The sequence below is a fragment of the Macrotis lagotis genome, chromosome 8, assembly GCF_037893015.1.
Source record: "Macrotis lagotis isolate mMagLag1 chromosome 8, bilby.v1.9.chrom.fasta, whole genome shotgun sequence".
NCBI lineage: Eukaryota > Metazoa > Chordata > Mammalia > Peramelemorphia > Peramelidae > Macrotis > Macrotis lagotis.
Genome location: NC_133665.1, coordinates 60952913 through 61022153, shown reverse-complemented (window position 1 = coordinate 61022153; position 69241 = coordinate 60952913). Strand labels below are relative to the sequence as shown.

Genomic DNA, 69241 nt, shown 5'->3' with positions numbered 1-69241 from the left:
ATGGGCTATTCCCTATAAATGGGCTAATACATATATCATTACTTCTTGTCCTTCATTAATGAAAAACCAAAATATCACTATGTTTGAAACAAGTAACCCAAAAACCAAAATGACATCACTATGTTTAAGACAAGTAACTGTCTGACTGTGACTGATCAGAGGAGCTTGGAATACTCTACCACAGGTTGGGCACAAGTAGCCCATGTGAACACCTGGCTGCCTACTCTAAACTTATGTATGTCACATTTCCTTTCAGCTGCTTCCATTCTGCCTTCCTCATAGACCCTCAATGATGAGGGCACACCATGCTGAGTGTTGAAAAACACTTGCATTATCTTATATAAACATCAATTAATGCAGTTTCTACTTGAAAACATGGAAAGATCACTATATAGTGAGGCAACCTAATTCATGACAATAGTTTTGTTGGAAATTCTTTATCTGCTGCTTTGTAACTTCTGTCCATTCCAATTAATTCATCTTCAGCATTATAGACCTCCTTTTATTTGGAGACAATAATCATTCCCCACACTTCCCTTCCCCCTAATCTTCTGCAGCCAAATCTCTATCAGCTTTTTATATGTCCTGTTCAAACTTTCCATAGTTGCTGCATATGAGAAAGATTTTCAGCTCCCTTCTGGAGATTAAGGCCTCCTTCATCTAGACCTAATCAACATTATCAGCTTTGTCTTAGACCACTGCCCTTTACAAAATAAACCAGAACAAACTATGGGCTTGAACTGCTTTGATGATTAGGCTTAGATTGTTTCCTAGGGTGGTATAATAGTGACATTTGACTTCAGGACAAATGAGTTAGATATTCTAAGTTTCAATCACCAACCACAGACAAGGTATCTTAGTCCGTTTTCCTAATCAGTAAAATAGGAGAAGATAATTGTGCTACTTATTTTCATAAGTAAGAAATCTATGCACCAATAAAACTGGACCTACATTTTTGACCTGCAGAGAAAAATAAATTTAATATGGAAATTCTTCGAGGTTCGACTAAACCACTCCTCCAGGAAGTCTTCCCATATCATATCAATCCATCCCTCAAAGGTCCTTTTAAGATCAGATGATTCTGAGGACACCATCTTTGATGGATAATCTGCCCCAACGGACACTTCTGACATTTGAATTTGATGTAACTATAAAAGGATTTTTTTTTATCTTTAAGGTCCAGTTCAAATGCCACCTCTCCCTTAGCTAGAAGTGAACTCTCCCTCTTATGAATTCCTACTAAGTCAATTCTACTCAGATGATAGATTCTTTATTTAGACCCATACCTTCAGCTTAATTGCCCAAACTATCTTACTTGTTTTTGTTTCTTCAGTATCTATGTGCAGGGGCTCATAATAGCTAGGTGCCTGACCAGTATTTACACTTGAAGGGATTTCAGAGGCCTAGTCAGAGGTATGCTACAGATGAGTAAAGTCAAACCAAAAGAGATTAAGCTACTCAGACATAGGAGTCACACATAGCTAAGAGAAAGGGCCAAGACCTGATTCTATTGTCCTGACTCCAATTTCAATATTATCTTGGGAAGTAACTCAAGGGTCCTACTGAAGGCTGCAGCACCATTGTCAGTGGACCCTGGAAAGTAGATCAAGCCAAACTTAACTTCAACAAGATCTGAGAATAGATCATCCTCCTTTTTAGGAGTGGGAGGGAACTATGGGAGTGCAATTCTGCAACAGAGTTAGACTTTCTTTATAATTTTGCTCAGTGTTGGGATTGGTTTTTTTTAAATCCTGTTATGAGAGGGTTTTCTGAGGAGGAGAGGCATCTACTGAGAAATGAGAAGTCAGGGATCTTCACAGGATCATCGCCTGATCAATATAGATCAGGGTATCCCTCACTCACATAGCCCCTACTCTGTAGAGCTAGATTATTTGATCTTGTATGCATGAGAGAAGGGAATGCTCATTATTGACTAGTAACCCTGCATGGTCCAGTCCCCAAATCCTGAGCCCTTAAGTTAAGCAAAAGTCTAGCATTACACCATTTAGGAATGGAGTCACTAAATGGCCAAAAATTAAAGAGAAGCAGGTGTAAGTATCCCTCTCCTCCCCTAGACCTTGACAACGATTGTGGACACCTGCAATACAAGTGCATATTTTTTTTTAGATTTTGCAAGGCAATGGGGTTAAGTGACTTGCCCAAGGCCACACGACTAGGTAATTATTAAGTGTCTGAGGCCGGATTTGAACTCAGGTACTCCTGACTCCAAGGCCAGTGCTCTATCCACTACACCACCTAGCTGCCCCACAAGTGCATATTTTAAAACCAGTTAGCTTGCACCTAATCTCAGGGTCACACTGACCAATTCTTCAAATTTCCATGAAACAGAAAAGTTCCAGTCACATCCCACCTTCTCCTTACCCCTCCAGTCTATGGACTTTCATTTCAACTTCCTGATCACACAAGTATTTCATTTACTTGTTATCTCCCAGGCAAAATCATAGGCAGAGAATGTGCCACTTGTGTATCATCACATCACAACAGTTGGGGCACACAGCCACAGTGGCTGGCTCTTAATAAGTGATGAGTATTCTTTCAATGAACATTAATGTTGATGGCTCCACATAGCTCAATTGACCAACACTAAGCAGGAATCTTGAAGACTAAATTACTTTCTCCCCATTAGGAAGTTTGCTTTACACAAATTCCAAGAAGTTCAAGGTATATGTGCTCTCCCTTCCCACACACTAATGTGATCCCGACAGTGTCTCCTGGAGACAATACTGCAATAGCTTGCAAATCTGTGGTTCATCCTTCAGGTCTGGGGACCTTCCTCCCCACACCTGAGCCACAAGTGACTTGAGCCAAGCTCAAAGGAACTCCACCCCAGTGAACACAATCCACACTGGCAGTGCCTGCACTGCTCACTTCCAGAATCACATCAACACAATGTAGACTTTTAATTACTCTGCATGGAAGTTACATTTCAGTTTAATTACTCTGCAGTTCCTGAGGTGGTCAGTAGGAAGTCTGTGACTGCTGTTGGCGGTAGCCTCCCCGACGCATGTAGCCTCCCTCATTTTTTCGGTAGCCATCTTTCTGATCTGGAAGGGGAAGAGGAAAAAGGTCAAAATAGAAAGGGAAAAAATTGTGTAGTGATATCAGAAGACAGTGAATGGGAGTGGCATAAAAAATGGAAGATAATGTAGGAGTCTCACCTCTAAAATAGCCTCCATAGGTACCCTGCTTATGGTCGAAGACACGCTCATTGTTTTCTACCAAGCTGCCCAGTTTTTCTGCCAGCTGCAGGGCCAGGTTCTGCTGGGCAGTGGGCTCAGTGCGATGCATCACCACTGTTTGTGTTGGCTGGTCCAGAGAGGCCTTAGTTTTTGAGGAGCACAGAAAGAAATAGATGGGATTAGACAGAGTCAGAATGAAATCCATTTCCCTTTCTTTGGTTACTTTCCTCTGAAAAGAACTGCTATCCCCTCTCTTAAGGATCTACCACCCTCCTTCCCTCTTTACCATAAGCTCCTCACTAATGATCATTTTGCTGATTATGGAATGAACTGTGGGCAGATCCAGCTGGAACATATCAGACAAGGTCTCCATGCTGGAAAGAAGGTAGGAAAAAATTAGAAAAGCAAAGCTATTTATCAACTAAGCCCAGGCCCTTTTCCCTCCCAAGACTCAGAATCCCTATACCCTCAAACCTAATAGAGTCGTAGACACTACTGTAGGTGAAAAGATAGGTACGCAATGACTCTTCCTGGATCTTTCTGTGGGGGGAAAAAGAAGAAAGGTAACTATTATTTTCTATTCTCCCCACCAACCAAATGGACTCTAGTGATCCCTCCTCCCCAGCAGCACAACATCAAGGTCTCCTCATTCCCATTTTTACCTAACTAGCATGGTACGGACTTTGTTGGCCTCAGGGAACAAATCCCAGACTTTCCCATTCATCTTCTCATTAATAATAAAGCTGTGGCAAGTCTTCCAGTCTCCCATCTTCATGGCTTTAGAAGCTGCTACTACATGTTCCCTCATTGACTCAGGTGGACCTAGAGAATTGGACAAGTAGTAAAATGAGGCCTGGTATGACTTTAAAGATGCAGTACTAGAATGAGATAGAACTTCTAGAAGCAGGATAACTCCTTTAAGTATTAATGGGCAACCATTCAGCTAAGAGGATAGAAAATACTAGGTTCTAGTTTGGTTCTAGCCCTAACTACCTGAGGTAAATAAATCACTCCCCCTTTCATTTATAAAATGAGAAGAGATATCTATAAAATATTTTTTCACCTCTAATATTCTGAGAGTGGAACCTGGGAAAACTTTCTGCTGTAATACAATGTGTAAAATCATCATGGACACAAGGAAAAACTCGAAAGCGAGCCAGTGAACATATTCTAGGAAACACTTCTGCATTTGCAGCTACACTATGAAAGAACTTTATCATACTATTATAATCATCACTCAGAGAAAATAAATGTAAGTGTGGTAAAGAATCTTCCTATTAAGACTAGATAAGCAGGAGCAAGACCACAACCAGGATGAGTACCCCAAGATGCTGTAGCTCACCAAGCAGGGGCTGCCGCTCTCCCACTCGTAGTTGGTGATGAAACTGTTTGCTAATCATGCGCCTCCGAGCATCACTTTCGTGAGCTGCCATGTATGGGATCTCCAGAAGCATAGCAGATACCAAATAGACACATTCAAGCAGTTCCAGGTTGATATGCAAGTGGAAGGGCACCTGGCGTCGTCGCTCCACCTTCTCCTGCTCCTGGTTTCGCTCCTGTAGGCTCCTGAGCAGTAGACCCTGCCCCAGCAGTTCCTTAGCCCGACCACTGGACTGAATGTCCAGCAGGGCATTGTGTGCATCCTTGGTTAGGCCCTGGCGGAAAGCACAGATGCCCAACTGCACCATGGTACGATTATAAAGGATCTAGAGGGAGAGAAAAATACAGCCCATAAGAAGGAAAAGGAGACAGGGGAGTTCTCACACCCAACATCCAACTTAAGCTCTGGTGAGAATAAACTCCACAATCTCACACAACATTGCTAACCCAGGACTTCCTATTTGATGAACAGGGATAAAGACCTGTGCTATTATTAATCTAGTGCAGCTCAAGGTTTTCTCAGCATCTTAACAGAATTGCCTTGGGCACTGGGTATATTGAGTGACTAGTTGAGGGTCACCAAGACAACATGGGTCAGAACTGGGTCTTCTGGATGTGAAGTTAGCTCTTTTTCTGCAGAAGCTGTGAATCCATCAAGGATAGAAGTCTATTTGTTCTAGCTTCTTCTATTTCCCTCTACTACAACATAAAGCATATCTGATGACTGACCTTCACTCTGTCCCAATCCTCAAGTAATTTTGGCACCTCACATCCACATAGCCCTTTCCTGACAACCACCATCTGCAATGTTATTATCCCCATTTTAAAAATGAGGGAAGAAGTTCAGAAAGAAGTGACCTTAGCCCCACAACTACTGAGTATCAGAGCTGGAAGACAAATACTTTTCCCAACACACCAGGGAAGTCTTTACCTTTTTTGTTTTCTGGAATCCTCTAGCAGTGCAGTGAAGCTTATGAACCCCAGATATATTAAAATACAGCTAAGAATTCCTCACTTAAACTCTGCTGAATAAGTTATCTTGCAAATGGTTCCTGACTCTACTACTTACTCCTCCTTCTACTGAAAATGCACTACTTAACCCAATTCAGAATGTCAGGGAATGACAGGTTGCTTCCCCTATGCAGTTGGAGAAGTCTGTAGGCTTTGAAGAATATGGTGATCCTAGAAGTAGCAACCCTGACCATAGATGCTGTTGCTAGAGAAGCTACTAGAAAAGGATGAGATATGCAAATAGTGTATGAAACTATTGGTTCCACAAATATTATGGTTAATGTAATAGTATTATTAATTTTGTATATCATGAATTAAATATTTTAATATGTTGATCTAGCAGATCAAAGATCACTTTGTTTTTTATAGCTAGCCATATTTCAAATTTCAAAGACCTCAGATTTGACATAGGTGTCAAATTGTGGTTTTTCTAAGTCACTGAATATTTTGTAGGGATGATCATTTTATTTGTGTTCAACACTACAGATCACTTGTTCTAAAGCTTCAAAGGGATATTTTAAGACAAAATGGGGGACCTTGAAGGATATGGAAACTTAAGATCTAAAGAGAAGCACAAGACAAGCAAAATCTAGGTAGCTATGGCTAGAAATACCATTCAATTTGAAATTTAGTAGTGTTTTAAAATATATCCTCCTAACAACCTTACTACCCTGGAATATCAGCTCTAAATTTATTTGAAATAACCAGTGAAAAGGAAAAGCAAAAGCTCTATGGCTAAAGGCAAGGTCCTCTCCAGGTGTTCCAAGGAAAAACTGAGATTTCTGAGGAAGCTGACTCAGTTCAGAGAGCCCTAAACCAAGGATTCCTTTACATTCTTGACTACCCAACTAGACTTAAGTTTTTCAAGTACAAAGTCTCCTGGGCACCTAGCAGTGTTCTACCTGCTGGTCACTCCATCTTTCTTGATGGATGACAAACCAGAGCAAAGACATGAGGAATTAAGACACTCTTGAGTCTCTAATTTAAATGTTCATGAGCCAGACAGGTGGTTCTTCTGGTTAAACCAGTCTGTAACTGAAGAGGAATAGAGAACATCCCCCCCACCAACTCATGGATCCCCAGGCCCTCTCCATCCACTCTGCCCTCCCACCTGCACAGGAGGGTCTGCATGCTGAATGTTGTCCTGTAGGTGACTCATGAGCATGAGGTCCCGAGCTTGGTACCAGCGAGAGTGAAGAGCATGGTGGTAGATATGGCAGAGGATTGCACATGTCCGAATTCTGTCTGTCCGATCCTTGGCATATATGTACTTGCATAGCCTTTCCATCAATACAGCTGAATCCTCCCCCTCATTTTCAGCCTGATCTTGTTCTGACTGGAAACAACAACAAAGAACATAAGAAATTGCAGGCAGAGCATGGTCTCTCAGTACCATCTTTATAAACACTAGATTTCCCTGTAATTTCGAAGAAATACTTGTCATCAAAGTCTATTCCTCACTCATCCCAGAAAAATGAGTCTCTCTCTATGATAAATGTGAAAGTTAATAGGAAACTTCCTGAATGTCTTTTCTCCCCCATTCTCGTACCTTTGAGGACCCTTCTGGGGGTGCAAGCTGCCGCTGATGGGCCTTATAGTCAAACTTGTAGTAAGTATGGAGTACACGGCGAAGGTAGATGCGACAGATCTCCTCAGTTGTTCCTTTTTCCTGCAGGTAGCGCTGAACACGCTCAATGATGGCACAGACACGGGCCTCATCCTTGAGATGTTCCACATATTCTGGTATATTGAAAAAAAGGTTTTTGTTTCTTACCAAAAGATCTCAAAGAAACAGAAGCAACTTAAACTCTTTTTAGATTTAAAAAGTGCTTTCCAGCCACTTATTGTCATTTGATCTTCCAACAATCCTCTGAAATAGTTTCATTAACTCTACATTACAATGAGAAAATTTAAATCTCTGAGAGGTTAAAAGTGATTTTAAAATAAAATAATACAACAGGAAATTCCAGATGCACAATATGAACCCAGGCATTCTTGCTCCCCAGTCCATCCTTGGTCCCACTGCCTAGATCTGTCTTTCCCAAATATTCCTCTATTGCCCAGTTGTCCTGATCATATCTTGCCACTTGACCCAGATAGCTTTGGAGGAGAGGGTGAGGCTGGTCACTGCACAACCCTAACTCACTTTGATCCAATTCACTTGTCAAAACATCACCTTCCAGATATGGGAAATCTGGGACACTAATGCATTGTTGGTGGAGCTGTGAACTCATCCAACTCCTTCTGGAGAGAAATCAGGAATTATGCCCAAAGGGCAACAAAAATGTGAATATCCTTTGATTCAGCAATACCACTACTGAGTCTATATCCTGAAGAGATTATGGAAAAGGGTAAAAGCATCACTTGTACAAAAATATTCACAGCAGCCCTGTTTGTGGTGGCAAAGAATTGGAAATTAAGTGAATATCCATCAACTGAGAAATAACCAAATTGTGGTATATGAATGTAATGGAACACTAATGTTCTATTAGAAACCAGGAGGGATGGGAATTCAGGAAAGCCTAGAAGGATTTTCATGAATTGATGCTGAGCGAGATGAGCAGAACCAAAAAAAACATTGTACACCCTAACAGCAACACAGGGGTGATGATCAACCTTGATGGCCTTGCTCATTCCCATCAGTGCAGCAACCAGGGACCATTTTGGGCTAACTGCAATGGAGAAAACCATCTGTATCCAGAGAAAGAACTGTGGAGTTTGAACAAAGACCAAAGACTATTACCTTTAATTAAGAAAAAAAAAACCCATTATCTTAATATGTAATTTTGCTATCTCTTGTATTTTATTTTTCTTCCTTAAGGATCTGATTTCTTTCTCATCACATTCAGCTTAGATCAATGTGTACCATGGAAACAATGTAAAGACTAACAGACTACTTCTTTGGGGGGAAGCAAGAATAGGGGTAAAAACTGTAAAAATCAAAATAAAATCTTTCTTTAAAAAAAAAAATCACCTTCTGGATGTCACAGCTCTCCAAGAATGAAAGACAAACAACAATCTGTGAGGAGTAACAGCAACAACCCCATTAGGGACCCAAGTAGCCAGTTCTAGTTGGGCAATGCTGCTCCTTTCTTCTTTCCTCCTCTTTCTGTCCACATAGGGAATCATAACCTTACCTGTGGGTACTTTGCCCAAAGGAATGTAAATTTTGATTGCTGAAACCTCACAAGAAATCCTGAAGTTTACAGATTAGATTTCTTTTTTGCTCTTCGTTACTTATTTATGCTATCATTAAAAAAAAACTGGGACAATTCACTCTTTTGCCTCATGTTATTTCATTTATTGTTTTTTGAAATACATATTGGAAAACCAAGCTTTAATAAAGTCCATTGGGATTCAAATGGAACTATTTAACCATGCCTCAAATCCAAAACCCACTGGCTCTCACTGATTGACCAACAATAGGTCCCAGCCCAAGCCACAGTTGGTCACTGTTTGGGTTTTGATGGTTCAGATTGAATGTGAATAGTATGTTTCTGTTTTTGCCAGAGCCTTGCCCTCCCAGATTGGTTTGTTTAAACTGAGTAAGGGAGGACATTTCCCCCTTATTTCTTCCCTGGTCTGGAGAAGAAAGTGAAGCAGTGACTTTGCACAGAGCTGCTTCATGTAAATCTAACTACTTTACAAATTCAAGATATCACCTTCTTGAAATCATTGGTACTTTTCTAGAAGGACAAATAACAATCCGTTATGTAAAAGCTTTCCTCCCACAGATCTTTGTCTCAACCAATGCATATAATTTTGCCTAAAACTGGAGTTACCAGTATGACTTGTCTCCTTCTATTTGAAGAATTATCCCTCTTGGGACAGCTAGGTGACATAATGGATAGAGCACCAGCCCACGAGACAGGAGGACCCGAGTTCAAATCCAGTGCTCAGACTCTTAACTACCTATCTGTGTGACCTTGGGCAAATCACTTAACTCCACTGCTTTGCCCAAAAAGAAAAAAAAATTACCCTCTGGTTCAGGATAGTATCGCCTCTGCCCTAAATTTGTTTACAAGTCTCTTTGTAACCTAGGATAGGTGCCCTCAGACATGAGAAGATAAGGAAGACAGGTAAAAAACCAGGAAGATCCAAGGAGAGTTTCTATATTTTAGGTTTAGTAATCAGTGAAAATGCTATAAAAAATAGTATCCTAAGTAGCTCTACCTCCAGTCTGCTAGCTGGCACAGTGCATAGAGTACTGTCTTTGGAGTCAGGAGTCCAATTCAGCCTCGGACAGTTATTAGGCTGTATGACTTTGGAAAAGTCACTTAACAGATTGCCACACATCCAGAGCCATCTCCAATCATCCTGATTCTTATCTGTCCCCTAAATCAAACTCCAATGGGTCCATCTTACCTCTAGGATAAAATAAACTTCTCATCTGACATTGAAAGCCCTTCAATGGGCGGCTAGGTGGAGCAGTGGATAAAGCACCGGCCCTGGAGTCAAGAGTACCTGGGTTCAAATCTGGTCTCAGACACTTAATAATTACCTAGCTGTGTGGCCTTGAGCAAGCCACTTAACCCCCATTTGCCTTGCAAAAATCTTAAAAAAAAAAAAAAAAAAAAAAAAGCCCTGAAGGAAACACAATTAAGTGACATGCCCAGGGTCACCAGCTAGTGTCCTAGGCCAGATCTGAATTCAGGAAGATAAGTTGATGTGACTCCAGGTCCAGCACGCTATTCCACTGTGCCACATTTAGTTACCCTTTCATCATTTTACAACGGGATAACTCAGCATCAAAGTAGTATAGGAGTTTTGGGGGTTTTTTGGCTTCCCACTCATTATTAGTGAACATGATTTACTTTACTCAATAAAGTAAAATGAATACCTATTTTGAGAATTTTTACACAGTACTCTGATCCAAGTCAAGCTGGCTGTGTTTCAGTTTCTCAGTTTTCTCTCTCTCGTCTCCAGGTCTCTGCATAAGCTAGAATGTACTCAGCCTCATCATTCCATCCTTTAAAACTCAGCTCAAGTATAGTATTTATGAAGGCTTTCCTTTCCCTGATCCCCAGCATTTTGCGCACACATGCGCATGCATACACACACACACACACACACACACACACACACACACACACACACACACTTCATACTCAACTTCCCTTCTTAGTCTCAAAGTTCTTCAAATATTAGGAAATGAATGCTTACAAATAACCCGAATACATCTATTAAAATATTAACATTCAAAGGCTAGCTACAAACATTGCCACCTTTACTTCTGAAACCTTTCTTCATTACCCTATTACTCTCTCCTCTGAACCATTACAAAGCTGACTACTGGTATCCTTTCCCCCATGCTGAACTTAAATAGAACTTTATATCCTGGTTATTCATGCAAGTTTTTTTTTTATTTTTCCTGTTCCTAAAATACAGGGTTTGTTGTATTTCTTTGTAGAGTCCCTCACAGTCTGGTGAATAAGTAAGTGATCACTATTTGATGAATGAGTCACTGGTTAACTTCTAAAACAGACTAATTAGGGAAAGGTCACCCACCAGACAAATGACTTTTGTTGGTGATGATACTACTCACTCACTCAACAAGACATCAATGGACAATTCCTCCCACCAGTCAACCAGAAGATTTTGACCCCAAATAGTAATCAGAAATTTCAAGCTCTGATTTACCCATTTGAAAGGAAGGCAGTGACATCTGAATTTTCCATTGGAAGCATTTTACATCATTTTCATGTATTCAGTTACCCTAAGCATATAGATCCCGTCTTACCTTGGGAATGAGGATCTGTGTTCTGCATGATCTTGGTAAACTCTTCATCCATCCTTTCCACCAGAGTTAGGATACAACCACGAACACGAAGTGGCTGAGGTGGGAAGAAAGAAGGAAAAGTAAATAACAGTTTAAAGGAATCAAACTCCAATCCAAGAACAAGATCCACCAGGTCTCTACTCCAATTGAAATCACTTTGCTTTTCTCCATACCATCAGTTTCTCATTCTCTTTTTCCTAATTACCTGTTCAAAATTGGATAGGTTCTCACTCTCTTCCAAAATATTCTCTCCCACGAAGATGTTAGGATTTGCAAACAAGATATCCATCAATTCATTGATGCAATCTAAGCACTTCTGCCACATCTCTGGCTGCCAAGAGGTGAGGAAGGGGAAAAAGAAGTTACCATAGAGTAGGAACCCAACTTTCTTCCTTTTAAGAACTTTCATTTTTCTAACATGTTACTTTAACCAGTACTTTTAAAAAACTTATATAAGATTGTGCTTTTCTGTTCTTCTGGCTATTCCTACAGCAGCAAAGTCTTCACAGACAAATTTTCAATGTTCTTTCCTTAAAATTAGTCCCAATTTTTAAATCCCAAAATACTTTGATTCTCACCTTCATATATGTGGCCAGATTGGGGTTGTAGTCATAAAGGGAAGCAATGATGTTGAATTTGATCTTAACAATCACCCCTTCACCTAGATTATTTTCTGCTACGATCTGAACCAGCAGTTGCAACAGCTCAATTTGGGCTGCTCTGTGTAGGGACAGAAAAGAAGGTTTATAGGCCAAACTTCAAACTCCAATCCAATACAACACCTTTCTTTGAGCACTAACCCCCGCCCCCCACACACACACACTTCCTACTAGAATCACTTTGGTGAATATCTTCTCTCAGCCATTTCTAAATCCAAAGTTCCCTCCCACCAACCCTTCCTCTATGTGGTGGATAGAATAAAATACAGTGACAAGTCTCACCGGTCAGTTCCTTTCTTGCCACGAGCTTGCAGGATCTCATTCAGCTTCTTGACTACAATTGCATGGGTAATCTCTGTTCCCTTGGCAAACATTTTAGGCTTCTCCTAGGCAACACATGCCCCCGTCACACCCACGGCCATCAAGGTACCCTCATTGCCTTGGCTCCTCCCACTCCCTTACTGATCCCCATAATGCCCCATATACTTCACTCCAGCCCTGAAAACCTCACCTTGACGAGAGGTGCCCCTCCTCGAACCCTCTCCCACTCCCCGCCTTCATTATCCTCCTCCTCCTCATCCAGGCGCTTGGATTTTCGGTCATGCTTCTTCTTGGCTTTGTCCTCTCGCTTCTTTTCTGCAGCCTTTTTGTCTGTGGTGCTCTCTCTGCACCGAGGAAGACATGAAATTAGACCTACTGCCCTTAAAGAGCCTCCACACTCAGCTCTGCCATTCTACCATTCCTCAGTTTCCCTTGTCTCTACTGACCTAATTCAAGGCTCGAGCTGGATTTGGAGGAGCTACTGCTCACCCTCAATCACAAAAGAAACTGAGATCTGAATACTGAACTACTAACAGACATGACCTACACAAGTGTCAAAGAAAACATTCTTTTACAGTGACAGGATTAATTCATCATTAAACAATGTTGGATTTTTGCAATTTAGCCCCCATTCATAAACACTATTTCTGTGGAACTGCCCTAAATTAGCTCCATAATTTCCTTTGCTTTACTCACTTTTTAAGGAATTTGGAAGCCAACAAGGTATATTTCCCATCATCCTCCTCTGAGTCAGAGTCAGAGGAAGTGGAATCTGAACCCCAGTCTTCATCATCATCTGAATCTTCAGAGTCCTCATCTTCATCCTTAAGGGAAAGAAAAACAGGAGATGAACAAAAAGCAATAAACAGTTTCAAGTGGCAGGTATATTTCTGATATTTTTATAGAATAATTTCTAGTATGTGGAGCCAAATTTTATGAGGTTTCTCCATGGACCAAAATATGACCTACAGCAGACAGACTTCTCTTGTCCCTATCTTCTTCCCCCAGCTCTCACCTCCATCTTCTTGAGGAATTTGCGACTTTCCCCAGATGGTGCCTCAGACTTCTTCTTCAAGAAACTTGTGGCACTAAGACCATCCTCATCCTCATCTGAAGAGGAAGAACCTGGAAAGAAGTCAAAGTGAGGTTAAACAAGTGCGAATAAGACTATGGGATAAAAAAGAAACCAAAGTAAGGAATAACACCCCCACCTCCAGCTTCTGCCTTCATTCTTTCCAATCAGCACTTCACTCTTACCTTCTGAGTCCTCCTCATTTTTCTCAGCGTCCTCATCTGCAGACTGTTCGGGATTCTGGAGGTGGAGAATGGCAGAGGAGTGAGGATGCTACCATTCCTTGAAAACACCTGGCTCCAACAAACCCCAATAAACTATCCCCCAGTTCTTTTTATATGTCATATGGTCTAATCCCAACATCAAGCACAATATTGCCATAGTCACTTAATAAATGCTCAATGAACGAAATGAATTACAAAATACTACAGTGCACTACAATTTTCCTGACCTGCTTATAACTGGTGATCTGGGCTTCATAATCCCGATTATATTTACGGATCTTCTGACGCAGGGTGCTCAGAGCCTTTGCATTGTTCTTGTTCATCTTCTTCTTTCCCTCCTTGTCCTCCCAAAGCTAAGGGATTAGAAATAAAAGTAAAAGGATAAGGAAAATAAAAGTTTGAAACAAGAGGGTAAGGCAGTGAGGATAAAATGCTTTTCCAATCCCAGTTTCATGACAGAAACAGGATCCTAGTTCTTAAGTCTCTTTTGTTCCACTAAAATCCCCACCCCAGCCTCAAACCTCATTGAGATAGTCCTCCAGATCAGCTAAGATGCGGATGTAGAATCGGGGGACACCCTCTTTGTCCACAATGCTCTTAGCTTTTCCAAATGCCTTTCCCAGGAGCTCAAATTCTTCAAGACATTTAGTGACATCCCGAATTTTCATGGCATTCCGGATGGTGCGGATAAGATTGGTCAGCTCCTCAAACCTAAGATGGAGGAAGAAGTCCAACATCACAAACAAGTCCTTAAATGGGTTTAAAGGTGGGGATTCTCAGGCCCAAGAGCCATATTAGTTTGGTGTTGCCAAGGCAACTACAGACAAAACTCAAAATTCAGTAAATCTAAGAGCTTTTTAGGGGTGAATTAGTTTGATCACATATAGCCCAAGAATTATCCAAATGGCCCTTGGCAGAGAAAAGATTCCCTACCCCTGCAAATTATTCTTTTTAAAACCCTGAATCAAAAAATCAGATGTCCCCCCATCCTGTCCATCAACTACCTACATAAAAAACTCCTTTGACACCTCCATCTTTAGGATTTTTATCCTAACTACCTTTTGTCCTTGGCACTCCTAACAACCCGCTTAGTGTCCTCTTCATCTTCACTCAGCAGCAATGGCCTGTGGGGAAAAAGAGATGACTTTATTCACAGAAGTCTTGAAAACACTCCCATATCTTTTGATTGAAGCAGAAAGAAAAAAGGAAGCATTAAAAGGTAAATGCAGGTCAGTAGAGCTGGATGAACCTTTAAGCTCTCCTATCCTATGCTTTCTCTTCACTACAGACTCATGAATTATATGCCATTACATTCATCACTCCCTCCCCGAGCCAATGCTGTCTGTGTGTATGTGTGTGTACGCACACAGGCGCATCAATGTACCAGCAGATCCACAATATGCAAAGGCCTGTTTTAGCTATCCGGGGGACTTGCAAAAATGAGTAAGGTAAGAGTCTTACCCTCAAAAAGCTTGCAATAGATACAAATAGCTGCTGTTCAAAGTTAATGAACACCAAACACTAAGTGGATACAAGAGGTAAAAAATGGAAATAGGGAAGGCAACTTCCTGCTGAAGTCAAAAGAGTTTTCATGGAATTAATGGCATCTTGAAACTAGGAATCTCAAGAGAACTGCTTAGATTTCTATAGGTATGTATGATATAAAGAACATATGCCCATGAAGGCAATAAGGTTAGAAAGGTCATTTGAGGTCAGGTAACAGACTTTGGATGACAAGCTAAAGCTTGGGACACTAAATAGTGGGATACCATTGCAAGGTTTTAACCATCAAGGTGACATCAATTTTCCAATCTGACTGTGTGCAGAGGAAAAACTGCTAGTAGGGAGCCTCACTAGGATTAATGCAATACCCCCAAAGAGTAAGTAAACCTTTTCTTTTTCAGTCTCTTCTACTGGATCTTCCTCCAGAACATGTCTACTAATAGTGTATACTCCCCAGGTTCTACTTGGGTTTTTCTCTTTTCCATCTATACTACACTATACATCACTTGGTAATCTCATCAGCTCCTACTGGTTCAGTTGTAATCTATATAAAGATGATCCAAATCTCAATATCCAGTCTTAATTTCTCTCCCTAAGTTCCAAACATCATCAACATATCCAAAATAGAACTCATAGGTTTCCTTCCTTCCAAACCTCTCCTCTTCTGAATTCCCTATTACTGCCAAGGGAACCACCATCATCTGAGCCACCAAGACTGTCAAACTTAGAATTCTATAATATACAATTTCATTTCAGGCTCTAAGGTCAAACACCGTGACTATATGTAAAAAGTCTCTGCCTTCACAAAGTTCATATTCTTTTTTTAAATGTTATTTTATTTTTCCCCAATTACATACAAAGAGTTTTCAATATTTATTTCTCCTTTCACAATGAGTTCTACATTTTTCTACCATCCTCCCTTTTCTCCCCCCTCCCTATGTTAGCAAGTAATCTAATATAGGTTATACATGTATGACCATTTTTTTAACATTTCCATATTAGTTATGCTGTGAAAGAAGAATCAGAACTCAAGGGCAGCTAGGTGGTGCAGGGGATAGAGCACTGGCCCTGGAGTCAGGAGACTTGAGTTCAAGTCCAGTCTCAGACACTTAATAAGTGCTTAGCTGTGTGACCTTGGGCAAGTCACTTAGCTCCACTGCCTTAAAATTAAAAACAGAACTCAAAGAAAAAAAAACCATGAGAAAGAAAAAACAAAACATAAAACAACTTTTTAAAAAGTGATCATAGTATGCTTTGGTCTGCATTCAGACTCCTAAGTTTTTCTCTGGATACAGAAAATGAAGTCATATTCTAATAGAGTATAAAAATAACTATGTACATTGAACTACATATAGTATAATCAAAAACTAATCTCTTTTGAAGCTTAATTTCATACTATATTCCCTTTAAAAACTTTATAGTTCACCCAAACCTCTTCCTGATCCTTTATACATTTCCTTTCTCTGCAAATTAAAATCCACTTTCAAGGCAAAATTCTCTACTTGTTCATTTTGTCCTTTCCTGTGGCTTCAAACTTAATCTAACTGCTGATGCTTACAATCTGTGTGACAAGAGGTCACTTAACTTCCCTGAATCTGTCTCATTTGTAAAAATGAAGGAGTTGGTCCAGATTTTTCCTAAATATCCTTTAAATCTAAATGTATGCAAGATCCTTATCTGAGGTTCACAACTCAAGTCATTTATCTCTGTATCTTCTCTCTTCCTCACTCCTCATATTCATCCCTTTGGTTGGCAAGTCTGGTCCATTCCATCACCACTATCTTCCTAACAGCATATCACAACCTCTTGGTCCACACACAGTAAGCATCCTACTTCTTTTCACCTTAGGTAAAATGTCAGCCTTCTGACTGGTCTCCCTACATCCAGCATGACTCTCCATAATTCATTTTCTATACAGTTGCCTGACAGGCTTCAAAGTAGATTTTACGTGTCAGTACGCTCTTGTTCAAACTTTAATAGTTTCTTCCTGATTAGGATCAACTTCAAATTTGTTTGGCATTTAAAACCTTTGAATAATCCGACTTTGATATATCTTTCCAGACTTGTTACATATTGTTCCTCTTTTATGTTCCAGCCAAATTGATTTGCTCGTTGGGCCCTTTTATGACACTGGCTCCCATACCTGTGCTTTCTACAGGCTGTTTCCTCTGGAAAGCTTTACCACCTAACTGTAGTCTCTTGTGTCTGACACCCAACAGCTCCTTAATAAATACTTGTTCCGAGACAGACTCCTTTTCCCCCTCAAATTTTTCCCATGCCTTCCTTGTAGGTCCTTCTTGGGTTCACTTAATCACTACTGCTGCGAAGTGGAAGTCCCCCAATATGTAGTAGTGGTACTAACATAACCCTTGAGATTCACTTCGCCTTTCTTGACAACCCCACCCTAAGTGGAAGTACACGGTGGAGGACCAAAAAGGTCTTCCTGCTCCCAGGCGAACCGGGTTCCACTAGATGCTGCCACGCCTGGGGTGACCATGACGGAGCAAGCCTGGGTCCCAGTTTCTTCCTCTGGAAAAGGAGGGGCCGGAACTACAGACGAGGCTGGGTCCTCCTGAGCATCCGAGACCCCACAAACCTGGCTTCTTCGCTCGCACAGCTCGCACAGCCCACCGGAGCAAACCTCCTGGGCCCCCTCCGCTTCACTCCCCCCAGGCGCTTCTCCAGCCCCTTCCTGTCCCCAGGGCATCCCCCCCACCCCCGACCCCCCAGGCTCCCCGGACTCTCACTGCTTGCCGTAGTTGCCCCCCACGGGCTTGGGCGCCAACTCCTCCCCGGACAGGGAGGACTCGGACTCGCTGTCCGAGCCGGTGGTGAAAAACCGCGACATGGCGGCGGGCGCTGAGGACGCGGCGGGCTTGGGCCTGCGGATGGGAGAAAACGCGGAGGTCAGAACGGCCGCCCCCCGCCGCCCCCCGGGGCGACCAGGAGGACGCGGGGCTCGGGAGGGGGGTCCCCGCACTCCGGCCCCCGGCCCGGGCCTGCGCTCCGGGAGCACGAGGCGGAAAGCGCCCCTTACCGGATCGGGCGCCGGAGGAAGATCGCGCTGACGCGCCGGCCGAGACGCCGCCGAAGGGCCGCCGTCCCGCGTCACTTCCGGCGGAAGGCCTCGCGTCGCTTCTGCCGGAAAGGCGCGGCCGAGGGGAGGCGGGAGGGGCAGCCTAGCCGCGGCCCTGAGCGGCGGCGCTGCTCATTCCGCACCCGCAGGCTTCTGAGGAGGGAGCCCATAGCGCGGCTCGGCCCGAGCTCGACTTCCGCCTCCCGGAGCGCCCGCGGCCCGGGGCTTGAGCCGCGGCGCCGCCTAGCGGCCTGGACGTGGAAACGCGAAGCCTCGGACCGTGCGACGGAGCGTGGAAGGGCCAGAACGTGGGCAAGGGACCCCGGGGCTGGCGAGATGGGCCCGGCAGGACCAAGCCTCGTCTGGGCTTTCCTCGGCCAAGACCTCCCAGCTCATGTTCCAGACGAGGACGGACGAGTGACTCGCCCAGGGTCTGAGGACAAATTTGAATTCAGGAAGACTCATCTTCCTGAGCCACTTGTCCACCTAACTGCCTTGCGACCACCAGACTGACATGTCTAGCCTGGGTCTGCACGAAATCCTGAGTCCATTAGCAACCGCCCAGTTGGAAATTTTGACCGCACGTTCTATGGGCATCTCAAACTTCCAAAACAGAAACAGGGCACTGTCACCCCTACCCACACCGGTCAGTCAGCGAGCTATGGGATATGTACTTCTTTGTTTACTAGGCACTGGAAATAAAAAAAAGTAAAATCACAGTCCCTACTCTCAAGTTCATACTCCAATGGAGGAGACGGCAAAAAAGTGCACATATTACACTATGTGTGTATATACACTTATATACAAAGACTGGAAAATATCTGAGGGCGGCAGCTAGGTGGCACAGTAGATAGAGCACCAGCCCTGGCGTCAGGAGGACCTGGGTTCAAATCCGGCCTCAGACACTTAATAATGACCTAGCTGTGTGGCCTTGGGCAAGCCGCTTAACTCCATTGCCTTGCAAAAACCTAAAAAAAAAAATCTGAGGGCAGAATTAGTCATAAAAGGAAAGAATGGGGAAGGACTTCTTAAGGTAGGATTTGATCAGTCTTGGATATCTGAGAAGCTAGGAGGCTGAGGCGAAGAGCGTTCCAAGCATAGGGGACGTGCCTTGCAAATTCAGAGAAGCTAAATTAGAACAAGTGATGCTAAATTGAAGAGTGTATGGAAGGAAGTAAAAGTATAATAAGACTGTGAAAGAAGGAAGAGGCCAAGTTGTGAAGAATTTTATATGCTAAGCAATTTTAGATTTGAATACTATTAGTATTAATAGGAAGCTCCTGAACTGTATGGGTGCAGAGGTTCATATAGTCAGACCAACACTTCAGAAATCACTTTACTGGTTCAGTGGAGGATGAATTGGCCTGGGGAGAGCCATAAGAAACTCCATTGGAAGACTAATGCCATGGGCTAAGAGAGTATGTGAGTAGAGATAAGGGAATGTATTTGAGAGATGGCTGTGAAGTGGAAATGACAAGGTTGGCAGATTGAATGTGAGATTACTGTAAGGCATGGAGGATGACACAAGTTGTGAGCCCAGGTGACTGGGAGGTTGGTGGCACCCTTGGAAACTGGGAAGAGGAGTTTGAAGGAAAGCCGAGTTCTATTTTGGACATGTTGAGATTGAGAAAGCTGTATTCGATTTGAGATGCACAGAAGGCATCTGGATGATAGTAGATCTGAGAATGGTAGGCATAGAGTGGAGAGTAGAAGATTGAAAATTGATGAGATCATCAAGATAGCACAGAGGAGAAAAAGGCCCAAGACAAAGTCTTGGAGGACATCCATTGTTACTGGATGAAGACCCAGCAATGCAGGAGGGGCCAGATAGATAAGGAGAACCAAGAAAACCTAGCAAGGAGAGTATGTCTGGGAAGAGAGAATGGTTGCCACTGTCAAAGACTGCAAAGAGGTCAAGAAGGACAAGGTTTGAGGAGAAACCATTAGCTTTGGTAATGCTAACTTTGGAAAGAGCAATTACAGTTGAATGAAGAGGTCAGAAGTTAGACTACAGAGGATTCAGAAGCAAGTGAAAGTAGTCATCAACTACTTCTCACAATTTGATATCCATCCAAATATCAAATCTTATTAATTCTATTTATATATCTTCTCCCATTTGTCCTGTTCTCTCTACTCAAATGGCCACCATCCTAGTTGAGACACCCTTATCACCTCTCACTCATGTAATGCAATAATTTCTCGATTCAGGATTCCCTGACTCTTCTCTTTCCAATCTATCCTTCACCTGGTTGCCAAAGTGATTTTCCTAAAGCATGAATCTGACCATGTCACTCCTCTCAAAAAAGCTCTGATAGCTCTTTGTTACCTCTAGGATAAAATGCAATCTTGACAATCTAGCTCCAACCTCCTTTCCAATCTTATAAGTTACTGTCACGTAGTCTTTGGTCCTACTTGCTAGTCATCACAGAATATTACAGCTTCTATCTTCTTACCTTTGCAGAGGGTAGCCGTACCCTAATGGAAATGAATATTACTTCCCCTTTGCCTCTTAGCATCCCTAATTTGCTTTGAAGTTCAGCCCTGGAATCAGAAAGATCCAAGTTCAAATATGACCTCAGACACTGTGTGATCCTGGGCAAGTTACTTACTATTCAGAGCAGCTACCTGGTGATGTTATCATGAGGGTCACATGAGATATTTATAAAGAACTTAGCCCAGTACTTTGGACTATTTACTATGGTAAAGGTTTTTTCTCTTCCCCCTTCAAAGCCACCTCATTGATGATGCTGTTCCTAAGCTACTTTATAGAACCACTACCAAAACTCTCCAAAACATTCATAAACTTGTACTTATTTAATAAACATTTATTTATGTCACTAATATAAATCTAGATCTCAGGGGCCAACCAAACCCTTCATTTGGCAGAAGAGGAAAGTGACTTGTCTCAAAGTTACAGGGGAATTTGAACCTAGGCCCTCAATTCACACACACACCTCCTCCAAATGTGTTTCTTGGCCTGACAAAATGGTGGGGGACAATTTCATTTGTCTTGGAATTCCAGTGTCCAGAAAAATATCTGCCACACTGTAGGATAGGCTTAGGAAAATTATTATAACTGTATGTTGTTTGTATTTTAAAATCAAACTTTTCATCATTATTTCTTGTTATAGGTTTTTATGAGATTTAGAACTGATCATCTTAAGAGAGCATTTCTTCCAATCCCTTCATTTTACAGAAGAGCAAACACAGGAATGTTACGTGCCATACCTAGGGTCACCCCTAGCATAACACCAAGTCCAGTACTCTTTCTATAACACTCCACTGACCTAATCTCCAGCTTCCCCTATCAAACTTGTATTTTCTACTCAGATTAAGTATGAAGAGAGAAAGACTAAAAATTGCTTTAGAACTTCAACCTTTGTGATGATTCCTTACATCAAAAGGTTGGCATAAGAGTTTTGCAAACCTTAAAATCGTTATGAAATTAACACCAGGACAAAGTCATTGAAAGTATCTGTCATGGGGCAGCTAGTTGGCGCAGTGGATAGAGAACCAGCCCTGGAGTCAGGAGTACCTGAGTTCAAACCCAGCCTCAGACACTTAATAATGACCTAGCTGTGGCCTTGGGCAAGCCACTTAACCCCATTGCCTTGCAAAAAAAAAAAATAATCTGTTGAATATGAGGACTTTTATCTGATTAAAATTTCCAGTTCATAAAGGAATATCAATTTCATTCATCAAAATTTCTTTACCTAACAAATATATAATATAAACATTGCAATATAAATAAGGCTTTTTGTGTGTGAAAAAGAGCAAAAACATGACTAGTTAGGAAGACACCATGGTATCAGAGACGGAGTATTCAACTTTGGAATTGGAGGATTTGAATTCCAGCCCTGACTCTAAAGCTTATAAGCTATGATGATGGTCAAGGCCCTAATCTTCTAGAAGCTTTAATGCTCTTACTCATAACTTGGACAGGCCCTCACAAGATTGCAGATTAGCGATTTATAAAGTGCCATATAAATATGAACTATTATTATCAGCTGAAGATGCCCAGGGATCCCAAAACTCAGGCCATCAGAATACAGGTTCTGGTAAACTAAAAAGAGGTGCAGCATGGGCTGAGCAACAGAGCATCAGCTGAACTAAGGTAAGAGAAGCTCATTTAAAAGAAGACTGGTCAATGTGGCCTTTTTAGCCACAGCTAAATTTGTCTGGTGAATGTAAAAAGTGAGATGTTAGTTGAATCTCCATGCTTAACAAAATCAAATGCAAGTATTAAAAGCAGTTATGGATGATTTTTAGATATTTCCTTTGGGACAAGAAGAGATAAGAAAAATATAGCTACAAAAAAACAACATTTATAGTTTTTTCCCCCATGGCAAAACAGTCCAAAGTAGAATCTTAGATAATTTAATGCACCTCACTAGGGAGATGAAGACTATATTAATAGTCCTGTCAATAGGACTATTCCTGTAGTGTTAATAGTAGAAGAGGAACTAGGGGTAGAAGGGTGTTGTTGATAACTCACAACTTTATGGTACCTAGAAACCATTGTATATCCTATCCTTTAATGAAGCAAACATAAATTTATACTATTCGTTGGAAGGGAAAGATTATTTTGAGTCTCTGCTGGGGAAGTCTCTCTCCAAAGACCTAGCTAGTATCATGAAAACCTACCACACATCAGCTTTCAGATGGCAGTCTAATCCTCATTGGTTCCCCTTAGCAGAGTACATTCAAGAACCTCAAATATCCCTTAACTCTCAAATGTATCTGCTGACCCATGTTATGCTTCATACACATCTACATTCCTTCTGCAGAAACAGGACAGGAAGCTATTTGATAAAATATTAACAATAAAATTGTTAATGGGAGGGCATGAATGTCAAATTGCAGCACTCAATGTGCAGCCTGATGTCAAAAGCTCAGTTTGAAGTTAGAAGATAAATTATATAGATTTTCCAGACATTCTTCCAGGGCTCCCAATCATCCACTTGGCCCCAATGTAACAAATATATTCATTAAGTCTCTCTTGCACCCAATTCCAGGGGAAAGTTCCATAGAAGTCACAGGGGAGTATATCCTCTAGCTGATTCTGTTCCCAGGCTAAAGGAAGGGCTCCAAGATGGGTCAGATGTCAATGATTCTGGCATAGGAAATCATGCAGAGGCAAGGCCAAAGCCCCTGATAGAGAGATCCCCAAGGTATCTGCTATGCAAGCAGTAGCCATGGCAAATTCTCGGTGCTCCTCCTGGGTCTAGAAAGAGCAAAGGAAAGGTCAATCCAAAGAATTCTCATTCTCTCCTTCCCCTCCCCCACTCCTGGCTTTACCCTTCCCTCCTTAGGATCAGGGACTCACACAAAACTAAGGAGCAGCCTCTGACCACTTGATGAATCAGACTAGGAGACTTTGAACCCTCAATCCCTTACATTCTAAGGGACTGTCTATTTCCTCCCCCTTCCCGGTCCCCATTCTGCTCCAGCTGACCTCAACTGCGATGTTGTGGAAGGAGTTGACGTAGGCAGCCCCACCCAAGAATCCCTCATACAAAATGATCAGGAAAACAATATAGATGCTGGGAAGGAAACTGAAGGAAACTTCGGTCATCAGGAAGCCAAGATTCAGGAACTGTTCAGGAACAAGTTGAGAAAAAGAACTAGCTGTCAGTAACACAATGAGTAGGAAAAGGTATAACCCTGGGGAAGGGATATACCCTAGTAATGAACTTCAATAAGTTTCCCAGAGTTAGAAAAAAAAGAGGTTAAACAAAAGAAACTTCTCCCTGATACCAATCTCAGATATGGCACATTTTTGTAAAGCTTAAATACTCTTCCCACAACAACCCTCTGATGTGGGTGATACAAGGATTATTTTTCCCTTTTTCAAGGTGAATAAAAAGGCAAAAAGAATCTCTGTGACTGGGGTGGCTAGGTGGCGCAGTGGATAGAGCACCAGCCCTGGAATCAGGAGTGCCTGAGTTCAAATCCAGCCTCAGACACTTAATAATTACCTAGCTGTGTGGCCTTGGGCAAGCCACTTAACCCCATTGCCTTGCAAAAACTAAAAAAAATAAAAAAGTAACATTTAAGCTACTGTGAAAATCTAGGCATTCTGAATACTTAAATATGTGCAGAGGGAGAGAAGTGAACAACATTGCACTTCTATCAGTCCTGTAAACAAGTGGAAATGCAATTCTTGTCCTGGAGAATAGAATCTATAAAAAAAAAAAAAGAATCTCTGTGACTTTTTTGATGGTTTCATAGCAAGTACCTAGTACAGCTGGAGTTCTAAATCAAAGGTTACACAAGGAGCCAAGATGGTGACAAGAAGGGATCGAGTCTTAGGAGCTCTCTGATAAAACTCATCAGCTAAGGACTCTAACTAAACTTTCAAGAGACAGAACCCACAAAGGGACCCAGTGAGGCAGTTCTCCTACTCAAGGTAACCTGGAAAAGAGCAGAAAGGCTCTGCTCCCTGGGATCAGAGAGGCGACCTGCCAGAGCCAAAGAACTTCAGCCTCCTGAAGGCAGCCCCAGGGTGCTGGGAGCCTCAGCTCACAGCAGCGGGGGAGTCTCTAGAGCTGCACCCCGAGGAGCACTGGGCACAAAGTGGGGGAACAGCGGGGAACCTCTGCCAGAGCGAGCATGTGGAGGCCAGCCCTCAGGGCACACAGAGAGCAGCTTGGTCTTTCTGCAGCCCAGAGCCAGAAACAGAAGCAGGCAGAGCCGGTAAACAGGAGCCCCCAGGGCATGAGCCCATTGAGCTGAGGGAGGGGAGTGAAGAGAGACTGCAGAGCTCTGTCCTCTGCCCCTGGAACAGGACTTTGGGGCTCTGACCACATTAAGATCCTGATTGCAGTCTAGGCCCCCCCAATAGAACAGCAGGGCCCCCTCCACCTCAGCCCCGTGGCAGAGGGAGGTGCTTATGGTCATTCACAGACCAGGAGGGAGGACAGAGCCTCACACACTGAGACCCTTGTGGGAGTGTCCCAAAAGCTCAAGAAACACCCCAAACCAGGCCCAGGCTGGGAAAATGAGCAAGCAGAGAAACAAAAAGACTATTGAGAAATATTTTGCAAATGAGCCCAAAAAGGACCAAAATACTCAGTCTGAAGATGAGGAAGCACAAGCTCCTGCATGTAAAGACTCCAAGAAAAACAGAAATTGGGCTCAGGCTATGACAGAGCTCAAAAAAGACTTTGAAAATCAAATGAGGGAGTTGGAAGAAAAACTGGGAAAAGAAAGGAGAGAGATGCAGGAAAAACATGAAAATGAAGTCAGCAGCTTAGTCAAGGAAATCCAAAAAAATGCTGAAGAAAATAGCATGCTAAAAACCAGCTTAGGTCAAATGGATAAAACAGTTCAAAAAGTTATTGAGGAGAAGAATGCTTTAAAAAGCAAAATTGACCAGATGGAAAAAGAGATAAGAAAACTCTCTGAGAAGAACAAATCCTTCAGACAAAGAATAGAATTCAGGGAGATTGATGAATTTACCAGAAATCAGGAATCAATACTTCAAAACAAAAAAAAAATGAAAAATTAGAAGAAAATGTGAAATATCTCATTGAAAAAACAACTGATATGGAAAACAGACTTAGGAAAGATAATTTAAAAATTATTGGAATACCTGAAAGTCATGATCAGGAAAAGAGCCTTGACATCATTTTCAAAGAATTACTACAGGAAAATTTCCCTGATATTCTAGAAGCAGAGGGCAAAATAGAAATGGAGAGAATCCACCGATCCCCCAGAGAAAGAGATCCCAAAAAAACAACCCCTAGGAATATTATAGCCAAGTTCCAGAACTCCCAAGTCCAAGAGAAAATATTACAAGCAGCCAGAAGGACACAATTCAAATACTGTGGAGCTGCAATCAGGATCACACAGGACTTAGCAGCAACTACACTGGAAGCTCGTAGGGCTTGGAATATAATATACTGGAAGGCAAAAGAGCTTAGAATGCAGCCAAGAATGAACTACCCAGCAAGGCTGAATGTCCTCTTCCAGGGAAAAAGATGGACTTTCAATGAACCAGGGGAATTTCAAATGTTCCTTTTGGAATGGCCAGATCTGAACAGAAGGTTTGATCTTCAGATACAGGACTCAGGTGAGGCATGGAGATTGGAGGAGAGGGGGGAATATGAGGGACTTAATGAGGATGAACTACATGCATTCCTGCATAGAAAAAATGACACTGATAATACTCATATGAACCTTCTCAATTAATAGAGTAGGTAGAGGGAGCTGATATAGTTGAAGCACAGGAGAAAGCTGAATTCGAAGATAAAATATGGTGTAAAAATCTAGTCAATAGAAAAAAAGGGAAATGGAATAGGAGAAAGAAAAAGGAGAGGGGGAATAGTCCAAGATATTTCACATAAGATTTTTTTTAATACAATGAGCTATTGCAATGATATGGAAGGGGGGAGGCAAGGGGGAATGAGGGAACCTTTGCTCTCATCAGAGATGGCTAGGAGAGGAAACAGCATATATACTCAATGGGGTATAGGCATCTGGAGTAAGAAGGAGGGGGGAGCAGGGGGAAGGGGTGGGGATGTGAATAAAGGAGGAGAGGATGGACCATGGGGGGAGAGTGGTCAGATATAATACATTTTCTTTCTTACTTCTTGCAAGGGGCTGGGATTGGAAGTCCTGTCCAGGACCATGGGGCCAGGTGGATTCTGGGCCTAAGGGGTGGTATGGGGGGCTCAAGGCTTCTTGGCCCCAGGACCAGGGATCTGTCTGCTGTGCCACTCAGCGACCCTATAGCAGAGTCAGAGTGAAAGGAGAAAGAAAATATAGTACATGGTAGTGGAGAAATATGAAAGGAGGGAGTTGCGATCAGCAATGGCAACATTGGAAAAATATGGAAGTAACTTTTGTGATGGACTTACCATAAAGAATGAGATCCACCCATGACAGAGTTGTTGGTGTTGGAACAAAGACTCAAGCACATTTTTTGTTATTATTTGGGGGAGGGTGCAGGGCAAGTGGGGCTGGGTGGCCTGCCTGGGGCCACATAAAAAGGTGATCTTTGGGTGTCGGGGGCCGAATTTGGACCCGGGTGTTCCTGGCTCAAGGGCCAATGCTCTGTCTGCCACCCAGCCACCCTTACTATTATTACTATTTTATTTTATTTTGGGTCTTTTTTTTCTTTTTTTTGGTTTTTGCAGGGCAGTGGGGATCGGGTGGCTTGCATGTCACATGGCTGGGTGATTGTTGGGTTTATGAGGCTGGATATGGGCTCGGGTGCTCGTGGCTCCAGGGCTGGTGCTTCGTCCATTGCGCACCTGGCCATAGCTACAATTATTACTATTACTTTTTTTTAATTTTAATTTTTTCTCTTCCCCTTTACTTTTTTTTGCTCAAGCAAGTCTATCTATATTCATGGGGGAGGAGGGACATTTTGTTTACTTGTAAACAAGAATATTTTATTAATGTAAAAAAAATTTGTACAAAATGAGAATAAAAAAATAAATTAAAAAAAAATTAAAAAAAATAAATCAAAGGTTAGGGCTCTTTTCATTATAACACCCAAAGTTTGCCTAAGGCTCTTTATTCTACCAACAGGTGTCTCTCTAAGCATCAAGTGAATAATAAATGCACTGGAGACTTCCTTAAATGGGAAGAATGAAGGAACAGACGGATTCCAAGAGAGAAACGGGAACCATACCTGAAGTGCTGCCAATATCCAAATGAACCGGAAACGGCAGCAGTGGAGGGAGGATCGGGAGACAAAGACTCCGGCTTGGTACAGCATCTGGTACCTGGTGAAGAACTGAGTGGTAAAAAAGGCTCTCTTCTATTTGAACAGTCCAGTTTCTCAGAGGACACTGCCCCCTTCAGACACCCTCCCCCCATTCCTATTCTCACCATCGGTATTGCTGAGCATGGTTCAAAGATGTGTTTCGGAAGAAAAGGAGCTCAAACTAGGTAGAAAAGCAGATTAAAGGGAGTTATGACTGCTGCCTCCTTATTCCTGTATCCCAATCCTCACACTCCCTTCTAATTTTTTCCCCATTATCTACTTACTCACCAATCCTTGGTTGATAAAATACTCTGCAAAATAAACCAGAGCCAAGGGCACAATGTATTTCAGGAGACCCTGAAAGGTTCAGAAGTTAAGAGGGTGATCTTTTGATACAAAGTTAAATTCAGCTCTAGGCCAGACAATTCTCTTGCCAGACACTAGAGCAACAACCCCCAAAATCCATTCCCTACCTATCCCTGCATCAGAAGTAATATAGCCTTATCCTCTCTCGTTTCCCCATACCTTGAAGACATTCCACCTGTCACTGAAAGAGAGGCTCACATTGAAGTTGGAGTCTGCTGAAAAAAGAGGAGGAAATTAGAGAGAATTTCGTCCTTGATCTTTTTGATGAGGAGGCCCAGGAAAAGGGCTCCATAGACAAGCAAGACAATGTCAGTACTGCCATGGTAAATTTGAAGTTTTTTTTAAAAACTCAAGATGTCCATTAGTGGGGGAAAAAAGACAAAGTGTATTTAACAGAAGTACACAGTTTCATTTACAATTCCCTTTTTTTCCTATGCAAACTGAATTTGTTGAAGTTTATCAGTAATTAAAATTTTTTTTAAAAGAAAATCTAAAGTACTAAAAGTAACCTTAGAGATCAGCCAGTTCAACTCTCTCATTTTATATATGAAGAAACCCAAGGTTATGACAACTGGGATTAAAAACTCAGATCAGGGGCGGCTAGGTGGCGCAGTAGATAAAGCACCGGCCCTGGAGTCAGGAGTACCTGGGTTCAAATACAGTCTCAGACACTTAATAATTACCTAGCTGTGTGGCCTTGGGCAAGCCACTTAACCCCATTGCCTTGCAAAAAAAAAAAAAAAAAAACTCAGATCAACTGACTTCAAAGCTAATGCTCTTTTCACTATGCTATACTGTAAGTTATTATTAGTCAAAATAGTAATTCCTAATTTCAGGCAATGATTTATCTCTTCCACAGTGTTTTCCTATGTTTGACCTTATTTGATACCCCCTTCTACCAAATTCCAGTGAACCAGAGCTTATTATTCCTATTCACAAAGGGAAGAAAATAATACCCCAATAACCTAAGTGATATGACCAACATCACAGAACAAGTTCATCTACCAGACTGCTTCCTGGGCTTGGTGAGACAACCAATTCACTCACAGGGCTTTGAGCTCTCTCCTTCTATGAGGGGCTGCTGAACTGAGGCCTCTTCGGAACCCAATGAATCTGGGGACTTCAGCAGCAGAAAGTAACTGGAGAAAGGAAAAAAGAAAAGGATAAAGCCTAAAAATCTCTTCCCTTTCCCTGACTCATATTCTTTCCCCACTCCCCATAGGAGAAAATAGAAGTTGATACAGAAGAGACACTCACGTGGCCAGTAGGAGAACAGGGATGCCCAACATAGAGATTAATGTGTTTCCAGGGGAAAGACCAACCAGGGTCAGACCAAGGTAAGACAATGCCCCCAGTAGCCCTGCCCCACCAGTGCCTGAGGACCACCAGGAAACCACTTCACTGAAAAGACAACCAAGAAGAAAAGAGAGAGTAGCAAGATCAACAAGACTGCTATGACCCTCACTCCCTGCATCCCCTCAAAAAACAAAATCTTTGCCCCAGACTCTTTCCCTTCCCTCAGTTTACCTGGGGTAAAAGGCAGTAAGAGCTAGAAAGGTTATCTCCCCCAGCCCCGAGGAAATACTGGCCAGGACCACACCTAGAGACAGGAAGGTAGGGACAGAGAAGAGATCAGTTCCATGGACCTGACCAAATCTTTCTCTTCATGTAGCCCTGACCATGTGTCATCTTGCCCCAATCCCAACACCCCCAATCATACAACTAAACCCTCTTTATGGACTAGTCTCCCAACCACACAACTCACCACTTAAGCTGGTCATAACTTCCTGGGAGAAGGCAACAAGAAGGAAGCTACCAGCAGCACAAGCCCCGCAAAGGATAACTCGAGGGCTAGAAAGGAAGAAGGCCAGTTAGTCTTTCTCCCAATTCAAGTCTAGCCTCACTTAACACTTAGATTATCACCTTTTTTTGCCTGTTTCCAGTATTCTGCTTCTCTTCTTCCCCTTTATCTCCCCCACATTCTATCTTAAAATCACTTAGAAATAGAAGAGTTATTACCTAGTTATTACCTAGCACAAACCTATTTTAAAGTGAAAAATGAAGGACATAAACAAGTAATTTGCTCAAGATCATACAACTAGACACAGAGCAGGTCTCTAGGCCACTGTGCTCGTCCATGGAATTATAGATTTTAGAGTGGAAAGGAACAAAAGAGATCATGTGCTTCAACCTTATTTCACAAATGAAGAAACTGAGGCCTAAAGAAAATACATGACTGGCCTAAAGTCATACTAATCTACACCATCTTCTCTTATTTCCCCCTTTTCATTTAATTTCATACCCTACCCCCATTTGCTTCAGACCTGTAGGGCATCAAGTGAAGGCCAAGAGGAGCAAGCAGCTTGATAATGAACGTAGGCAGAATGTCAGCTAGGAGGACAGCCTAGGATAGAAATTATAAATAAGACCTTATTCTCAATCCAACGATAATCCAGGATCAGGGCCCTAGAGATCAAAGATTTATCCAATGAAGCAGAGCCCAGTGGAGCCCGTAAAGTAAAAAAGGCTGTCTTGTATAGAGTGGGTAGACAGACTTCTTTTTGTTGCCTCAAGGGCAGGACACTCAGATCTAGAGGATCTTAAAAATAAGGTGAAATGGGAGCTGGAGTAGAAAGAGTTCAGGAATCATGAACAACACTCACAGCTGTAGACACAGGATTGCAATCATATCGAGATGTACTGTTGTGAGGAGTGAGTGTTGGCTCTGGATCCACCTGAACGAAGGAAAAATTTCAGTTATCCAGTATCTTAATAACTGCTACTCCTTTGTTGAGTATTTCAAAGTTTAAATTACAAAGAAATTATCTCAGAGTAACCTTCCTGGGAAATACTCCCCAACCCTGGGATAGGTAATCTTCTAAACAGTAGATCGAAAACTGGGACAAAGGGAGAAGTCTGAAGACGGAAGGTTAAGTTCCTCAAACCCTCACCCTTTTCCATTTAGCCAAGTCCAAGCACTCCCTCATTTCTACCCTGACCATTGGGAAGGACTAGGAATTTGTCATACTTTCCCCCTCTATTACTTAAGTGTTCCACCTCTTACAGAGGGAATAATAAAATATCATTACTACAGAGAAAGGTGTGACAACTAACCATTTAACTGTTCTATGTATCTCCTCAGCCTCTTATGTTGTGAATCTAAGGCTGCCTAGGTGGAAAACTCCTTTTTTTGGTCACCACTCTCCATTCCCCTTCATATCCATCCTTGCCATGTCCTTATCACATTCTATCCTAACATTGCACTGTGCTCTTTGGAACCTTCACACGATTATTAAGAAATTGCCTTTCATATTACAACTTCACTCTTCTCCCCCTGTTGTTGTTCAGTCATTGATTAGTGTTTGAATAGGTCACAGTGGATAGAGCACTGACTTTGAAGTCAGGAGGATGGGAGTTTGAATCCAGCCTTAGACACTTGACACTTACTAGCTGGGCAAATGACTGGGGCAAGTCACTTAACCCAGACTGCCTCGCATCCAGGGCATCTTCATATCAGACTACTGGATCCAGACAGTTCCAGAGGAGAAAGTGAGTCTGCTGACTTAGTACAGAACCCCTCACTCAAATCTAATTCACATGCTTGTCATGGCATCACCTCCCTGATTTCATGGTCATCTTCAAAAATGAAGAACAAATATCATGAATGTCCAACTCTTCCTGACTCCATGTGGGGTTTTCTTGGCAAAGATCCTAGAGTGGTTTGTTATTTACTTCTCCAGTGCATTAAGGCAAACAGAACTTAATTCTTTCAGTGTGGGAACATATCTTGTTGAGAAAAATACATGTATTGCAAGTTTTATTTTATTTTTTTTCATGAAATGGTCAAATGACTTGCCTAGGGTCACTCAAGTATCTGAAGCCAGATTTAAACTCAGGAAGATAAATCTTCCTGACTCCAGGCCCAGCACTCCATCTACTGTACCAACTAGCAGCCCTAATTATCTGTACATAACTCCAAAGCATAATCAGTGCTCAATTTGCTACATCAATGAAAGAACGAATGAATGAATGCTCTTCTTGCCTGTGACTCAAGTTGTAACTGTGGGTTAGCCTCTGTGGACCACAGCTTCTTCGTCTAAAAGTTAAGGATGATGCTCCATTGTCTCCAAAACCTATGTTTAAGGTTCCTTCCAGTTTTAAACTGAAAACCATATACTTATCAGTAACTCACATGGCTGTTATTTTCAGGGGTTCTCTGGTGCTTGAGGATATCATGGGCAGCACTGAGCATTACCACATAGGAAAAGTTGTTGCAGAGACCCAGGAGCCTAGAGGTGAAAAGGAGAACGTTGCTCAGAAGACAGCTTTCCCCTTCCACTTCCCCAGGATCCCTCCTGCTACCTGTACTCTCTGACTAGACTGCACCTCCTTGTCACAACCCAGGTGCCAACATGTCACTATATACAAAGTGACTTCTTTTCTCTTCTCCAATTTTCCTGTCCTTTCCTCCAATTTTTCAAAGGCTCAGACTGAATCCCTACTCTTCCATGAAGGTTCCCTGGACAACTCAACCCTGAACTATCTGTTTCACACTCCAACAACACAGGGTACTTGTCTGTCCTACTACTCATTTAATTCTCAGAATATATTGCTTTTGACAAATATTCTATTACTTTCCTATAGAGTTGCAGACTTAGTTCTACTGCAACACATTTGGCAAAACTACTTAATCTTTCCACACATCAGCCTCAACTATAAAAGGGTGGATTATGTAAAGAAATTTCTAAGATCTGGGTAGTATAGAAAAAGATTAGATTTGGAGTCGGAGACCTGAGTCTTAGCCCCTGTTTACTCATTATTCATAATTTTACATAAAGAGCCTACTAAGTGCAAAACACTGCAGTAAGTCTTGATTCTGCCACTAAGTTTCTCTATGGATTTCCTGATCTGTAAAATTAATGGATTCAGTTAAATGACTCAGCATGCTCTACAAAATCATACTGTACAACATGCTATACAAAATCTTCAAGTGTAAGTCAACTTTTTATGTATTTATATTGTGTTGTTCCCCCCCCACTCCATTTAGAATGTAAATTCTCTGAAAGCAGGGAATGTCTTGTTTTTTAATCTGTAGTGTTTGTACTGAAGAAATGCTCCCCCATTCATTCATTCTATCTAAACCATAAGCTGCTTCAGGGTAAGAATTGTTTCTTACGCAAGGCATTCTTCACTGGACCTAGTAGCCAGACAAATTCTGTCCTTCCCATCTCTCATCCAATTTATTCCTTTATCTCTCTACTTTTTCTCTTCCTAACCCCATTTCTTTGTCCATTTGTCTCTTCTTCCTAAGGACCTGGAGGCTACTCTGGCCCTCTTCCTCTATCTCCTCTGATTTCTCCCATAGTCACTCACCAAAAACCCACCAGATTTCTCCAGTGGACAGACTGAGTCCCTGGCTGATGGGGCTTGATAGGGAGAAGCTCCTCTCCTGGAACAGAAAGGACAAAAAGAATCTTTAATTCAATGTATCAACATTTATTCAACACCGATTATATACAATATCCAGTGGTAGGTTTTATGGAGGAATAAAAATGAGAAATTGTCCTTGTTCTCATGGAACTAAGAAAAAAACTGCAATGTATATACAAATAACTGTAATGTAAAAAATTGATAAATGCACAAGAAGGGAACAAAAACATATGTGAAGGCTAAAAAAATATTTTCCAACTGTGGGAAACCTAAAAAAAGGCTTCAGAAAGAAAATTGAAAATTGCATTTTTCACACAAAGCTAGAAGGTGACAGAGGGATGTCCAGAATATATATCCCTGGGGCAGCTAGGTGGCGCAGTGGGCACAGCACCGCCCCCGGAGTCAGGTGGACCTGAGTTCAAATGTGACCCAGACACTTTAAATAATTACCTAGCTCTGTGACCTTGAGCAAGTCATTTAACCCCATTGCTTTTCAAAAAAAAAAAAAGAAACCGGGGCCACTTAACCCCATTGCCTTGCAAAAAACCTAAAAAAAAACCCCCAAACAATACAAACCCCAAATCACAAATAATAGGAAAGTGTGTGATACGTGCTTCGGTCCTTAAATTCCCTCACTTGCATCTCAATATCAAGAGCTTGGAATGGTTCACTTCATATATAATAGCTGGGTCACTAATATTTTGGTTTTAAACGCTTATCAGGTGCTTTATACACATAATCTCATCATAGCCATCTATCAAAATTAAGCCTGCCTTTGTACTGGGAGACATATGGGTACTAAAGGAATTGTTATAAATCTTATGAAGTCCTAAGTTTGAAAGCACTTTCCTTAAAACAACTTTGCCCTATCAGCATAACCATTTGACAGATGAGGAGATGGGAAAGGGCAATCACCCGCCTGCCTAGCAAAGACTAACTACAGTAAAAAGGAAAGACTGCTGGGTTTGTATTGGAGATGTGGGTTCATATTCTGGCCCTATCATTCCCCCAGCTAGATGAAACCGGACAAGTCAAGAACGTAACCGCATTCCGAAAATTGTAGCTTTGGAGCTGGAGGTACTTGGGGCTATAATGTCCCCCCCCACCCTTTTAGGGAGCCCTGTGAGATGAAGCAACATTCTTCGCTTCCCGCAGGTGGCCCCGGGGGCTGGGGGAGGATTCGAACTCGGATCTCTCCGGACCACAACCTCAGCGCTCCGTGTGTATCGGCAGCACGGGCCCATCACTCGCCGGTAGCCCCGGCGCCTCCGGCCCCTCGCCCCCCGTCGGGAGACACTCACTCTCTGAATCTGCGGGCTGCTGCTGCCAGGGGTCCGGGGGAGCCATGGCGTCCGGGGCCAGGCCGGAGGGGGCACCCGCTCAGCTCTCGGGCGTCGTCCTTCCTCCCAAAGGCTGCAGAACAGAGTGCCCCGGCCGCGGACGGCCTACGGGGCCAGCGGCCGGAGCCAGCGGCCCGAGCCAGGCACAAACACCAATCTCGGTGTCATGTGATCTTCGCGAGGCGCTTCCTGTCAGGTGGACGCTCTCTTCCGGCTCCTCCCGGGACGCGGGGCGGCCTGGGCCCGGGATGGAGGGGCCCCGAGAGGGCAGCCAGCTAGCGGCGAAGCCGAGCTCACGGGCGTCCCGGCGGGATCGGACCGGGAGCTCCGCCGGGCCTCGCTGCGACGCTGCCGCCGGTGTGTCCTTCGCCCCTTGGAGTCGGTCCCCGTTGCCGCTTGCCCGGAACAAAGATGGCCGCGCCGCCTCCGCCCGCCCCGCCCCCCGTGTCCCCGTGGCTAAGTCGCTCCCCCGGACTTCACAGCGAGCTCGCTCAGCGGCTCCCCGGACCCTCCGCCTCGGCCTCGGCCTCTCCTCACGCCGCATTCCGTATCGGGCTGGGGTGGGCCGATGCCGCCCGGACGCCTGGAGCGGACTCCGAGCCAAGCTGCCTCGCCGGCCAGTGCTAAGAAGTGAATCTGGAGGGGCGGCCGGGTGGCGCGGGGGATGGAGCGCAACCCTGCATCCGAACCCCGAGTTCCAGTTTAGCCTGGCAATATCTGGGCAAGTCTCTTAGCCCCACTGCAAAGATTTTAATCTGATGAGAGAGAGACAGAGAGACAAAGTTGAATTGTAACTGGAAGAAAACTTGGGTGTTACTGCGACAGTGCTCCAATTGGAATACACTAACAGAGGCTGCAATTCATAAGTTAAACAGACGCTCCCAAGCTGGTATAGGAATCCTGCTTCTCTCATCCCTCCCCCCACCAAAAAAAATCTAACCCTGCTTTGTCGATGACCTCAGTACTCAGAGATGGATCAGAGGATCATAGATTTGGATTTAGAGAGTCTTCAGAGGTCCTGCAGCCCCTTGTCATAAAGATGAACTTTCCCAGAGTAGTTTGTTTGGGATCACAGAGGTACCATTTAATAGGCCTTCTGACTCCAAATCTAATGAATTGTAATATTTCTAAGGAAAATGATTTCTTTCCACATGTCCCTTAGAAAAACAAAACAGAATCCGTAAAGCAAATATGAAATCATGCAAAAAAAATAAATCCCCCGAGTCACTTTTTATTATATTAAGATGCCTTTCACTAAGTTTCTGTCCTCAGCCTCTCTCCCCCCAGTTAATCTGACTTAAAACTCTACCAAAAAGACCCTGCCTCCCACAGTGAAAACATGAGTTACAATATTTACCAATGGCCATACTAATTCCTCACTCTGCCCCAGGAAGTGTTCTAAGCATCCCTCAAAAGAGCTCAGTGCTCCCAACTCTTGACTTCCCCTTGATTGCTCCCTACCACTTTGTGTGATCCAGAATTCTCTTGGAGGGTCCCAAGAAAACAACCCCAGGATGAAAGCATGCTTTGAGTCAGCATCTATTCAAAATCATTACTTATATACCAATGTTCTTTTTTTTTAATTAGACCAACCAGAAGAAACATTAGTTTAAAAGAAATTTAAATAGCCTAGCAAGATAAAAAGGTAAATCAGCCTTGCCCATATTCAAGGATATATAGATTTTCACATCTATTTTTCCTACTGTTTAGAGAGGGAGCCCACATAGCAATACACTCCTAAGCCATCCTATTACGATTCTCAGCCTCTAAACCTACCATTTGCTTCCCGAGCCCCCCCCCTTAATTGTTCTAGTGATGTCATCAACTTGATAAAAAAAAAGCCTGTTGGGCTACACTCCCTTGAGTTCTACTGCCATCTGTTGGTGTTCTTTGACCACTAGGGAAGGGGACTCTACTCAGTTTACAATCCCAAAACCATTCAGTCCCTTTGTGTCAGACCAACATTGGCAACCAAGTAGTCAGGAGAAGCCCTTGGGCTAATGTGATATGTTTCTTGAAGTACCTTGCTTCTATTTAAGCTGTCCTTTCCTGAACTCAGTCTTCTATTTGACTTGAGTGAGCATGTCTCTCAACTCCCATCAGTACCCTAGATACTAGCTAGCTAGGTAGCATGGTTCAACGAGGGTCAACCTGGAAACTTCACCCAGTCAGATTGGAGGGATAAGATGGAGCTGGTAACCTTTGCTTTGACTTCCGACTATAAATGTACTGTTCTGTTTCCCCTTCCCCCACTCACTGACCCTCATCTTAGATGGAAGCAGGAACCACAAACCCCAACTTCCTCTCCCAGAGGGGCCTGTGGTTTGAGTTGGGGATAGGGGGTGCTGAAACAGCTGAGGTGTATTAGCACAGGCCTTGAGTCACCAAAGCTTTAGTTTCCATGTTCCTTATCCCCACCCTCTCTAATCTTGATAACTTTCTGTTCTTTTCCCTTCAATGCTAGGTCTCCTCCCCAGTTTTCATTCTACAACCTGCTCTTCATACACTTACAGCTTCCAGATTTAAAGTGTGTGTGGGGGGGGCGGGTTGTACAGGTTTTTATTCGTTGAAGTAAAGGGCTTTATAGCCTGTGGTGTTGGGGTGAATGGGAGGGGTCAGAGCAGAAAAGGAAGTAACACCAGGGGAAGGCAGGATGACTGGGGAGGGGAAGGTCATTGCAGCTTTCTGGATGGACAAAGGACAGAGAGATGGAACTCCTGAGGCTTCACTTCCCTGGGGTGCACCGTGCCCTGAGGGAGGCTCTGGTGAGAGGGGGCAAGGAGATACCAGGGTTTTAGATCACTTTCCTTAAGATGTGAGATCGAACACCCTTTCCCCAACCCAGAATCTTAGATCTTTGTTTCTGGGGGATCAGATTTCTTGCCCCTACAAGAGCCCTGATCCCAGTCCCGGGTAAAAGATTCTTTTTCTCCTCTCTCTTCTTTCTTCCAACTTCCCTGATACCATCACTTTCACCTTCAATATAGATACTTTTATTTTTATGCCTACTCTGTGTTTTTTTTCTTCCTGCAGGACTTGCTGTACCTAATTCCTTCTCCCACTTTCTAAAGATCTCTGTTATCTTCCCTTCAGTCTCTCTCCCTCCTCCCTCTTTTCCTCCTCCCTTTCTTTGACTATGTATGTGTCTCTGTGTTTCTGTCTCTGTCTGTCCTTCCTATTGAAATACCTCTCATTTGAGTTCTACACTCTTCTTGCCCTAGTACCCATGGTTTCTCTTCTCCCCTGGAATCATGATGTAGCTGGAAGAAAAAGTTGAGGTGAGGGAGGGTCATGACACTCCTCTATTCTCTGCTCTCAGAACTCACCCCTAACTCCTTTTCTCATTCCAGGACTCCATAAACAACTTTGCTTCTTACCTCTTAGGGGACACAGTTCCCTCTGCAGAGGAGAGGGGGGAAAATCTGAGCAGGAGTGATGGGAGGAGTGGAGAAGAGCTTGGGGAAATGAATGCAGAAGGGAGCCAGCAAGCTGAAGAGTCTAAGAAAGCACTGAAAGAAGAAATGATTAATTCCAGAGATCTGGAAGTTACTTTTACCTCTAGAGGGTCAGAGTCAAGGGAGGTTTTGGAGGAAGGGAAAGAAAAAAAGGTCAGGGAAATCCAAATATCAGAAGTTGAGGGAAACTGGGAGATAGGAAAAGATGTTGCAGTATGCCCGAATGAGATGACCAAGGTCTGTACAACTTGGGACAGTAGCAACAAAAATTCCAAAGAGATTAAAGGAAAAATAAGAGGTAATTACAAAATAGATGTCCAAGGAACTTGGTGTATGATGGAAACAGAGACCAACCAAGGTCAAAAGATAGATGTAGCAGAGGCCAGAGAATGCAAAAAAGAAGGGATCTTGGCTGAAGGATATGTGGAGACAGAAGAATTTGCCTCAGAAGAAAAGAGTGGCAGAGAGCTGAAAGCACAGGGCAAGAAAAACCAAGAGCCCAGTGAGAAGGAAGTCAGTAAGGGGAAGTCTGAAAACTACTGGAAAGGGGAGGAAATTGAACCTGTGGGAGAACAGAAGGAAGAAGTGAAGGAGATAAAGTCAGGAGATCTTGAAAAGGGAGATTTGAAAGCCTTTGGGGTAGAGTCTGAGAGTGGAATAATCCAGGAGCAGGAAAAAGAAGAGGACAGGCAAACACAGGAGACAGAAAAGACTGAAAGAGACTTGCAGGAGGCAAGAGAAGTTGAGAAAGGTCAGAGTATGAAAAAAGGAGAGGCAGGGAATGACCCGAAGATAGAAATGGAAACCAGAAGAAGTCATGAGCCCAAGATGGCACCTGATGTGGGGAGAGGATATAGGAAAGATGGGAAAAGAGAAACTCCTGAAAAACAGGAGTTGGAGAAGCATGAGGTCAAGGAAGTTTGGGAGGCAGAGAGGACGGGGATCAGATGTGCAAAAAGTGAAGCAATTTGGGAAGTCCTAGATATAAAACCATTGGATATAGATACAGAAAAACTACAAGGAGTCCAGGAACTAGGAGAAAAGACTGAGAGAGATGTAAAATCTGAGGCTTGGATAACTTCAGTCATGGAAGAAGCTAAGGCCAGGGAAGCTGTAAAGTCAAAGACAGCAGAAATAAATCCAAAAAAAGAAGCTGAGGAAGCCTGGAATGCAGAAGATATAGAAATCAGTAGAGAATGGAACATGGAGGTGATTAAAGGAGGTTCAGGCATAGAAGCAGCAGATGGGGAAGATTTAGAGAGGAAGAAAGATGAAGAGAGAGAGACTGAGGAAAACCCTTTCCCAGAGCAAGTTCAAACCCAAAAAACAGAGAGAGAAGAAGAACAGGCCAACTTCTGGATCCTGGGAAAAAAGGAGAGTATGAAAGTTCTAGAATCAGGGATAGAAGCTGAAGGAAGTTGGGGCTTGGAGGGAGAAGCTGGGGGAAACTGTGAGAATCAGTTGGGGCAAAAGGGAGGCCAGGACATTCAGGAAATTATGGTCTGGGAGGGAACACTTGATAATTTTAGTAGGATCAATAAATCAGAGTCATTAGAAACTAAGGAAGTCACAGGAGGTTGGGAGACAAAATTTAGGAGGCCCCAGGAGGTCGAGGGAACAGAAATAGACAACTCAGATGAGACCTCAGTAACAGGGCAAGAAAAAGAGGTAGAGGGAGTCAAGTTAATGAGAGAGGTGGGGAAAAGCCAAGAGATGGAGACAGAAGACAAAGTAAGCCATGGGACAGAAGAGGTCAGGGAAAATCAGAACCTGGAGGAGATTGGGGAAAATTGGAACATGGAAGCAGAAACTTGGAGATCCCAAGAGATAGAGAAAAAGCCTAAGAAAATCCAGGACCTAATGGAGGATGAAGGTAAAGGAAGAGAGGAAGAATCATTTATAAATCCAGAGAGAGAGACTTTGGAGGGCTATGAGATAGAAGTCTATAGTGTCCAAAATACAGAGAATGAAAATGTCCAAGAGGTGAAAAAACAGGATTTAGTTGTAATGGAAGGTTGGAAGATAGTGGAAGGGAAGGCTGAGAGTGGTCAAGTGACAGAGACAGAAGATAAGGGAGGTTGTAAGGGTGAGGAAGAAGTTTTCATATTCCCGACTGGAGAAGACAAGAAAAACTGGGAGCCTAAAGGAAGCCAAGAATTTAAACAGCAAGAGGTCCCAAGGGTAAAAGTTAAAACAGGCTGGGGTACCAAAGAGGCTGGAACAATAGAACCAGAGATGGAGCAGGAAGAAGTCAAGGGAGTTTGGGAGAAGGAGCTTGAGGGAGGCCAAGAGGTACAAGCTGACAGAGGCCATAAACTGGAAGAGTCTAAAGCCAGAAAACTCCAGGAAAGGGAAGTAATGGAAGCTAAAGAATACTGGGAGGCAGAGGGAGAGGTCCTAAGAAGTCAGGAGATGAAGGTGGAGGGAAATCAGGAGAGGGAGGATAAAAGTGGCAAAGCATTGGATAGAGAGGCTAAAGAAGTCTGGGAAGGAAATGCTGGAAGCCCATGGAATACTGAGATAGTAAATGAGAAAGTGGGGCTGAATTTCAAGGAGATTGAGGCAGGAAGAGGCCAGGACACAGTACAGAAGATGAAAAGAGATCAGAAGGAAATCAAAAGAGATTGGAACTCAGAAGAGGCAGAGAGCCAGGGGGAAAAAAAGGCAAGAAAAAGTCCAGGTTCAAATTTATTAGAGATTGGAGTCAGGAAAGTATTGGAAGAAGAAAATAAAGACTTCTGGGAGGTTGAAGGAACTGAATGCCAAAGACAGGGAATGACTGAAAGAGACCAAGTAGCAGAAAAATCAGAGGCTGGGAGAACCTGGGAGAGGGAGGAGAGAAAATCTGAAGAAGAGAAAGAAACAGGCTCATCAGATCCTGAAGAATCCTGGATAGTTAAGAAAGAAGAGGCAGGGAACAACTGTGAAAAAGAGAAATCTGCCTTCTGTCTAGGAGTAGAGATACAGATGGTTATGACCAACAAGGTAGTGGAGTTTGGGAGGGAAGAAGAAATGAAGGAGATGCAAATCAAGTCAGAGAAAAAGTCTGAAGAGAGCAAGGAAAAAAGGGAAACAGAGGAGGTTGTTGATGGAGATCAGGGTGTGAACTCTGAGAGTACCTATCTCCTGGAAGAAGAGACACAGCATAGTGAAGACACCCAGACAGAAGCCAAAGCTGGGGGGAGCCATGCAGTAGAGGGGGAAAGTTCTATGGATGACCTATATATAGAGAAAGTAGAAGTTAATGGAGCTAGGAGGCTGGAGACAGAGAAGATGGAAGGCAGTGACAACATAGAAGAGGCAGGCAGTCAAGGAGCAGGAAACAGGAAAGAGTTGGAGCCTGATGGATGCTCTGACCCTGAGAAAGCAGCAGGTTGGAAAAATGGAGACAAAAACTCAGAAACTTCTGGAGCCTGTGAATCCAATGAGAAGACTGGAAGAGTCTTGGAGCCTGACTATGGTAGAGGAACAGAAGAAGCTATACATACAGGCTCTAGAGCCCCGGAGGCTACAGAAAACAAGGAGACAGAAGCCCCAGCCCCCACCAATTTGATAGCACTAAGACTGTCTCCTGCCTCTGATTTTGCTGATAAAGCCCAGAGCAGTTGGAATGAGGTAAGAGAATGTGAAAGCACTTTGAAAACTATAAAGTGCTATATAAATTGTAAAGTATATGTAAAATTTAAATTACCATTATTGATGTTAATGATAAAGTACCTAGTGACATCATAAAGATTCCAAGGTCCAGTTAAGGTCAAACCTTGGACATGACCTCAAAATTTCCCTTTTTCTTTCTTTCCCACAGGCTCCCATTCCTGGTCCATGTCTGGATCTCTCCATTCCCAGAAGTCGAGTTCTCCTCTCCAGGAATGCCTCCCAACGCCGATCACGACCTTCTTTTCGAAGGGCACCAGAACCAAAAAAGGATGACAGTGATAATGATGATGAGTCTCTGGGTGTCCCTCTCAATGAAGGGACCCCAGCCCCAAAACTGAGACTACTTCAGTCTGAAGAAACTGCAGTACAAAGTCCTCCTAAGCCAGAGGGGACCCCAGTTACAGCAAGGAAACGGCCCCTGGGTCATGGGTAAGGCAATGTGGGTGAGGATGAGGAAGGAGAAAAAGAACCATCCCTAGGATCTAATCATAACCTATTAATTTTTCATAATTCTCTTTACTCCTTCAGGTTTGGCCTTGCTCACCCCAGCATGATGCAGGAGTTACAGGCTCGTCTGGGACGGCCCAAGCCCCAGTGACCTGAAGTCCAATGAACCTAATAGCTCATCTCTCTTCCACCATTCCCCACCCTTACTTTGCTCTCTGGCCACAACCCTACCTGCAAGCCTGGGATGCTCTTCCTACCTCATGGTGACTTCTAATCATGAGTCCTGGTCTCTAGATGGGAAGCCTCAGGCCTTGGTAGCTTTACCTATCTCATTCAGATGATATGGATTTGGGGAAGAAAAAAAAAAGAAGCAGCTTGAAGGAAGAATTAGAGACTTTCATTCATTTGTCTCATGGACTTGAAACCTTTACCACCACCATGAAGTACCCCCCATCCTTGAACACAAAAACCTAGACCTTTAGAAAGCTATTTTAGGATCTCTCAACAGATCTGAAGCAAATCTGAAAGAAAGGTGATTTCAACTTTCATTTGTGTTATCTGCCTATCATACCTATTACTTTAGGAAACCCTACTTCCCCTCAAGATATTGGGCCCAGAGATCAGTTATTACCTCCATACAGTCCAGACAAGAAATGGGGGAGAGAGTACTAGAAGCCTAGGGGTCCTAGAACCAACTTCAGCCTAGGCTACCCAGAGCTGAGTTGATTTAAGTAGCTTCAGGGAAGGACTAGGGAAGAGATCTAGGCAGGGACACTAAACATACTCCCATCCCCAAGGCACTAAGAGAGTGAAGCACTAAGACAATGGTTAAAATCTTTGAAGGGTTAGTTGCCACAGCAGCCTCCACAGCTGAGTTAAGATAAGGCTGGTTCTGCACCAAAGAGAAGGAAGAACTCCAAGCATTGGCAAAAAGGGGTGGCAGATGATCATGGGTACTTTGCCTCTGAAGGCTGTCTATCTGCTTTTGTCTCCTTTTGCCCCCCCCCCCCCATTTTCCTGTTCCCAGATAACCATACTTATTACTGTAGGGCCTATCCAGAGGACTTGAGTGCTCAGGGAAAAAAGAGAGGAGGAGGGATTGTGAGTTTTTATTATTAGGTTGCCCAAGAATGAGTATCTGATCTCACTCTCTGGGTTCCTCAAAGGAGCAGAAGGAGGACTATCCCCCAATTTATTTTTTTTTTGAAAAAAAGAATAAATACAATCAATATTTTCCTGAAAAATAAATAAATATCCAAGAAATAAATATCTTCTCTGAACTTGAAGGATTCTTAAATTATGCAAAGGGAATGGGCTCAGCAAGTGAGGTGGGAGAACCAGAAGGGCACATACCTTTGTCTTCTAACCAGAGATGATATCATTGGCAGGGCAAGGGTACTTAAGCTGAAATCTGGAATCTCTCCCTCCCAAATGGCTCAGAGCTGGGGGATTGGTCTCTGGTTGGAAACCAAATATAAGGGAGGGAGAAAAACAATCCTGGAAAATGGTACAGGTAGTAGGGGCTTATTGCTTCTTGGTTGAAGATTATACTTCTTAAGTAGCCAGGGACTGTGTGTGAATAATCCCTTTTGAGAGCAGAAGGAAATCCCGGACAGCTCGAACAAGAACAAGTTCCAGAGATCGGAGAAGCTGGTAGGTACTCAGGAGTTGTGTCCAGGAGGTCTGGTGCCTTCTTAAGACTGTCTCTTCCACACCCTGTGTTTCTTTATCCTCTAGAGCACTGTATCCTGTAGCTTTCATCTAAAAGAGACAAGGGAAAACAGTTAAGCTATGATATCAGACCAGGATAAAAACAGGGAATTCCTCAGGAAATCAGTGAACCAAGAGACCAGAGGAAGGGGTGACCATACCTGGAACTGTAGATGTGACTGTAGGTCCCTAAGGTCCAGTTGAGCAAGCCACAGCTGTTTTCTCAGGGAACCCTTCCAGCCCTGGTGGCCCTCTAGTTCTCCTAGAGGCACCTGGAAGTGGCCCAGAAGTCTAGAAAGGGAGCAAAGTCGATCTGAGTCCTGGTAAAAGAAGAATCAGATAGGGAAAGAGGGTTAAGGCAGGGGATCCAAAGTTCTCAATATGAAACCCTAAGGCCCAAGCCTTGACTCAATCATGAGATCATCTCAGATTCAACTCCATTTCTAACCTAACCATTTTCTTTATTCCCCCATCCACACAATTCCCTCAAACTCCTGGTTATCCTTTATTCCCAATCACATATTATATCTTCATCATTATCCTCATGCCATGTTCCAGCCCTCCACATCCCTTCTCCACTCTATCCTATCCATCTCAGTATTATCCCCTACCTTCTCTCTTCCTCAATCCCTCATCAATTATCTCCTCTTTCCTGACTCACTGAAAGATGAAGCCAGGTCTTAAATGTCATGGTGACATTGGGAAGCTGTTCCCTCAGGGGAAGGAAGTCCAAGGACACTCCAGCCAGGTGTATATCTGCCTGTAGAAGCAAAAGATTAATGGGAGGAGCTCTCCAAGGTGGCTTCCCTTGCCAACCAAGCCTCAGTGAGTTTTTCCATTCCCTAGTCAATTGGATTCTGATGACTCACAAAGAGGTGGGCAATACCCCGGATCTCTGAAAGCAGCTTCCTTGTAAGCCTCAGGCTGATCTTGAACTCACTCCTCATGTCCACCAAACCATGGGGAGGTTGCCCTCGAGGCCATGGGAACCCCCAGATGGCAGCCTTGTTCAGGAGCAAGAACAGCAGCAAGAGATAAAACCCTTAAAAAAGGGAGGAGAACATGAGATCATGGGAAAGTAGAATAAGGTTGAAGGAAGTGAGTGAGCAGTTGAAGAGAAGTACCGGTGATGCCCGACGCAGCTGGCCCCAATTCTAATGGACTTGGACAAAGACTAGCCTGGCCCAGGGCTCCCAAAGTATAAAGGCATCACAGGCTTCTAGGGTAGCCCACTCCCAAGAAACCATTAAGTGTGAGCTCCTTTTTACCTGTCTTGATAGGTGGGGGGAGCATAAGTCTGGGGATTCTGTAGGATAGGGACCACTCAGACTTCCCAGAATATATTGGATTCCTTTCTGAACTAGAACACCAGAGGTTGAAAAGGAACAAGGATAAAGAATTAGGGAACAGATAGAATGGGCAGTGGTAGGGAACGGGCTGAAGGAGAAAGGAATGATGTTTGAGAAATAGAAAAGATAGATGGGAATAGAGGAGCAAGAATTCAGAAATGTGAAGTATCCACTCATATGAGTGTGCATGTATGTGTGCAAGTTGTGAGCTCCATGAATAACAGCAAGGTGTGCTTTATTTAATTTTTATATTTCACTCAGTACCTAGTACAGGTGCTGTCCAGAGAAGGTACTTTAATGTCCGCTAAATTTTTAAATTGACAGACCAGGAAGAGGAGAATATCAGTAGATGAGAGACAGAGGAATGAGGGTTGAGTTTAAAGAGGAAATGAGTGGATGTTAAAGCCAAAGAAAAAGATTAGAAGGAAAAGAGGGGGCAACTAGGCGGTATAGAACACCAATCCTGGAATCAGGAAGTCCTGAGTTCAAATACAGCCTTAGACACTTAATACTTAACTGTGTGACCTTGGGCAAAAAAAAGGACAAAGAGTGGAGGTCAAAGAGGAGGATGCTATTTTTGAGTGAACCTTGTAAGGACGGAAGAATGAATGAAGGTTTGGAAAATGGATGAGAGTTGGAGAGGGGCACAGAGGTATGGAACTGAACAGAGGGATAATGGGAACATGGTCAGTAAAAATAGAGGATTAAAGGTAAGGAAGGGTAGAGATGTATGTCAGAGGGAGAGACAAGATGGAAGTTAGGGGAAAGGATTGAGGAAGGGAAAAGTTTGGAAGGACAGAATTAGGTGATGGCAAAGAGGAATAAAGGTTAGAGGGACAGAAGAAGGGGGGGCAGGAATGGAGAGTAGTGGGAGAGAGATGGGAATCTGAAAGAATTAGTAGTCTGGGGCTTCTCTTTCAGGAAAAGGAAATCTTATAATTATTGGAGTTAACCAACTCTCCTCGAAACACAAACCAAAACTCTGCCCTTGATCTCATTCTTGTCCATGTTCTAACCATACCTCTCCCCAGTTAAGGAATACCCCCACCTCTTATACCTTAATCTAACTTTTCTCCTCTGTTTCTGCCCCTTCCATTTTCTAATTCATTCTGGAATCCAGTACCCAAGATGACTTACTTTTCCCATCTCAGTTATGTGGAAAGCCCTTCAGAGAATGGGATCAAGAGAACTGAAGTAATATCAGTCCCTTTGGTCTACAAGAGACAGTCCTACATTTGAAATGAGGGACCACTCTGCCTCTTAGTTCTTAGGTCCCAGTTTAGTACTGTTCTGGAAGAAATCTAGCACTACTCCCCCCCCCCCCCCCCCACACACACACACAATCAAGTTTGTGAAATGACAGTAATACAGCTTGAAATTCAATGAAGAAACCTGCTTACCTAGGGATCTTATGACTAGAAGCTGAACTGGTCCCTAAATAGCCCATTCCTACTCCAGACCCCTAGACTTAATGATGCCAAGAAAAATAGCTTCTTCCCTTCAGTCTTGGGCTATAGTTTCAGTACAGATCTTACTCACCTCCTGCTCCCAACTCAACACTCCTCTATTGGGAGCAAGGCACCCTACCCCACTTCCAATCCCCACTACAATTAGGATCCCACCTTCTTGCTTCCCAAAGTCTTCCCTCTTCTTCAATTCTCGTTTCTTTCAGGCAATCTTTTCCCTTGGCCCTTGCTTTATACCACAAGTCCTTTAATTCCCACATTCTCAAATCCATCCCTCACCCCCAAATCCCTCAATTCCAGAGGCTCAATTAGTCTATTCCCTATTCCATTGACTCACGCCAGCTCCTGTTTCTCATCTTCTAGCAATGTCTTTCTTACCAGCCATCCCCCCCTTGGGGTTCTTATACGGGGGGCCAGCCCCCACTTTCAGTTTCCCTCCTACTTACACTTTCGGCTTTGCTCTCAATCTCCTCTGAAATGGGGAAATGTAATTTCCCTTCCCATAGTCAGGGGGTCGGAGTTTTTTTGGCAACATAGGGGTTGGAATCATGGACCAGCTTCCTCCTTAGGTAGCTAGACTCAGCTCTTCCTCTCTCCATTTACCATCTCCAATTTGATTCTCGATCATCTCATTCTCTCCGAATTTTTTAACTAGTTCAGACTACTTGCAGAACACTTGAGACATTAGCAGCATGGTATGTCCATCTGTTTCCCCCATAATTTACCTGCCCTTTTTTGCATATTTCTAGAATGAGTCTCTTTTCCAACACATGACACTGATCAGTCAGCCATGAGAAAATAGTTTTAAGGGCTTATCCATGCCACACACATACACCCTGCCACCAAGAGTGGGAAGAAACAAGTTGTACTGAAAGATTCACTCTATTTGGACAGTTGTATAAGACTTTGTGCTTGGTTAGGGAATCAGGATATGGCTAATGTTAGGGAATTAATTCATGACTGACATCTGTCTATGGTCAAATTAGGGGTCAGCGGTTGGAGCCCAGATCAATTTGAAGCTAGGACTGAGTCAATCTGTGGCCAGAGTTGGAGTCACTATGTGACCAAAATGAGGGTTTAGTCTGTGGCTGACATTAAAAGAAAATCTGTGGGATTACAAAATCAGTGGAATGTCTGGTGTAAAAGATTCAGAGCATGATCAAAATTAGGGGCATGGATGGAACACATGAGAACTGTCCTCAGTGAAAATGACCCTTATGGTTGTTAGGCTTGCTAGTCCACTAACATTCTAGGATTGCTTTCATCTTCCTGTCCTTCTCTTCCCCTAGATTTCCCATCTTTGAGAGGGGAGGCAGAATTGGGGGTTTCTTATTCTTCGAGACTGCAGTTGTTGCCACTTTCCATTTACAGCCTTTGGGATTTCCCAGCTAGGTCCCTGGCAGTGAGAAAGAAACCAGAGGGAGCTTCCCCTGCCTCCCCTCCCCCCCCCCCAAGTCCTTTAGAATTGGCATCATTGGAGCTGGTGCTCCAAGAGTTTGTGGCCAGGCAAGGGAAATACCAATTTCTTCTCCAGGAACCTAGTCACTCTGAAGGGAGAAATAAGAGCTGCCAGGAACCAATGGCCTTGGAGGAAGAGAGACCCAGGGCTGTCTGAAGGGTGTATTCTTTCCAAGTTAAACTCTAATGGGATGTTGGAGGAAGGACTTCTTTCTTTTTTCCTATGAATTCACTATTTTTTCAAAGAAATCAGTCAAGGGAAGCTGTTTGAGTATCAGAGATGGGGATCACTGAGTGATTAAGAAGGGTATAGAAGTATGAAGAGGAAAGAAAGTAGAAAGAAGTTGGGTTCAACAAAGTGGTCAGTACAAGGGGATACTGGACTTCACCTTTAGAATGAACTAAGTTTCCTTCTTATAAACCACTTGGCCTGACCGCTCTCAGCAGGCAAAGAAAAGACCACAGAACTAGAGCTTAGCCGGACATTTTTCACTTCTGGGAATTTTGGTTCTTCCAAAATTTTGTTCTACTAGGCATCTTATTTCCTTTTCTCCTCAATACAGTTCTAACAAATGGTAACTTTTGGACATTGCTTTAGTTAACAAGGCTGGGTCCTGAGTAGAGAAATCAAATCCAGGTCTCCGCCTCCCCCACAAAGCCCCACATTTTTTCTTGGGTATGTTGGGCGCCTAAGGAGTTTCTACAATGAACTATGGAGCTCCACATGAAGCCAAAGAGGTGCTCTTTCTACATTCCCATGGGTGCCTGAAAATCCTGCTAATGGGAGACAAATTCTTAACATTTATGGAGTCAAGTCCCAAGGGATAAAGCTGTTTTATCTACTACCTGGAAGACAGAAAGGATAACTCACCCTGTCGCACAAGGAAAATCAGAAGCCAGGAATGGGTTCTCCTGAATCACCTAGAGAAATAATATCAGAGTCCAGTCTGGGTCCTTGAGGATTTGGAGCTGAGAAGGTAGGGTTCTATATCTTTCCAACTGATGGGGGCTTGGGAAAGACACTGGACTTGTGGTCATAAAATTTCAGTTCTACTCCCTGCTGACTACTTACTTCTGTAAGAACTTGACCAACTCATAGCCTCTCTGACTCTGTGTTATCTGTAAAATAGAGATGTTCTTTGTCCTGCCTCTCATGGAAACTGTGAGGACCAAATGAGAACATAAAGTGAAGATCAAATGAAAACTATAGAATACTATAATATATTAATATTAGGCCCAGGGCCCAAGGAAGGGCAAGAGTAGGACAGGAGGTAAGGACCCACCTCCCTATACCCCTCAAAGTACACACACCCTCACAGACAACAGTGTGAGGCCTAGGGGCCCATGTGGACTTTATTACTGTGCAGTGTTGATTCCATTGGCATCAGGAACGATGGTAGGTCAAGTGGCCCCTACTCCCTGTGTCCTTTCCAGGCTTGAAAGGGAGCAGTGGTTGTAGTGTTTGGCCCTGGAATGTTACTCCAACTCTCAGTTCCCAGATATCTCTGGGAATGGGAAAAGCTCCAGGGTAGGAGAGTAGGTGGGACAGAGCCGGAAAGGAATAGACAGGCATCACTTCCCTGCCAGCCCACCCCAAAGCAGCAGCTTCACTCTTTCCTCCTGCCTACTGGGTCGACACTGCACCAAATTCCATCTCAGGGGCAGGTACCTGGGTGTGAGAGAGGAAGAAGTTGAGTAGGTAGGGTTGGATGAGGGTTCCGTTTTTTCTAAGATGAGGCATAATGAATAACTCTCCCATTCATGTTTGTCCTGAATCTTTCCTACCAAAGACTGCACATACATAAATATATGCCACAGAAAAGAGTGTATTTAGATTGGCTGGACTAGCTAAATAATCAGTGTAAAGTTAAGTCTGAAATAAGGTACACTTGAATTGATCAGGGGACAAGGGAGAAAAAAGACAGAATGCAAAAGAAATTGGCAGGAAAGGGGTGGGGGAGGTGGAGGGATGGAGGACTAACTGACCAGAGATATGCCTTTGGGACAGACTGCCTGAACAAAAGGGTTGGCCCTGGAGACCCAGCAGAAAGGTTCTATCTCCTCTGAGATTAAGGGACAGAGAATTTAGAAGCAGAGCTCTGCCTTTTGTGGTGGGCAGAAAATAGGGGGAACTAAGAAGAACAAACAAACTTTTCAGGGAGCAAGCCAGAGATGACAAAAGTCATGAAGGGGCTGGTATAAGGGAAACTTGATAGAAGAACCTAGGTCTGGTAGGCAGGAATTTTTGGTATTTCATTAAAAAAATTTGTTCTCATATATACATATATATATATATATGTATATATATGTATATATATGAATATTTGGTTTTATTGGTAGCTATTATGTTTCTATTTTTAAAGAATAATAGCAAACTATGAAATCTCTAAAACTTACTTCCTAAGCTGGACAAGATTGCAACTCTGAAACTATGCTGTGTACTTGTAATTACCAACCTGTAGAGTCTGCACCCTGAGCATCCTCACACTGGAGTTAAAGTAGGCTCTTGCACTCTAAACAACTGGCCTGAATATGGTCTTGCTGATTACTCACTACTGAGGAGGAATACTGAGGAGATAAGGCACCAAGTTTTCAGCCCAGGACAAAGAACCCCCCAGGTCCTTGGGTAATGGTGACCAGAAGGACAAAGGTATCTGAAACCTGGCATTTCACCAAGTAGGACACCACTGACCAGCACCCATCATGTTCAAAGGCAACACTAATCCTTGACTGTCCCAAGCAGACCTTTCCAGGGCCCTCCTTACCTGCCCAGGTCTCGGTAAGGCCTCAGTCATCACTGGCTCTCATCCCCCTCACTGGCCCCGTCTTCCGCATCTGAAACCCAGGATAGAATGAGAATAGAGGCTATGGGAGCTGGTAAATGTTCATTCTCCCTAGGAAACAGGATCCCTTACCTAATCTAATATGTATCTTTCCAACTTACATGAACTGATGCTGAATGAAGTGAGTAGAACCAGGAGAACATTGTACAGAGTCAACAGCAGCATTGTGAGATGATCAACTATGATAGATTTAGCTCTTCTCAGCAATACAGTGATCAAAGACAATTCCAAAAAACTTGTGATGGAAAATGCCATCCACATCCAGAGAAAGAACTATGGAGTCTGAATGCAAATCAAAACATACTATTTTCACTTTTTAAAATTTGTTCTATGTGTTTTCTTTCTCATGTTTTTTGTTGTTGTTGGTTTTTTAAGTTTTTTGCAAGGCAAATGGGGTTAAGTGGCTTGCCCAAGGCCACACAGCTAAGTAATTATTAAGTGTCTGAGACCAGATTTGAACCCAGGTACTCCTGACTCCAGGACCGGTGCTCTATCCACTACGCCACCTAGCCGCCCCCTTTCTCATGTTTTTTTACCTTTTGGTCTGATTTTTCTTTCACAGGATGATTAATATGGAAATATGTAACATGACTGTGAATATATAACCTATATCAGATCACTTGCTATTTTAGGAAGGGGGAGGGGAGGATGAGAGGGAAAATTTTTTTTTTTTACAAAAATGAATGTTGGGGGCAGCTAGGTGGCACAGTGGATAGAGCACCCAGCCCTGGAGTCAGGAGTACCTGAGTTCAAATCTGGCTTCAGACACTTAATAATTCCCTAGCTGTGTGGCCTTGGGCAAGCCACTTAACCCCATTTGCCTTGCAAAAAAACAAAACAAAACAAAACCTAAAAAAAAATGAATGTTGAAAACTATCTTTACATATAATGAAAAAATAAATAAACAATATGTACCTTTGTTAGTTTGGTGACCACAACCCTCCTATTCCTATCTAGTTTTTCTTCCTCTTCAGCTTTATTCCCGCCCCCCTTACTTTCTCTTCTCAAATCTTCAAAGGAGATTGAATCAAAGGAATGAAGTTAATACTATAATTGGAAGTCTGGAGGCTAACTCAAAGAGCAAGGAGAATGAACCACGGTACAGATGGATAACAAGAAATATACTCACAGAACATTAGAACTAAAAGCATCATTTTTTTTTTTGCAAGGCAAACGGGGTTAAGTGGCTTGCCCAAGGCCACACAGCTAGGTAATTATTAAGTATCTGAGACGGGATTTGAACCCAGGTACTCCTGACTCCAGGGCCGGTGCTTTATCCACTGCACCAACCTAGCCACCCCTAAAAGCATCATTTTCAGAGGAGGAAATTAAAGTCTGAAAGAAGTAGCCTGACCAACAATGTAGCATAAAATGCAGAGTCAGGTTCAAACCTAGTGCTCTCAGAATTGCCAAACCAATTCTCTTGTTATTCACCCTATCTTGTCATATTTCAGAACCCTCTTTAGTGATATTGTATGAAGAGCAGTCCTAGATCCATTTGCCTTAGTTGACACCTTTGTTTTCTCCATTTAGAATATTCTACTTCTAACCTTGGAATAAGGAGATGTGAGTTTGAATACTTCCTCAGAGACTCACTAGCTGTATGATCACAGACAACCTGAGTCTCAATTTTCTCTTCTTCAAAATCCATAGGACTATGGGGGCAGCTAGGTGGCATAGTGGATAAAGCACCGGCCCTGGAGTCAGGAGTACCTATGTTCTAATCCCGTCTCAGACATTTAATAATTACCTAGCTGTGTGGCCTTGGGCAAGCCACTTAACCCCGTTTACCTTGCAAAAACCTAAAAAAAAAAAAAATCTTAAAAAAAATCCATAGGACTATCTACTGTAAGATCACACAGCATATGTGTCAATTATCAATCTATAGTTATAAAATCTGTGACAGCGAGGTATACTCCCCATATCTTCTTTCTCCTAACTCTTCCCTATTCAATTAATTCAAACATTTATTGATTGCTTATTAGGTGCAAGGTGCAAGAGATAAAAATACAAAACCAGAATGGTCTCGTTCCACAATGAGTTGACATTCCATGAGGTTAATGATTTGGTGCTGAGATTATAGCAATGGCTCATTAATACTTGCTGATTGATAGATCAATTTTCCCATTTCTCCCTGTATAACCACGATGTTGAACTATTACCTGGTCCAATTCTTTCTGGGTTTCCTCCTCTAGGTTCCGGATGTCCTCCATAGATAGGTCAACCCATTGATCCAGCCAACAGAACAGCTGCCTGTGGAAGTTGGTGAAGAGCCGCTTTTCTTGCTGTGGGAAAAGGAGGAGGGTTCTATGAGAAGCAGTAAACATAAATGAAATGCAAGAATCTACCATCCATGCAGTGTTCTGACCCAGTTCCCCATAGACCTTAGGTTCCAATGATCTGGGATCAGCTTCGTGGAACAAAAGCACTTCTTCAGACCTGGCCCAAGGGAATCTTACTTTTGACTCTAGGCTCTAATTTCTTTTTTTTGGTTTGTTTTTTTCTTAATAAGTTATGTGTTTTATAATTATATACAATAGTAGTTTCTACCTATCATTTTTGTAAGGTTTTGAATTTTATAACTTTCCCCAACTTCCTTCCCTTCCCCTCACCTCCCCAACAGAAGGAAGTCTGATAATCTTTACATTATTTCCATACTGTACATTGAATGTGTTGAGAGAGAAATAATATTCTTTTTTAAAAAAATATTTTTAAATTTTTTATTTATGTTTTTATTTTATGTATGTATGTATGTATGTATGTTTTTGCAAGGCAAAGGGGTTAAGTGGCTTACCCAAGGCCACAGAGCTAGGTAATTATTAAGTGTCTGAGGCTGGATTTGAACTCAGGTACTCCTGACTCCAGGGCCGGTGCTCTATCCACTGCACCACCTAGCTGCCCCAAGAAATCATAATCTTGAGGAGAAAATAAAATACTAGAGATAGCAAAATTATGTAGTACATAAGACACTTTAAAAAAAAAAAAAAAACGGAAGGTAATAGATTTTGGTCTCTGTTTAAACTCCACAAGTCTTTTTCTGGATACAGATGATATTCTTCATCACAGGTACTCTAAAATTGTCCCTGATTATTACATTGATGGAATGAGCAAGTCCATTAAGGTTGATCATCACCCCATGTTGCTGTTAAGAGTGTACAATGTTCTTCTGGTTCTGCTCATCTCATTCAACATCAGTTCATACAAGTCTTTCCAGGCTTCTCTGAATTCTCATCCCTCCTGGTTTCTAATAGAATAACAGTGTTCCATAACATACATATACCACTTGTTCAGTCATTCCCCAATTGATGGACATTCACTTGATTTTCAATTTTTGTCACTACAAACTGAACAGCTATTAATATTTTTGTACAAGTGATGTTTTACCCTTTGCATGATCTCTTCAGTGGTGGTATTGCTGGATCAAAGGATATGTACGTTTTTATTGCCCTTTGGGCATAATTCCAAATAATTCTCCAAAAAGATTGGAGAGTTCCACCAACAATGTATTAGTGTTCCAGATTTCCTATATCCCCTCCAACATTGAACATTGTCCTTTTAGGTCATATTAGTCAATCTGAGAGGTGTGAGATGCTATCTCAGAGATGCTTTAATTTGCATTTCTCTAGTCAGTAATAATTTAGAGCAATTTTTTGTATGACCATGGATCACTTTGATTTCCTCATCTGTAACTTGCCTTGGCATATCCTTTGACTATTTGTCAATTGGGGGAATAGCTTTGTTTTTTTTATAAATTTGACTCGGGGCGGCTAGGTGGCGTAGTGGATGAAGCACTGGCCCTGGAGTCAGGAGTACCTGGGTTCAAATCCGGTCTCAGACACTTAATAATCACCTAGCTGTGTGGCCTTGGGCAAGCCACTTTAACCCTGTTTGCCTTACAAAAACCTAAAAAGATAAAAAAGAATTATAAATTTGACTCTTCTCTATACATTTTGGAAATGAGTCCTTTGTCAGAAATACTAGTTGTAAAAACTGTTTCACAATTTACAACATTTCTTTTGAACTTGGTTACGATGGTTTTGTTTGTGTAAAAGCTTTTTAATTTAATGTAATCAAAATTATATCTAATTTGTTTTTAATGATGCTTTTCATCTCTTCCCCGGACATAAACTGTTTCCCTTTCCATATATCTGACAAATAAACTATTCCTTGATCTCCTAGTTTGCTTATAACTTTGTCTTTTATGTCTAATCCTGTACCCATTTTGATCATACCTTGGTATAGGATGTGAGATATTGGTCAATTCAAGTTTCTGCCATACTTACTTCCAATTTTCCCAATGTTTTTATCAAAGAGAGTTGTTATCCCAAAAGCTGGACTCTTCGGGTTTATCAAACAGCAGATTACTATAATCATTTCCTGCTATTGCACCTAGTCTATTCCACTGATCCACCACTCTATTTCTTAGCCAATACCAGATAGTTTGGGGGGTTTTTTAGGTTTTTGTTTTGTTTTGGTTTTTTTTGCAAGGCAAACAGGGTTAAGTGGCTTGCCCAAGGCCACACAGCTAGGTGATTATTAAGTGTCTGAGACCGGATTTGAACCCAGGTACTCCTGACTCCAGGGCCAGTGCTTCATCCACTACACCACCTAGCTGCCCCTTAACAGATAGTTTTGATGACTGATGCTTTATAAAATAATTTTAGATCTGGTAAAGTTAAGCCACTTCTTTTGCATTTTCTTTTTCATTAAATCCCTGGATATTCTTGACATTTTGTTTCTCCCTATGAATTTACAATTTTTTCCCAGCTCATTAAAGTAATTTTTTTGGAAGTCTGATTGCTAAGTAGGCCCTAATTTAGTAACTTCCTGATCCCCAGCAGAGTAGGTCTGGTTCCCTGTAGAGTGCATAAATCCAATCCTCAACACTTTTTTCCCATTTACTTGCAAATCTTACCAGACATCTGGTTTTAGAATGCATGCCCTCTTTCCTTTCCAATCAATCAACCTAACACTGTAGATCACAAGATAACCTATTTTTTTTAAGGTTTTTGCAAGGCAAACGGGGTTAAGTGGCTTGCCCAAGGCCACACCGCTAGGTGATTATTAAGTGTCTGAGACCAGATTTGAACCCAGGTACTCCTGACTCCAGGGCCAGTGCTTTATCCACTACCCTACCTAGCTGCCCCACAAGATAATCTATTTAGAGAATACACAAAACCATAAGTAATTCACCAGGATAGTGTAAAATAAAGATGTGGATTTATTCTCAGATGGGTTTACATTTATTCTCCTATCTTATACCATAATCCCAATGGCCTAAATTGAGTCATGAATCTCTCTAGATATGATGCTCTTTTGTGGCCCAAGAAAGTCCTAAAGCCAATGTGGAACTTATCCAGCTGTTCTACAACCAAAGACTCACACTCTGCCAAATGGGAAGTCGACTGATTCTACATGTGATACTTTAATGATCTAACTAGGTTTCTCCCCTCCTTTCATCCATAGGAGGGGGAAAAAACAAAAAGAGATATCACATGATAGTTTTTCTATCATTACAAAGTATAAAACACTACTCTGAAAGTATACCAACATGAGACCCACTGTCACAAAGACCCAGGTTTCATTGCTCCCAGGCCCCTACTTGGGTCAGAACTAAAAAGTTTTATATCTTTATCTCAATCCTTTATGTCAGAGTCTGAAGCTTGGTCTCCTGTCTCCCACCCTCTGAATCAGAACCCAGAGCCAGTATATCCATCTCCTCCAACCTTATGGATGAAGCTCTCCACTCGTCCCTGAAGCCCCCACCATCGGAACTTGACAGTCACCAGTTTGTAGGCACACATGTGGGGCGGATGTTTCAACAATTCCTTCTGTACAAAGATATAAATGTAAACACACTGCTAACACAACAGTCCTTGGGGACCAAGCCTTTACCTGGTCTAGCCCTGCTCAGCTTGGACAAAGATAGGGAAATAATATACCTGCCAGTTGGGTCCCAAGGGGCCACGTCCTGTTTTGACAGACCTGAAAAGAGCAGGGTCTTCTTCTGGTTTATAATCCTGGAAGGGAGAGAGGGAGCTGTGAAAGAAACTCCAATCTCCTCCCAAAGGGTCTAGTACCCTTGTTCCCAATCCTCTGCTCCTCCTGAGGTCTAGGAATTGTTCCTCCTAGCCCCTAGGTTATCTCATAAAACCTGCTATCCTCTTGAAACTCAAGTATTTCATTCTCCAGTTCCCAGTTCTACTTCACTGACCTCATCAGACACTTGGGTCCGATCAGCAATGTCAATATGAACCACTTCTACCTCCTTCCATGTCTCTGCATCAAGATGGTGAACCTAGGGAAAGGGTGGAGAGAGAACAGGATGCTTGTGATGAGAGGCTGAAGGAAGTCAATGAGTGAGTGTTTAATGAGCACCTGCTACATCCTCAGCACTGACAGGAATCTAAGAAGCAAAAGGCACCATGCCCTCCAAAGGCTTAAGTCTAGTCAAGCATACATCAAACAAGATGTGTAATTAAGAACTGCATTATTTGGTGAAGACTCAGCATTCCACCTCCTCTCTGAAAAGGAAGGTCAGATTACCAAAGGAGGAGCTTGATAACAGTTGTCCAGGCCCAGCAGGCCCAGTCAATCAGCATGCACGCACTGAGCACCTACTAGGTACTTTGCACTGTAATAGGTGTTATGTGGGGATGCAAGAGAAGTACAAGATGTGTTGGCAGCTTTCAAAGACCTTCATCTAATGTGAGAAGCAATCTACTACAGGTAAAATAGAAAACAATAAAGTAGGAAGCTCTGTGGGGAATTCTGAGCTCTGGGAAGAAAGGGGCCCGCAGAGCTAGAGAAGGCTTCATGAAAAGGAGAGCTTCAGTCAAGTTAGGCTTTGACAAAAAAAAAAAAGAGGATAATCAGAATGGAAGGAGAAAAGGGAGAAAAAAATTTCTGAAGTGGGGAGAGAGATGGAGAGGCACAGGAAAAATATAGAGGCATGATTGGGGAACCATGCACAGATACCAAATTTCTATTGCAAAATAGAGGACATAAGGATGGACAAGAAATAACCAGTACAAGGGGTGGCTAGGTGGTGCAGTGGATAAAGCACCGGCCCTGGAGTCAGGAGTACCTGGGTTCAAATCTGGTCTCAGACACTTAAAAATTACCTAGCTGTGTGGCCTTGGGCAAGCCACTTAACCCCATTTGCCTTGCAAAAACCTAAAAAAAAAAAATAACCAGTACAGAAGACCCCTAAGTTCTCTAGGGATGGAGGACAAGCAGTGAGTAGGGAAGGAAACAAAGGGCCAGTGAATGAAGCTTTAGAGAGGAATACATACAGTCAAATATCTAAGTGCAAGGGTTAAAAGCTTTACTAATATCATCTCATTTGATCCTCACATGATAAATGCAGGAATTGAACTAGGGTCTCTTTGACTCCAGGCCACTCTTTAACCACTGAACACCTCACTAAGGTTCAATTTCACACTCACATTGTCCTGAGTCCCCATGTCTGGATGGTGCCAGGTTTCAATCTTGATGAAGAAATCATCCTTCATATATTCGTTCTGGATACAAAAAGAGGGGAGAGACTTAGTGAAAACAAGCTGTGTTTTAACTAAACCCCAGTCAGCCCTCCCCATTGGGACCAGAGGGGCTCTTACCGTGATGACTAAGGTAGACAGCAATGGCCAGATGGAAGGCAAGTAATTTTAGAGAAATGAAGAAAAAAAAGTAAAGAGATGGGGGGGAAAGAACAGGAACAGATTAGAACTCCATACCACCAGGGGTCTCCCAGCCACCAGCTTCCCCTTCCCCTTTAAGGTGCCAAGGCAGAGAGTACCCAAACTCTGGTTTGTGATGGCGCAGGTGCCCGCTGCCCTTTTCTTCGGAGCCCAGCCCTCTCCTGCCCGGCCCCCTAAACTGTCCTCACCAGTCCGGCAGTAAGGATAGGCGTTCCAGGCCTTCTCGTGAAACACCAGGGAACCCTCGGGAGCGAACAGACGGACAAATCCGGGGACCTTGCTGGGGTGTGAAGGAAGCCAGGGTCAGGGGTCCAAAGTCCAGGCCAGGCCAGACCCCCCCCCCCCAGGGTCTCTCCAGGCCCGGCCTCCCTCACCTCTGCAGGTGGTAGATCTTGTGGGTGAACTGGCCCCGCTCCCCGGGGCCCCCCTCGTAGGGCTGATTGATGAGGACCTCGATGCCCTCGCCGCCGCCGGTATTGTTCTTGCTGGTCTGGGCCACGGAGTAGAGCTGTCCCACTTGATACTGGGCGCGGGGAGAGGAAACGAGGGGTGAGGAGGGAGCCCGGCCCGGGGCGCCCCCTGCCCCCCCCAGGGCCAACCAGGGCCAAGGCCTCACCTCCTCCACCGAGCAGGGCAGCAGCACCCGACTGGAAAAAAAAGGGGAGACCCCGAGTGAGTGAGGGGCGTGGGGGCCTTTGTGCATCCCTGACTATGCGCAGAGAGGCAGGTGGGGAGCGCGGGCGTGGTCGCCCCCACTTCAGGCTACTCGGGAAGGCCGAAGCGGCGGAGCCTTTGGGGCAAAGTCCCCCGCCCGGGGGCCGGGGCGCTCCCGCCGCCGCTTCCCGAACCCCCCCCTCCCCTCCCATTCGGGCTCGGAACCCCCCTACTCACAACTCCTTGATCAGGACCATCTCGCTTCTAGTTTCTCTAATGGGGTCCCCCCACCCCACCCCAGCCGGCGGCCACCCCTCCCCCCCCGTGCCGGAAGCGGAAACTGGAGACCCTGCTCCCCAACAATACCGCTAACTCCCAGTCTCGGCGATTTCCGCCCGGCCATGGGCCGGGGCCCGGCGGCTTCGGTCTCGGGGTGATGACGTCATCCTAAGAGGACTCGGAAAGCGCCCCACCCCGGCCCTGGCAGGGAAGCCTTCCTCGCTAGAGCTGTGGATCTCCAGTCCTTCGGGAGGAGACACGTGCCCGGCGTCGAGGACGCTGCGGAGAGAACTACTACTCCCAGGAGGCAATGCGCCATCCCATCGTACCGCCCCCTTCCACCTCCCGTCTCCTGGACGGGCATTGGGCGCTAGCCGTGCTGGGAAATGGAGTTTTTTTGAAGGGAAGGACCCGTCAATTTCAAGCTCCACCTTTAGACTGAGGTGTGGCCTAAGAGGGGAACAAAGAGGAGAGAAGGCTGTGCTGTCCCTGTCAGTGCTGGAAGGGAGACTCTGAACTCAGGACCTGGGTTCAAATTCTGCATGTGACTTCCTTTTACTTCCTTTGGCTTTAAATATACTTAACTGTGAAAGAAGTGGAAGACTTGGACAGTTGGGCTCTAGGGGCCATTCCAGATCCACATCTTGGATCTAGCGCTGGACATTGAGTCAGGGATAGTAATAGCTAACATTTATTTAGCGTTTAGGGGCAGTTAGACCCGGAATGAGGACTTGAGTTCGAAAATTACTCAAGGGGTACCTAGGTGGAGTAGTGAATAGCAGCAGCACTGGAGTCAGGAGTACCTGAGTTCAAATCCGGCCTCAGACCCCAGTAATTATTATTACCTAGCTGTGTGGCCTTGGGCAAATCACCTAACCCCATTGCCTGGAAAAACAAAAAGAAAAAATATTGTCATTTTGGACAGTCACCTAACCCTGTAAAATAAGATGAAGAAGGAAATAGCAAACCACTCCAGTATCCTTGCAAAGAAAATTCCAAATGGGGTCACTAAGAGTCCAATCTGTACAACAACATACAGCAGTTAATATAAGCCAGCAACTGTTCTAATTAATATATTACTATTTAGCATATAAAATAAAATAATTAAGAATAATATATATGTTATGTCAGAAAAAATTATTATTTAAGAATAATAGCTGGTATTTATGAAGCACTTATTAAATACCATGCAAAGTATTTCATAATTATGAACCAAGATCAAAAGAAATGTAGTAAATTGGAGAAACAATTTTTACAACTAGTATTTCTGACAAAGGACTGATTTCTAAAATATACAGAGAACTGAGTCAAATTTTTAAAAAAACAAGCCATTCCCCCAATTGATAAATAGTCAAAGGATATGCAAAAGCAGTTTACAGATGAGGAAATCAAAGTGATCCCTAGTCATATGAAAAATTGCTCTAAATCACTACTTATTAGAAAAATGCAAATTAAAGCATCTCTGAGGTACCACTTCACATCTCTCAGACTCACCAATATGACCAGAAAGGACAATGATCAATTTTGGAAGGAGTGTGGGAAATCTTCGACACTAATACATTGTTGGTGGAGCTGTGAACTCATTCAACCTTTCTGGAGAGCAATTTGGAATTATGCCCAAACAAAAATGTGCACACTCTTTGATCCAGTAATGCCACTACTATACTACTATATCCTGAAGAGATGATGAAAAAAAAAGTAAAAACATCACTTGTACAAAAATATTCATAGTGGTGTGGCTAGGTGGTGCAGTGGATAAAGCACCGGCCCTGGAGTCAAGAGTTACCTGGGTTCAAATCCAGTCTCAGACACTTAATAATTACCTAGCTGTGTGGCCTTGGGCAAGCCACTTAGCCCCAATGCCTTGCAAAATATATATATATATATATATATATTCATAGCAGCCCTGTTTGTGGTGGCAAAGAATTGGAAATTGATTGAATGTCCATCAATTGGGGAATGGCTTAACAAACTGTGGTATATGTATGTCATGGAACACTGTTGTTCTATTGGAAACCAGGAGGGATGGGAATTCAGGGAAGCCTGGAAGGGTTTGCATGAACTGATGCTGAGCAAAATGAGCAGAACACCCTAACAGCAGCATGGGGGTGATGATCAACCTTAATGAACTTGCTCATTCCATCAGTACAACAATCAGTCACAATTGTGGGATATCTGCAATGGAGAATACCATCTGTATCCAGAGAAAGAATTGTGGAGTTTAAACAAAAATCAAAGACTATTACCTTTAATTAAAAAAAAAACTATTATCTTATTATGTAATTTTGCTATCTCTTCTACTTTATTTTTTTCCTTAAGGATATTATTTCTCTCTTATCACATTCAACTTAGATCAATGTATATCATGGAAACAATGTAAAGACTAACAGAATGCTTTCTGTGGGAGGGGGTGAGGGGAGGTAAGTGAGATTAGGGGAAAAAATTGTAAAATTCAAAATAAATAAATAAATTAAGAAAAAATGCTACACTCAATGAACCAGCAAATTTGGAAAACTCAACAATGATCACTAAATTGGATGAGATCAGTTTACATTCCAATCTTAAAGGAAGACAATGCCAAAGAATATTCACATTTCTAAATAATTGCAATCATTTCACATGCCAGCATAACTATGCTTAAGATTCTGTAAATTAGGCTTCAGAGGCAGGTTTTCAAAGAGGCTGAGGAATTAGAGACCAAATTGCCAACATTTGCTGGGTTATGAAGAAAGCAAAGGAGTTCCCCAAAAAATTTACTTCCATTTCATTGACTGCACTAAAGCCTTTGATTGTGTGGATCATAACAAAATGAGGAATCTATATGCAAACCAAGAAGCAACAAGTTAGAACTGAACATAAACAACTTAGTGGACTAAGATTGGAAAAGGAATATGGCAAGGATATATATATATATATATTATAATTTCATTTATTTACTTATATCATGTGAAATATCAGACTAGATGAATCAAAAGTGAGAATTAAGATTGCCAGGAAAATTATCAACAATCTCAGATATACAGACAATACCACTATAATGGCAGAAGGTACAGAGTAGAAGCCTCTTGATGAGGAAGAAAGAAGAGTAGATAAAAGCTGTCTTGAAACAACATAAAAAAAACTAAGATCTTGGCAACTGACCTGATCACTTCCTGGTAAACAGAGAGAGGAAAGAACTAGAAGCATTATCAGATTTTATATTCTTGGGCTCAAAGATCACTGCAGATGCAACTATAGCCATGAAATTAAAAGACACTTGATCCTTGGAAAAACTGGCAAATCTAGACAGCATACTAAAAAGCAGATATCACCTTGCCAGCAAATATCTGTATAGTCAAAGTCATAGTTTTTCCAGTAGTAATGTATGGCTGTGAGAGTTGGATTGTAAGAAAAAGTGAGTGTTGCAGAACTGACACTTACGAATTGTGGTGCTAGAGAAGACTTTTGAGAATTCTTTGAAAAATAAGGAGATCATCTCCGTATATACTTAAATTAATTCAGACTATTCGATGGCGGGTCAAATACTAAAACTGAAGCTTAAATACTTTGACCTAATGAAAAGACAGGACTCATTGGAAAAGACCTTGATGTTGGGAAAAATTGAAGGCAAAAGGAAAAGGGGATGGTAGAGAATAAAATGGAGTAATGGTGCCATAGGAGCAATGAATATGATCTTGAACAGATATCAGTAGATAGTGGTGGATAGAAGGTCCTGGTGTACTTTGGTCCACAGGGTCAAAAAGAGTCAGACCTAACTAAACAGTAACAACATATGACACCTATATTATAGATGGAATACTTTTGTGGGAAAGGACCCATTGGGGAGAACTATGTATGAACTATACATAAACTTTATTTAGAACAGGCAGCATGGCAAAGTATCTAAAGATCTGATCTTGGAACCAGGAAGAGCTGAGTTCAAATAGTGTATCTGATTCATACCTGGTTAGAGATCCTGGCTAAGTCTCAGGTTCTAAGTATTCTAATAGAACAAAGTACAGATATGTATTGGTAAGAATTTCCATTTCCTTATCCAAATGAAATCATAGGTGCAGTCTCTATTCTTCCAAGGCAGGGACAGAAAACCTGATTCTCTTGCTATCAAATAAGGGTCCTAGGTCCCTAAGAACCCAATGTCTTTTGGGAGAGGAAAGTCAGGCCTCAGACATCAGTGATACCAAAAAAGATAGAAATAAAACATTACACAAATAAGTAATCATGTAATAATAAAGTACAGAAGTTTTCTATGCAAAATGCCTATCTTCACTTGAATGGGCACTTCATTGGAAAGATCTACAATGCTCACACCTCCCAGAATGAGATTTCACTAGAAACCTTGAGTGTAATCACAGCATCAACCACCAGGTGTCCCTCTGAGCTCAAGACATCAGTCTGGGCTTCAGCAGATTCTTAGACCATACTGTCAGTACCACTGTGCACCTAACCCCAAGAATTCCAAGCTTCGTATTACCTAACCACTTTCTGACCTGGCTCAATCTCAGGTTTAAAATATAAACATTACTATTACAGAGCATTTCATAAGTTTAACTAAACTGGCTCCTTTTGTCCACATGCCTTTAAGAGTCTCATCCTGATTTTGCATAATCCAAAAGAACTCCCATCATAAATTAGGTCACTTTTACTGAGTAAAATCCAAAATAAAAAGAGGCAATATTAAAATTGAGCAGTGGTACTACTCCAGTTGCAATATGAAGTCTCCATTCCTTTCTCTCCGTCTTTGACTAGGGGGTATGACTAGGGTACAACCAAGTACCTTTCAGAGAAGTTCTTTCTAACTTTCCTTTCAAAGCCAATGAGGGAATGAGGAGAAATTGGATCACCAATATCTCACTTCTACCCTTAGGACCTGAGGAAGTGAAATAAGTCAAGATCAAGAGTTATCTGGGACTTCTCCCAAGGGCAACCTCTATTTATCATGCTTCATTGGAATTGCCCCATACAATCATGCCTTCTTACTCTTGCCAAACTGTTTTGCTGTGCTTGCATCCATGTGACTATGATCTCACCAACAATTTGAAAGCTGCCAATTTTGACCTGTGGACAGAATGATCTCTTCTTGGAACTACATGGTAGGCCCACCATCCATGCTGTAATAAAATGAGCATTGATTTTGGAATCAGAAGACCCAGGTTCAAATTTCACTGAGTTGTATCATCTATAAAGTGAGCAGAAGGAGGTGTCTAAAATTGGATGACCTCTGAGTGTCCTTCTAGCTTGAGATCTATAATCTTCTGATCTTTCACTAATGTTTCCAGTGTGCTTCTCTTTGTTTTCCCTACACAGTTGTCAGTGCTAGCTAAGAAACAGTGTAGGGGATTGGTAGAATAGATTAGGTGCAAAAGAAACAGTAATAAACGAATATAATAATCTGCTGTTTGATAAACCCAAAGATTGTAGCTTCTGGGATAAGAATTCATCCTTTGTTAAAAATCCATTAGGAAAACTGGAAGATAATATGGTAGAAACTAGATATAGACCAACATCTCAAACCAAATACTAACGTAAGGTTGAAATGGGTACAGGATTTAGATACAAAGGTATATCACAAGCAATTAGGAGAACAAGGAATAGTTTACCTGTCAGATCCATGGGAAGGGGAATTGTTTATGATCAAAGAAGAGATAGAGGGAGCAGCTAGGTGGTGCAGTGGATGGAGCACCAGCCCTGGAGTTAGGCGTATCTGAGTTCAAATCTGACCTGAGACACTTAATAATTACCTAGCTGTGTGGCTTTGGGCAAGCCACTTAACCCCACTGCCTTGCAAAAACCTAAAATAATAAAAAAAAAAGAGATAGAGGACATTGTAAATATTACATTAAATTGGAAAGTTTTTGCACAAATACAACCAAGATTAAAAGGCAGGCAGTAAATTTTAGAACTGGTGTTTCTGACAAAGGACTATTCCTAATATATATAGAGAGAACCCAGTCAAATACAAGTCATTCCCCAATTGATAAATGGTCAAAGGATATGAAAAGTCAATATTCAGATGAAGAATTTAAAGTTATCTATAGTCATATAAAAATGCTCTAAACCATTATTGATTAGGAAATGCAAATTAAAACAACTCTGAGGTTCCACTCACACCTATCAGATTGGCCAATATGACTGAAAAGGAAAATTATCAATGTTGGAAGGATGTGGGAAAACTGGGATATTGAGGCATTGTTTATGAAGTTGTGAACTGATTCACTCTTTTTGGAGATAGAACAAAGGAGGAGAGTCCTTCCTGGACAGACTGGGAATAATGTGAGCAAAAACAGGAGTGGGAAAGTACAAGATGTTTTTGAGGGAGGGTAAATAAACTAATGTGACATTTGAGAGTTTGGGAAAAAGAGCAGTTGAAGATATGGCTGAAAATGTAGGTTAGGGTCAGATAGTGAAGGATCTAGATATTCTGTGGGCAATGGATCCAATCAGGGATGATATGATTATAACTCTATATTAGGAAGATGATTTGTTAAGCATGGACTGGATGGGAGAATGACAGCATACACAAAGACCTGTGAAGAGGCTTTTACAATATTCTAGTGGAGAGGTAATAAGGATTTGGACCAGGGTATTGGCTAAGAGAATGAAGGAAGGGCACAAATACAAACAACATTAAAAGTAGGGTAGAACAGCTAAGTGCCACAGTGGATAGAGCAATGGACTTGGAGTTAGGAAGTTCAAATCTAAGCTCATATATTTATTAGCTGTGTTGTTGAGTCATTTTTGTAGTAATGTCTTTATGACCCATTTGGTCATAAAGATACTTGGAGTGATCTGCTTTTTTATTGGCAAAGATTCTGTATCGATCTGATATTTTCTTCTCTAGCTCATTTTATAGATGAACCAAGCTGGGTCAAGTTACTTACCCAGGGTCATAAAACTAGTAAGTATCTGAGACTGGATTTGAACTCAGATGAGTCTTTCTGACTCCATAGCCTGACATTTCATCCACTGTGCCATCTAACTGCCTATCCTTGGCAAATCTCTTAAATCTACTTTTGGTTGTCTCAGTTTCCTTATTCATAAAATAGAGATAATAATATCACCTGCTTCCCAGGATTGTTATGAGAATCAAATGAAACAATATTTATAGATGGCTTCATACAGTATTTGATATATAGAATATGCTAAAGAAATGCTAGTTATTCTTATTATTATTTCTATAATTAGTATTAGTACTTGGTTACTGGCTGAATAAGAAGAGAGGAATCAAAGAAAGAGAGAAGAATCAAAGGTGAATTCAAGGTTCCAAGTAGTAGGTGAATTAGGTATTATCATTGGCAGAGAAGTCAGAAATATTCAGGAGTAAAAAAAAGTTGTGCTTAGTTTTGGATCTGTTGACAGAGAAGGATTAGTATTCAGGTGGATATGCCAGGAGTTATAGGCCTGGGACTCTGGAACATAAGTCAAGGTTGGAAACAGATTTTTTTTTGTTAATGTTTGTCTTTTGTTCTCAAAGAAGAACATGATATCAGAGAGGTGACACCATGACATACACAAGAATTAGCTTTGAGTGAGGGGTTCTGAGTTTTCACCAGCCTCACTTTCTCTTTTGGAGTCATCTGGATCCAGTGGTCAGATATGAATCAAGATGATTGGAAATGGCCCTGGGTGTGAGTCAATCTGGGTTAAGTGACTTGTCTAGGATCACACAGGGTCATAAGTGTCAGGTATCTGAGGTCAAATTTGAACTCAGCTCATTCTGATTACAAGGCCATTCTTACATCTACCTGACTGGAAAATGGGTGCTATTATTATTTCTGTTTTGTGGATATGAAAAGACAAACAAAAGTTGCCAAAATATAGAGTTAGTAAGGGCAGTTAAGAAACCACAATGGATAGAGTGCCAGCCTGGAATCAGAAAGATTCATCTTTCTAAATTCAAATCCAGCCTTAGATACTACAATGATGACCCTGGATAAGTCACTGAACACAGTTTGGCTCATCTGTAAAATGAATGGAAAAGGAAATAGCAGACTATTCCAGTATCTTTGCCAAGAAAATCCAAACCTTCTATTATTTAGTATAGAGTTGATCCAGTAACAAAAAACAATCATCTTCCCCAAAATCTGATCTCCCCTTCACCAAGTCTGCATAATCTGGTACAGGGCTCTGTACAAAATAGGAGCTTAAAAACAAACAAATAAAAAAGCTTGATGATTTAACTGATTTACATAGAATGGAAACAAGAAGAGAAGGTCCTTTGAGGTAGACAGGATAGATGTTCAGTGTTTCTAATATGGATAGCAGGAGTGTATGTTAGAACCACTCTCAGATTTTGAGTGTGAGCATTTGCATAAGAGAATAGTCAAAAACTACAAAATCCTGGCTTTATAAAGGTTTTGTTTATTGTCTAGATTTAAGGTAATGATGGAGAAATCATTAATGATTCAGATTAAACTTTAAATGTGTCCTGTTTTTTTTTTTCTGGAGACCTGGTAATTAAATATTTACCAACAAACCCCTGTAGGTATGGGTCATATTTCAATCTTCCCAGATAGGGAACTGGAACCTTTCCTACAAAAATACTCAATATATGAGTATTAGTTATAGAATATATTTTATATCACTTACCAAAGAAAAAGGCTAAGGACGCAAAGAACTCAACACTAAATGACCCATTAGACTTATGTATCTTCAGCCAAAATGTAAAGACACTTTGTAGTCAGCAAATACTTTCCTTTCACCTTGGTGATTGATACAGTGTTCCAAAGGGGCTTAACCATCTCACTTAAGTAGCATAGCAACATAGATGAAGCTGGAAGGGACCTTGGAGAATTTTTGCTCCAGCTTCCTCATTTTACTAATGAAGAAACTGAAGCCCAGAGAATCACCCAAAGTTGCCCATCTATACCAGGCTACCCCGCCACTTCTCCCCACCTCTAAATTCCTACATTCTTTACTTTATACCTTACACATTCTTATATTTTCTTTGCTACTATTTTATTTATGGGAGTCATGTCTTCCCAATTAATCTGGCCTCCTAGAAGTCATGGGACCATGTCTTAGATTTCTCTTTCATCACCCCATACATCTTGTAGCAAGTGTTGCCCAATAAACACTTGTTAGTTGATTAGGGGTAGGATCACTGATAAGGGTATAAGAAAAAGAGGCTAGAAAAGCATTTGTTAAATG

The 69241-nt window shown here is 42.6% G+C and overlaps 5 protein-coding genes across 11 annotated transcripts; 1 reads left to right on the top strand and 4 right to left on the bottom strand.

Annotated features, from left to right (window-relative positions):
• Positions 1-2896: 2896 nt before the first annotated feature.
• Positions 2897-18287, bottom strand: LOC141495715 (eukaryotic translation initiation factor 3 subunit C). Of its 3 annotated transcripts, none has more exons than XM_074197338.1 (21): positions 18187-18287; positions 17897-18031; positions 14705-14770; positions 14168-14357; positions 13874-13999; positions 13608-13662; positions 13366-13475; positions 13047-13174; positions 12541-12694; positions 12312-12415; positions 11949-12090; positions 11576-11701; positions 11332-11425; positions 7141-7331; positions 6703-6927; positions 4543-4906; positions 3863-4022; positions 3675-3740; positions 3487-3574; positions 3180-3342; positions 2897-3065 (listed from the first exon to the last, which is right to left on the bottom strand). In XM_074197338.1, exons 2-21 carry the CDS (start codon positions 17995-17997, stop codon positions 2980-2982), a joined length of 2739 nt encoding a protein of 912 aa, XP_074053439.1. In that variant the 5' UTR covers positions 17998-18031; positions 18187-18287; the 3' UTR covers positions 2897-2979. The 3 variants fall into 3 exon arrangements, with proteins under 3 accessions (XP_074053439.1, XP_074053441.1, XP_074053440.1); XM_074197340.1 differs by having other exon boundaries at positions 12312-12409; XM_074197339.1 differs by lacking the exon at positions 18187-18287 and having other exon boundaries at positions 17897-18157.
• A 4247-nt stretch (positions 18288-22534) lies between these two features.
• CLN3 (CLN3 lysosomal/endosomal transmembrane protein, battenin) lies at positions 22535-35444 on the bottom strand. 3 transcript variants are annotated; one of them, XM_074197341.1, is made up of 15 exons: positions 35038-35444; positions 33680-33755; positions 32499-32595; positions 30970-31041; positions 30631-30710; positions 30072-30157; positions 29834-29906; positions 29564-29707; positions 29354-29445; positions 28466-28521; positions 28229-28297; positions 28066-28121; positions 27866-27959; positions 23681-23821; positions 22535-23449 (listed from the first exon to the last, which is right to left on the bottom strand). In XM_074197341.1, the coding sequence occupies exons 1-15, from the start codon at positions 35081-35083 to the stop codon at positions 23330-23332; spliced, it is 1302 nt and encodes a 433-aa protein (XP_074053442.1). In that variant the 5' UTR covers positions 35084-35444; the 3' UTR covers positions 22535-23329. The 3 variants fall into 3 exon arrangements, with proteins under 3 accessions (XP_074053442.1, XP_074053443.1, XP_074053445.1); XM_074197342.1 differs by having other exon boundaries at positions 28466-28518; XM_074197344.1 differs by having other exon boundaries at positions 33691-33755; positions 35038-35053.
• A 1647-nt stretch (positions 35445-37091) lies between these two features.
• Positions 37092-44307, top strand: APOBR (apolipoprotein B receptor). The gene is made up of 4 exons (XM_074197337.1): positions 37092-37841; positions 38427-42146; positions 42337-42617; positions 42717-44307. The coding sequence occupies exons 1-4, from the start codon at positions 37785-37787 to the stop codon at positions 42784-42786; spliced, it is 4128 nt and encodes a 1375-aa protein (XP_074053438.1). The 5' UTR covers positions 37092-37784; the 3' UTR covers positions 42787-44307.
• Positions 43621-49535, bottom strand: IL27 (interleukin 27; the record flags this gene model as incomplete). Its single annotated transcript, XM_074199000.1, has 5 exons — positions 43621-44396; positions 44507-44665; positions 45007-45105; positions 45215-45387; positions 49490-49535. Coding segments are annotated over 5 exons (684 nt in total), but the record flags the coding sequence as incomplete, so codon positions are not given.
• LOC141495717 (phosphatidylinositol transfer protein beta isoform-like) lies at positions 47095-60117 on the bottom strand. 3 transcript variants are annotated; one of them, XR_012470835.1, is made up of 13 exons: positions 60053-60117; positions 59778-59808; positions 59536-59684; positions 59350-59441; positions 59081-59088; positions 58910-58984; positions 57676-57759; positions 57404-57481; positions 57188-57292; positions 53624-53746; positions 51384-51453; positions 49691-50287; positions 47096-49539 (listed from the first exon to the last, which is right to left on the bottom strand). XR_012470835.1 is itself a non-coding variant. In XM_074197345.1 (12 exons), the coding sequence occupies exons 1-11, from the start codon at positions 60070-60072 to the stop codon at positions 51406-51408; spliced, it is 813 nt and encodes a 270-aa protein (XP_074053446.1). In that variant the 5' UTR covers positions 60073-60117; the 3' UTR covers positions 47095-50287; positions 51384-51405. The 3 variants fall into 3 exon arrangements, 1 of the variants encoding a protein (XP_074053446.1); XM_074197345.1 differs by having other exon boundaries at positions 47095-50287; XR_012470836.1 differs by lacking the exons at positions 47096-49539; positions 49691-50287 and adding an exon at positions 51563-51743 and having other exon boundaries at positions 51378-51453.
• Positions 60118-69241: the final 9124 nt, after the last annotated feature.

What these genes read in the sequence shown, in the direction of transcription:
- APOBR (XM_074197337.1), top strand. Translation starts at nt 37,785, where the DNA reads ATGGAACTCCTGAGGCTTCACTTCCCTGGGGTGCACCGTGCCCTGAGG. An exon ending in CCCAGAGCAGTTGGAATGAG is followed by an intron (nt 42,147 to 42,336) that starts GTAAGAGAATGT and finishes TCTTTCCCACAG; the next exon opens with GCTCCCATTCCTGGTCCATG. An exon ending in AAACGGCCCCTGGGTCATGG is followed by an intron (nt 42,618 to 42,716) that starts GTAAGGCAATGT and finishes TTACTCCTTCAG; the next exon opens with GTTTGGCCTTGCTCACCCCA.
- LOC141495715 (XM_074197338.1), bottom strand. Translation starts at nt 17,997, where the DNA reads ATGTCGCGGTTTTTCACCACCGGCTCGGACAGCGAGTCCGAGTCCTCC. An exon ending in AGATCACCAGTTATAAGCAG is followed by an intron (nt 13,663 to 13,873) that starts GTCAGGAAAATT and finishes CTCCACCTCCAG; the next exon opens with AATCCCGAACAGTCTGCAGA. An exon ending in CACAGATCCTCATTCCCAAG is followed by an intron (nt 7,332 to 11,331) that starts GTAAGACGGGAT and finishes TCAATATACCAG; the next exon opens with AATATGTGGAACATCTCAAG.
- CLN3 (XM_074197341.1), bottom strand. Translation starts at nt 35,083, where the DNA reads ATGGCTCCCCCGGACCCCTGGCAGCAGCAGCCCGCAGATTCAGAGA. An exon ending in GCAATCCTGTGTCTACAGCT is followed by an intron (nt 30,711 to 30,969) that starts GTGAGTGTTGTT and finishes TTTCTATCCTAG; the next exon opens with GCTGTCCTCCTAGCTGACAT. An exon ending in AGTTATGACCAGCTTAAGTG is followed by an intron (nt 29,907 to 30,071) that starts GTGAGTTGTGTG and finishes TCCTGTCTCTAG; the next exon opens with GTGTGGTCCTGGCCAGTATT.
- LOC141495717 (XM_074197345.1), bottom strand. Translation starts at nt 60,072, where the DNA reads ATGGTCCTGATCAAGGAGTT. An exon ending in CCTTGGGACCCAACTGGCAG is followed by an intron (nt 57,293 to 57,403) that starts GTATATTATTTC and finishes ATCTTTGTACAG; the next exon opens with AAGGAATTGTTGAAACATCC. An exon ending in TGGAGAGCTTCATCCATAAG is followed by an intron (nt 53,747 to 57,187) that starts GTTGGAGGAGAT and finishes CTTTTCCCACAG; the next exon opens with CAAGAAAAGCGGCTCTTCAC.